Source organism: Dipodomys ordii, unplaced genomic scaffold (genome assembly GCF_000151885.1).
Source record: "Dipodomys ordii isolate 6190 unplaced genomic scaffold, Dord_2.0 Scaffold42, whole genome shotgun sequence".
Classification (NCBI taxonomy): Eukaryota; Metazoa; Chordata; class Mammalia; order Rodentia; family Heteromyidae; genus Dipodomys; species Dipodomys ordii.
In genome coordinates this window covers 4,869,977-4,942,065 of record NW_012267258.1, presented here as the reverse complement: position 1 = coordinate 4,942,065, position 72,089 = coordinate 4,869,977, and positions in this window count along the sequence as shown.

Genomic DNA, 72,089 nt, shown 5'->3' with positions numbered 1-72,089 from the left:
CTTACAGTAATAATCATTATTTTTTCATTACACTTTTAATGTGTTTCATTACAGTGATTCCCTCATCTATTGCAGGAGTTAAGTTTCAGGTAAGTGAAAATCCACTGTGTAGCAATGTTTTACATACATACATACATACACACACACACATATATATATGTGTGTGTATATATATATATATATATATATATATATATAGGCTTTCTAAATCCTCCCACTCTCCTATAAACCTTTCCCACACTCTTATAAACACTTCATATACTCTTAAACACTTTCTACACTCTTAAACCTATGTAATTTTAACAACACATAAAATTCTATATGGGTACTCCTAGTGAAGCACACTACAACTTGAATGATGAAGATCATGAATTAGGTGGCTGTGCAGTACTGATGGTGATGACTGATGGTGAATGACGGTGAGATGAATGTACTGCACAGCCAAGCAGACTACTACAGTGCTTCTGAAGGCACTGCTTCATCAGGTGGTACAGTATCTTTACCTGGGCCCTAACTTCTATTTCCATTAAAGGTGTGGGCATAACATCTCTTCCTCTGAGTAATGAGCATAGTTATGGGTACTTGCTAGTGCTGCTTTTTCTCCTGAATGAGGAGGTTTTTATAAACTGGCATGCCACTCTTGATTGTATTTATGAAGTACAATGAACAAAGCCTCTGGAGGTCCCATTCTTCAGCCACTCCCTGAAGTTCTTTGGCCATTCTGACCATAGTTGCAAGACAATCGAGTGTTAGGCCAACCTCCTCCTCTTTGACAACCCATAGCTCATCTTGTTCCTCATCCTCTTCTTTGCTTTCTGACTTTGTCTCATCCATGTTAAAAATGTGTTCAGGTTTAGAGCCCCCTTCCTCCATGATGGATTTGAACATGTCGTTCAAGTACTCCTGGGCTCTGGCTTTTTCTGCAGAGGTAGCTTCTTCATACAGAGAAATGCTCTTGAGTCCAAAGCATCTTATTTGAAATTTGTCAAACCAGCCCTTGCTGGCACTGAATGGGGTTGGTTTGGTGGGAGAAGCACTCAATGGTCCTGCTTCTGAGTTGTCCTTCGTCTTCATCCTCCTCAATGTCACGAACATCTGTGCTTTCCGCAAAACTACCAAAGTTTCTTTCTTTTTGTCAGTGAGATATTCTTCTTCCTACAATCCTTTATCCCTAGGGCCAATGCAGACTTCATCTTGACAACGGCCTCATTGTGGGAAGTGACCACCTTCTTTGCAGTCTTGTTAAAAGTTATAGTTGCTGTAGACCTAATATTCTTCTCATCTTTCTATTTTTTTGGGGGGGGTCTGGTCGTGGGGCCTGAACTCTGGGCCTGGGCGCTGTCCCTCAGCTCTTCAGCTCAAGGCTAGCACTCTACCACTTGAGCCACAGTGCCACTTCCAGCTTTTTTCTTTTTGCTTATGTGGTGCTGAGGAATCGAACCCAGGGCTTCATACATGCAAGGCAAGTGCTCTACCACTGGGCCATATTCCCAGCCCTCTTCTCATCTTTCTTTATGTAGCAAATAGTAGATTTGTAGATCCCATAATGGTGGCCTATAGCTGCGTAGCTCTTGCCTTCCTTTAACATGTCAAGAAGTTCCACCTTCTCCATCTTCCTCTGGTGCTTGTGTTCACTGCCAGAAGCCTTAGAAGGCACAGAATGTTTGGGTAGCATCGTAGGGCTTGAAATAAATTCAAACTTTCACAAAAATAGCACCATGGTGTAATGCTATGCGCAGCGATCAGACATTGATGTGAAGTGGACAAGGAGAGATATTGAATGTATAGGCATAGTGCCAGAGAGCAAGCAGACCAATGCTATGGTCACTGAGTCAGTCGGCACCCAGAATACAGAACACAGTGCTGTGGTTGGTCGCCTTCCATTCTACCAGCCAATAGTGTGCCTTATACAATCTCGCATTGACAAACTTGTGCATTTCCATTGAGTACAGTATGGTATTCATCCACTGATGGGATACATACTGTATTTTATTTCGATTTAATATTCTTTTAATGTTTGAATTAACATTTTTTATATTTTACATTGTTTCAAACTTTAGGCAAAATAATTAAAATCATAAATACTATGTAAATACCTATATATTACAAATCCTGTGATATAGAGAGAACTCCTTGATACAGAATTTATATATATATATATATATACATATATATATATATTCAAACCCATGATACAGTGAAGCAACAATAAGTGAATTGTGATATAGTGAGTGATGACTGTATTGTCTTCATACAGGCATATAAAGTACTTTGACATAATTACTCTCCCTAACACCCTGTCCATCCCCTCTTCCTCCCTCTGCTTCCCCACTTCCAGCCTTTTTGCTCAAGGCTCTACCACACCTCCACTTCTGGCTTTTGGGTGGTTCATTGGAGAGAAGCATCTCACAGAATTTCTTGCCTGGGTTGCTGCCCAATGGTGATCCTCAGATCTTGGTCTCCTGAGTAGCTGGGTTTACAGGCACGAGTCACGGTACCCAGCTGTAAGAAGACATTTCTAATGAACCTAGATTGGCAAAACTTTGCAGCCTTCTAGGACCTGGGTCCCAAGCCACTGAAGCAGAGAAGGCATTCATCTAGTTTTCAGACCTGGGCTTTTGCCTTGGGTGTATACTACAGGGCAGAGTGGGTGGGCATTCTCCTAAAGGGGTGATATGGGGAAGGAAGCCCAAGCTGGTAAATGGAAGAGAAAGGAAACGATAGAAGGCCAAAGGAGAAGGGTTGGGCAGAGGGGGACAAAAAGCCTACCAATGTCTAGTCAAAATTTAACCAACAGTTTTAGCTCTAAGTATCAAAAGAATTTCAATCATATGAAATATATAACACATACTAAAACCTTTAATAAAATCCCTGCCTACACCAAAGTGCTCAAGAAATACTTGACAGGTAAATAGTAACTTCTGTAGATACTATACTTAGTAAGTTATCTTTTGGGCTCCTGATGCCATTATATAGATTGTAAAACTATACTAGTGGTTGTGGGGCCTGAACTCTGGGCCTGGATGCTGTCCCTCAGCTCTTCAGCTCAAGGCTAGCACTCTACCACTTGAACCAAGCACCACTTCCAGCCTTTTCTATTTATATGGTGCTGAGGAATTGAACCTAGGGCCTCATGCATGCAAGGCAAGCACTCTACCACTGAGCCACATTTCCAACCTCACTAGCATGATTTTTAAAGAGGACAATTAGTATTGATGATGAGGATGATGACGATGATGATATTTTGTACTCAGGGCTTGGATGCTGTTCCTGAGATTTTGAGCACAAGGATAATACTCTACCATTTGGGCAACAGCTTCACGCCTGGCTTTTTGATGGGTAATTAGGGATAAAAGTCTCACAAATCTTCCTTCCTGGACCATGATCTTCAAGTCTCAGCCTCCTAAGTAGCTAGGATTACAGGGATGAACCACCAGTACTTGGTTTTCTTTTCTTTCTTTCTTTCTTTCTTTTTTTTTTTTTTTTAGTCAGTTGTGGGGCTTGAACTTAGGGCCTGAGTGCTGCCCCTGAGTTCTTTTGTTCAAGGCTGGCACTCTACCACTTTGAGCCACAGCTCTACTTCCATTTTTTTTTCTGAGTGTGGGGCTTGAACTCAGGGCCTGGGCACTGTCACTGAGCCTATTTGTTCTCAAGGTTGGTGCTCTATCACTTGAGCCACAGCACCACTGCTAGTTTTTGAGTAGTTAAGATATAAGAGTCTTGTGGAGACTTTTCTTCCTGGACTGGCTTCAGCCTCGATCCTCATCTCTCAGCCACCTGAGTAGCTAGGATTACAGGCATGAGCCACTGGTACCTGGCTTCCACTTCTAGTTTTTAAGTGATTCATTGGAGAGAAGAGTCTCATGGGGACTTTTCTTCCTGAGCTTCTCAGATTTCAGTCTCCTGAGTAGCTAGGATTACAGGCATGAGCCACCAGCACCCTACTTGATACTATTTTTGTAATATCATCTTTTGATTTTTTTTGGGAGGTCCAGTCATGGGGCCTGAACTCTGGGCTTGGGTGCTGTCCCTCAGCTCTTCAGCTCAAGGCTAGCACTCTACCACTTGAGCCACAGTGCCACTTGCAGCTTTTTCTGCTTATGTAGTGCTGAGGAATCGAACCCAGGGCCTCATGCATGCAAGGCAAGCGCTTTACCACTGGCCACCTTCCCAGCCCTGTCATATCATCTTTTAAACACAAAGTTTGGAAAGAAGTCAGGACTAAAATAGCAAGACACAAAGTAACCTGAAAAAGGCAAACAAGCTGCCTGTTTTCTTATGTACATAGCAAATATATTTGAATTGTTCTGTGTATAGTCACATGATCATGAGAGATCCCCAAAATTGCATTATAATAAACATTATAATTGTTGTAGCAAAAGTCTGAAAAAAACTTAAATATCTATCAGCAAGAACTGGTGTGGAAAAGATTATGGTACATTTATTCAATAAAGGTGCCTTGTACTCATTAATGGATAACGTTGAATTGCAACTCCTTTGTACAACCAGCTAAAGATTATAAAGCATTAAAAATGTAGATAACTGCATTTTAATGTGAAAAAACAAAGATAGCCTGTTCCCTTATAAAAGGCACCACAGAGCTGAATGAGGAGCAGAGGAGTTCTCCTTACTTCACCTCAAATGTGTGTAGAATGCTCTCAAGTCAGTCTGTAAGGCTGGAATTGCACACCATGCAAATATTTCCCAAAGAGTCCTCTGTGACATGTCCACATAGCCTCTAGTCAGGACACCTTGCACCCAGCTGATACTGCTTTTGGTGTTGATAGGCATTGCTAGTTCTTCAGTTGCCCAACAATTAAGCTGCTTCCATTTAGGGGCCACATTAGCAATAAATAGTCATTAAAAGCCTCTAGTCAACCAGAAGATGAAGAAGATGAGGAAGAGGAAGAAGAAGGAGGAGGGGGAGGAAGAGGAAGAGGAGGAGAAGGAGGAGAGGAAGAAGAAGATGGAGGAGGAGGAGGAGGAGGAGGAGGAGGAGGAAGATCCTGACACTTGCTAGAATCAGGATGAACCAAAAGGATCATGAACGAAGTGAAATTAGCCATAAAAGGCTCCAACACAGTTTGATTTCATTTGTATGAAGGAACTAAAGTAATCAAACTCAACAGAAACTGAGAGCAGAAGGATGGTTGCCAGGAGCCAGTGGAGCAGGGAGGGGGGAGTTGCTAACCAGCATGTATAAGCTTTCAATTACACAAGTTGCGTAAGCTTTAGAGATCTGTTATACAACACTATGCCTGTAGCCAACAATATTGTATTGTGTATTTAAGAATCTGTTAAGAGGATAGATCGCATGTTAAATGTTCTTACTCCAGTAAGATTGTAATAAAAAATAATTTTTTAAAATGCCAACCTTCCCCTGAGTTCAGGGTTGTACATGTTGAGGGCCTTCCTTCCCTCTTTCCTTTCTTTTCCTTCCCTCTTTCCTTCCTCTTTCCTTTCCTTTCCTTTCCTTCCCTTCCTTTTCCTTCCTCCTTCCTTCCTTCCTTTCTTCCCTCCCTTCCTTCCTCCTTCCCTTCCTTTTTTCTTCTCTCCCTCCCTCTCTCCTCTTCCTTCCTTTTCTCCTTCCCTCCCTTTTTCCTCCCTCCTTCCCTTCTTTTTTCCTTTCCCTCCATCCCTCCCCCCTTTTCTTTTTTTCTTTCTCTCCCTCCCTCCTTTCATCCTCCTTTCCACCATCCTTTCTTTTCTCTTTCTTCTTTCTTTTTCCTTTTATTATTCCTTCTCATGCTTCCTTTTGAAATAGAATGTTTATGTTGAATGTTGTTTAATGATTTCAGAAACCATGGCTGTCCAAGATTTCTATTATTAGTTTTATAAAATATATCACTATTTTTAATGACAAATATAGCTAATCCCCAATTACTATTAAAATCTAATATACCTACAATTGGATTCTGGACAATAAAAACAACTGATATGCTTCCTTGAATTTTATAGAATAGAAAATCATTACCAATTTCACCTAATTACTCACTATATGTTAAAACTATTACCTTATTTTTTTGCGGGGGGAGGGGGGTCCGGTCGTGGGGCCTGAACTCTGGGCCTGGGCGCTGTCCCTCAGCTCTTCAGCTCAAGGCTAGCGCTCTACCACTTGAGCCACAGCACCACTTCTGGCCTTTTGCTTTTTGCTTATGTGGTGCTGAGGAATCGAACCCAGGGCCTCAGGCATGCAAGGGAAACACTCTACCACTGAGCCAACTTCCCAGCCCTATTAGCTTATTTTTTGAATGGATTACACATGCATGTGAAATAAAAATTTTAAAATGATACAAAAGGTATAGAGTTCCATTCCCCAGAGTCAAACAATGCAAATAGTTTTTTCTGGAATGTTCCATGGAAATATAAATAATTACATACATATACATTTATTTCCTTCTTCCAGTTTTAATAATTGGTTTAGTCACTTTCTCATTCCTCTCCTTATTTGTCCTTTGGTGATTTTTCCTTCCTCTTGCTGCTTAGTTTTTATCTATAAGAAACAAAAATCAATTTGCCTATGTTAAAAATCCTGATAATTTGGGGGGAGAATTCATAATGTCCGAATTAACTTTGAAAGAGTTGATGTCTAAGATGCTGAGTCTTACAGTCTTCTATTTTTTATGTCCAATTAGTAGAACTGAAGGAATTTTATCTTTTTGTTGTCTTTGTAAACTGAGTGGAGTGGATCAGATTCCATCTATTATATCTTTTGGTTGTTCAGATGGGGTATGGAGATGATTGATTTCTGCCAATTATGTTTTTTACTCAGGCTTCATACTGGGTTGTTTTTCAGCTTATTATTTTGAGCTCTCCATGTTATCTGTATGTATCTTTGCAGTAAAATGATGATGTTAAACTGAATGGCTTGGTGTACTTGATTGTGTGGACATGGCTTCATTTTTCTAGCTATCTTCTGGATCAAAAAGCAATGTCAGATATTAAACATGAACACATGAAATAGCCAAAACTACAGGCACTTATAAAAGTGAAACAAACCAAATCAAAGCAAATAATCATGAACACAAGAACTATTCTATGTGATTTCTTGTAAACCAGTTTTGCCCCAAGTTAGTGAAAACAAAAGAAAATGAAATAAGGTGGATAGTGAGGTTAAGACTTGTATTACAATCATAAAAAAACCTTCAATTGCAATTTTTTTGTTTCTTTTTTTTTTTTTTTGTTGGTTGTGGGGTTTGAACTCTGGGTGTGAGCACTGTCCCTAAGCTCTTCAGCCCAAGGCTAGCCCTCTACCACTTGAGCCACAGCACCACTTCTGGTTTTCTGGTGGTTAATTGGACATCAGAGTCTCACAGACTTTTCTGCCCAGGCAGGCTTTGAACTGAGATTCTTAGATCTCAGCCTCCTTAGTAGCTAGGATTACAAGTGTGAGCCACTGGCGCCCAGCTTTAAAACACATCCTTTATAGACAATCTTATAATAATATGTATCTCAAATTTGAGCTTATAAAATAGTATAAAATATGCTTTTACTACTTTATATGTTGTAGTTCTACATATAATTTCTTTTCCTTTTCTTTCTTGTTTTTTGTTTGTTTGTTTTGTGCTTCTTTTTGGTGGGGCTTGAACTCAGGGCCTGGGTCCTTTGCCTGAGCTTTTGTGCTCAAGGCTAGTGCTCTACCACTTGAGCCACAGATCCACTTCCAGCTTTCTTGGATGGTTAATTATAGATAAGAATCTCACTGACTTTCCTGCTCATGCTGGCTTTGATCCATGATACTCAGATTGCAGCCTCCTAAGTAGCTAGGATTACAGGCCTGAACTACCAGTGTCCAGCCTACTTGCAATTTCATTTGAAAATAAAGTGTAGTTGATAACAAAACAAAACAAAACAAAATACCTGTGGTGTAGCTTACAGACATAAAAGTTGTCAGGGTAAGCCCAATGTCAGTAGGTCCATGACCCATAGTACTTTGTGTCAGAAATATTTACAAACAAAGTATCTTAGAGTCCTATAAGTGATTCTTTTTGCTTACCTGCAATGTATGGATGGTTAAGATAAAGCAGAGTGGAAGCCAGACCTACCCAGGCATAGTTTTCACATGAATACAAAGGAAATGATTCATTGACAACCTGTAAGACCTTGTCTGGAAAATACAGCTCACTATTACATCACTAAGTATTTGAAAACAAAATGTTGGGGGAGACAGATTGGAAATCAGTCCTTATCACTTTCTCTTATTAGTTTGACTATTTGTGTTCATTCTAGCAACCACTATTATTGTCTTTTGTTTTGCTTTGTTGTCTAAGTGTATTCTGGTAAATTCTGGAGTTGGCAAAGTAGGTAGAGGCTCAGTGGTTTGCATTGAGTAGTATAGAGAGGAGAAAAAGCCAGAAATTATAAAATCTAGTCCTGCCTACAAAGTAGGAGTGCAGAAACTGTGTTAATTAAATCTCTTAGAAACTCAGTTTTCCTATTCTGAAGAATGAATATCACACTCATTATACAAAATTGTTATAAAAATGAAATGAGGGCACATAAATGAAACATTTAGGTCAGTATTTTGATATATTTTTAAGCCCTTTTCAGTGCTATGTTAACAGTCCTACAATTGGAGTTTTAGCTTATGTTTTAAATTCTGCACTGCTAGATGTCTTCTATATCATAGTAGTAAGTTAGGGTACTTGTATATTGAATCCTTAATATTATGCTTTTCCTGAGGGTTAATTTAGAACAAATTTTTTTTTGCTTTTTGTCCGTTTTGGAATGGAAGGACAAGATTATTTTGAGGGGATTAAGATGAACCTACAATTTATTGAATCATACAAAATTCCCACTTCCAAACTTCTTATATACCATAGTACTCATATATTGAATCCTCGATATAATGCTTTTCCTGGGAACTAATTTAAAACAGATTTCTTTTGGCATTTTAGGTACTGACCTCTTTGCCTACTTTGAGAAAAAAAAAAAGACCAAGAGTATTTTTAGGGTATTAAGATGAACCTACAGTTTATTAAAGCAAAACACTAAATAAAGTTAGAATGAAGTTATAACACATTTGCCAGGTGACATATCTAACAGGGCTATAACCAGCAGGCAGAAGCAAAATCATAAAGTGCATTTATCTGCCAACACATTTATGTAAGTCATTACACTACTGGTGAGGAATTTCCTGCTGTATGTCATTTTTTCCCCCCTATGGAACTTTTCAATAGCTTGTAATGGACTGTTGTGTTTCCTTTTCAAGCCTAGCTGTTATCAGTCCCACTCAGATATTCCTTCCTATTCAGTTTGGAGGGCTTTGTGACACTTATGAATGGGTGTGTGCCTATTTTTTAATGATTAGAGTGTTGATTTATATCTAGAAGACTCATCATTTTTGCTTCTTACACATAGGACTGTTGTAAACATTTACTCTTTCAAACATGTCCATTCTTTGAACTAGGAAAAGGAGGCTGTAAAATCAAAAGCCACATGTACATTTTACAAGAAATAAGTTCCTAGTAAAATAATATGCCAGGGTAGCAACTAAAGAAATCTTCCGAGAGTCAAGAGAACAAATTTGAGTATTTCTAGTTACATAGATGAAGCCAAGGAGGTTGAGTCTCAGCTCTGTCCCCTACCTACTTAGTGAGTTTGGGTGCCAGCTCACAGTCTAGTTTTCTTCACCTGGAAAAATGGACACTCTATCATTATGTAGCACCCCAGAAAAATATACCTTACCAATGTGGTATAAAACTTCACAGAAAGTTGCAATGTGGCTCAAAGTGGTGAGTGCTAGCCTTGAGTAAAATTGCTTAGGGGCAGCACCTAGGCCCTGAGTACCAACCAATAAAATAAAATAAAAACAAAAACTTAACTTATGCAGTCTTAGTTCAAGTTGCTTGGATATGCAAATTGAAAGTTCAGCTATTTCAATGTTTGTGCAGAAAGCTGATAAAAAGAAATGTAAATGAGATAAATAGATTTACTTTTCTTCTGTCAGTGGGAAAACATGATTTTATTATTAAAAAATAGATTCAAAGCAAAGGAAGGGGTGACATTGTCAAAAAAATATACCCATTACCTGACTTATGAAACAGTAACTCCTCTGTATTACACCTTAATAATAATAATAAAATTTTATTAAATATAGACTCATCAGCACTTGATCTAATATTACTTAGACTTCTTAACCTAAACCAGCTTTAAACTTCTTTTAAAATAAATTATACAAAAATTTGCTAAGAAAAAGACAAAAAAGTTTCTCTAATGGTTTTGCATCCGTTACATACGTTTTTCAATTTGTCCTACCACATTTTAACTTATCTAAATTAAGATTTCTGAATATTATACAGATCTAAGGACTAAACCAAATATGCTGTGACTTTTTTCTCCCTGACTATAAAAACGGAGTTAATTTCCAGAAATGTAAGTGTGAGAAAATAAGAGAAATTCTATTGGAATATTTTGTTGTGTTAATGGATTCAAAGAAAAAAACTAGAACTGTGTTCCTTTGGGAAGGAGAAGTGAGAACTCTCTATAGATTACATAATGAAAACAGGAACTCAGTTGTAATACTTTTAGAAATAGTAAGAGAGTTTATTTTTTAATTCATTTACTTATTTTTTGAGCCAGTCCTAGGACTAGAATTCAGGGTCTGGGCACTGTTTCTTACTTAGTTTTGTTGACTGTGGCTGGTGCTCTATCACTTAGACCATAGCTCCACTTCCAGCTTTTTTGGTGGTTAATTGGAGATACAAGTTTCAGGGACTTTTCTGACTAAGGTGGCTTTGAACCATGATCCTCAGATCTCAGCCTGCTGAGTAGCTAGGAGTATAGGCATGAGCTACCAGTGCCTGGCCCAATTTTGAAATTTTGAAAAAACTTCTTAATAAGAAGACAAGTTGAAGGCTAAAATACATAGAACTCAATAGCCTTCTTATGCCAAATTTCCATGTAGAAAATATTAGGAGCCAGGTGTCAGTGGCTCATGTCTATAATAGCTTTTCAGGAGGCCTGAGGATCTGAGGATCATGATGCAAAGCCAGCCAACACAGACAAATCCCTCCAGTTAACTACCAAAAAGCTGGAAGTGGAGCTGTGGCTCAAGTAATAGAGCGCTAACCAAATGGTTGAGTAAGAAAGCCACATGAGAGCTAGAGGCCCTGAGTTCAAGTCTCAGTACTGGCACAAAGAAAAAAAAGGAAAGTATTAGGAAAGTGGGATTTCATTGTCAGTAGAACCGAGTGTCCAGTGAGTACTAGTGCTACATGTATTTACTCTTTGTCTCAAGAGTTTCATGTGTTAAGGAGAAAAATGAAGCAAGGTATGGGTTGGAGAGTGACAGCATTAGGGATAGGAAGTGAGAATGTTCCAGAAGTTGTACTTTATTCATAATTTCAGTAAAGAACTTGAAGTAGGTGAGTCATGATATTTCAAGGATACTTAAAGTGATAGCAGTTAAACAAAAGAGATGGGAAAAAACAGAATAGAATACTGTATGCAGGAACTAGCCAACTGTGAATGAAGATTCAGCTTGTCATCAAGTGGCTGGGAAGATGGATTGTCTAAATGGTGGTGTGATGCTTTGTCACCATTTGGGCAAAGCAAGGTAAGCTGAGATCTCACCTAGGCAGACAGAAATTACAAATGAGGAAAAGATTTTCATCTTAATACAAAACATATATTAAACTGCTAGAAGATCATTAGAGTCACTTAAAAAAATCTCCGACTAGAGAATGCTTCTGAAAGTATGATAACAAAGCCAGAAAATGAACAAAGTTGCCTACAGAATTGGGTACACTATAATGTAAGATAAGGTAAGGCTCACATCTGTAATCCTAGTTACTCAGAAGGTTGAGATCTGAGGATCACAGTTTAAAGCCATCCTGGGCAAGACAGTCCATGAGACTCTTCTCTCCAATAAACCAGCAAAAGCCCAAAGCAGAGCTGTGGCTCAAGTGGTAGAACACTAGCCTTGAGTGAAAAAGCTAAGGGAGAGCACCCAGGCCCTGAGTTCATGCCCCAGTACCTGCACACACACACACACACACACACACACACACACACACACACACACACACACACACATACACACACACACACACACACAAATTATGTTGGTGATCGAATCCTCCATGTATGTTTATTCACATATTTTCAAAGTATGCAAAATTCTCTGGTACTGAAGAAATTATTACAGAGAAACCTAAGGTTGAGGACATTCCTTTACAAAAATATTTATTGGTCATTAATGGGGTTTATAACAAGAAATGAATCTTGAGGTAAAGAGGAGAGTGAACCACGGAAAGGACGGGGGTAGAAGAGGAGGGGTTGAGTTCTTGGGGACTTGGGTGCTAGGGCTGCTAGAAGGAGGAAGCTTCCCCGAGGTTCTCTGAGCTTGTCAGGTTCTGTGCTAGTTAATCTGGATGCATTCATTCTTCTCATTCTTCTCCCAAAAAGCCTACGATGCGGCAGCTATTGTCATCTGTATTTTAAAAATGAAGAGACTGGATGAGAAAGGCGTGCATAAATAGCCTAAGATCACACCAGTAGTCAATACCAAAGTCAAGACTTGAAATCAGAAACTTTGGACCCCAGGCTTGCTGATTCTGGGGCTTACACTCAGGACTTGGGTCCTGTCCACTCAAGACCGGTGTTCTACCTCTTGGAGCCATAGCTCTACTTCCAGCTTTTTGATAGTTAACTGGAGATAAGAGTCTCATAGACTTTCTTACCCATGCTGGCTTTGAAGCATGCTATTCAGATCTCAGCTTCCTCAGTAGCTAGAATTACAAGCATGAGCCACTGGTGCCCAGTTCCAAGTTTGTGTTCTTTTACCATGATACCTATAACCTTTCAACTAAGGCTGACATTACAGCAATTCTCCCATCCCCTAATCTGTTTTTGGTTAACTGCCCAGAATTTTTTTTTAAAACATAAGTGCCACTTGCTCCAGTTTATTTTTGTTCAGAGATAAGAGTACATGGAGAGATGTGGGTTCTTTTATGGCCTATTAACATTTATTCTGTATTTACTATTTGATATGTATCAAAACTTCCTCCTTAGTTGAAAACAGAGGCATTAATTCCAGTGAAGGATCTGAATAATATGTGCTGTGTAAATTTCTAGTTTTCCTTTTGGCGTGTGGCTATTTGCATTCATCTCTTTCCCTGTGTCTTGAATAGTAGCTGTAAACTCCAATATTAAAGTCAATGAGCCATTGCATATGCTTTTCTACCCTGTAAAAGAGGAGATACACAAACCTGGGGTGGGGGCGCGTTGCGGGCAGATCCTCACAATCTGAGATTTCTGTTGTAGACTTGTGTCCCTGTGGGAGGTGGTCCCCAGTGTGGAAGTCTATCAGGAGGACTCTGAGCAGGGAACAGGAAGAATTCTATGGCAGGATTAAGTGGTTTTGTTTTTTTTTCTTCTGCAAGAGAAAAAAAGTACAAGACTGGAAATTTTAAGAAGGTAATACCATATCTACTAATTGTTTACTCATCAAATATTTTCTGGGTAGTAAATGTGGGAAATATAATGATGTCTCAATCATCATTTCTTCTTAGAAGGAACCTATGAACCAGAAGGGAAGACAGTGTATAAGTAAGTTTCAGTGAGGAATATCAAGAGCCTTAGTCACAGGGCAATAGAAGAGCATGAATGAGAAGTGCCTGATGTCACCAGAAGTGTCAGGAGAGATGTTCCAGGGGGACGAAACAGCTGTTCTGAGCCAGACTCACTATTTGATTTGTGACATCTAGTAGAAAATGAAAATATGGATTACTTGTTTAAAAAACTATTGTCCATCTGGGTACCAGTGGCTCATACCTGTAATCCTAGCTACTCAGGAAGGTGAGATCTGAGGATCAAGGTTCAAAGCCAGCTCAGACAAGAAAGTCCACAAGACTCTCATCTTCAATGAACTATCAAAAGCTGGAAGTGGAGCTGTGGCTCGAGTTGGTAGAGCACTAGCCTGGAGTACAAAAAGGTCAGGTATAGTGCCCAGGTCCTAAGTTCAAGCCCCGGGATGATCACAAAAGGAAACAATAAACAAGATTTCCAAAATGGTGACAACAAGGCATTAGTTCAAGTATGAATTTCTTTGCAGTTAGACTGAAACACCTACAAGGGAAAAATTACAAATCGTTATTTAATAAATCCAACCCAGCCTGGGCAGTGATGCTATTTGTTTCTCTTGAAGTATTATTATCTAATTAAAATCATGGGTCTAAGAGAATGTATATTTAAAACAATTATGCTGCTATGCCCATTACAAGTTTGGGGGATCCATGGGATAGTAGGGTGGTGATGGGAATATTTACTACTTGGGGGGTTTCCCTGAGAGTGACATTTTCTGGGAACTTCAGGGAAATATTTAGTACTTTCTCCAGCATCTAATGTCTCTGAAAATAATTGTGTAAATGACACAAAGTAACCATTAGTATATTTTTTGGAAATGAGAAGAGAAACCCCACCTGTGAATGATAAAAAGCGGAGAACAGGGATTTTTGTATTATTTTTCACAACCACTCACTGCACACTGTAAGAGTGTTATACATGTTACCTGTAACAATGTGACTTAGGATACCTGTCTATGGAGTCTACTTACCCTTTCCAATCATATCAGGCTTGGTCATGTGGCTTGCTTTGACCAACGGAGTGACAAAAAGCCATGTAGAGCGTGTCTGTGAAGTCATTCTTAAAGGCTAATTTTAAGGGCATGACAGTTGGGCTCTCTGTCTCTGTCTCTCTCTCTCTCTGGCTTGAACTCAGAGGGCCTGGGTAGTATCCCTGAGCTCTTTTGCTCAAGGCTAGGCTAGCATTCTATCATTTGAGCCACAGCTCTACTTTCAGCTTTTTGGTGGATGATTGGAGATAAGAGTCAGCGAGGGGGGGAGGCATGATGGGAGGGCAGGGATGGGAAGGGAAAACAAAGGAGAAGGCAACAATACTTGATAAGAAATGTATTCATTTCCTTGCTCATGTAATTGTAACCCCTCTGTATGGTATTTTCACAATAAAAAAAAACTTATTAGTAAGAGTCTCATGGACTCTTATTAATGCTGGAGCTGGCTTCGAGATGTGATAGTCAGATCTCAGTCTCCTGAGTAGCTAGGATCACAGGCAGAAAAGCCATTGGCCTCTGACACAATGTTTCAGGTCTCCTGCCCCAAGTCTAACACATCCCTACAGAAGAGGTCTTTCAGCATAGATGATCCTAGGTGAAGAAGCCACATGTGGCTGCAGACAATGCATGCCTCAGTTGTGGAAAAGCCACTGAGATTTGGGGGTGATTAGTGACTGTAATCTGGTGAAAGCTGGCTAGCACAGTATCTACTAGTTTTAATCTCTAGCAAATAAGAAGCAGTAAAATATTTGCGGACTTGTGTTGAACATCTCATTGTTTTTTCTCCATTGTTTTCTTATTCCCTTACCTTTCTCCAATGACAACCACAATCATAGATAGTATAACTTTCTTTTGGTATCTCAAGATTGTTTATTAAATATTAAAATATAATTATATTTGATTATACATTAATATGAAGCATATTAACAGCAATTAATATAATTCTTAATCTATAAATAATATAGTTATTATATAACATAAGATGAATAATATAATGCTAATTATATTATATATTGTATATGCATATGAATTGTATTATACTAATATTAATATCCAATACACATGGTATTGGATAATATGCACATACATACATAAAATTTAAAAATTGCCATCTACTTTTCATAGGCCAAATTTAGGATAAAAAATTAATAATTAAAATAATTAATTATATATAGTTATTTATTTTTTGGTGCCAGTTCTAGGGTTTGAACTCAGGGCCTGGGCACTATTCCTGAGCTTTTGTGCTCAAGGCTAGCACCCTACTACAGTTCCACTTCTGGCATTTTGGTGATTAATTGGAGTTAGGAGTCTCAGGTACTTTCTTGCCCAGGCTGTCTTTGAATTGTGATCCTCAGATCCTATCTCCTGGGTAGTTAGAATTATAGGCATGTGCCATCAGTGCCTGGATAAGACATTGTGTTTCTTAAAAAGATAATGATGGGGGGGGAGTAATTTCATTTCTCCTTATGATGTTTTAATTTCTTCATGTAATTTGCCAATTTTCTTTCTAATTGTGACTATGGCCCATGCCCTGTACTAGGGATTGAGAATCAGGAAAGGGCCTGTCTTCTTTGAGCTTACTTTCTAGAAGGAAGAGGAAGACACTAAGCAAATAAGTACAACAGGCCACAAGAAGCATAAGGTAAGGCCCCTTCCTCACCTTCACCCATTGTGGTGGATGGTATTGGGGCTTGAACTCAAAGCCTCAGGCTTTTTCTTAGCCTTTTTGCTCTACCACTTGAACCATAGCTCCACTTCTGATTGTTTTTGCTGCTTAATTGAAGATAGCATCTTGCTAGCATCTACCAGGGCTGGGTTTGAAGCATGAGTCTCAGATCTCAGCTTCCTGAATAGCTAGGCTTAAAGGTTTAAGTCACTGGCACCCAGCTAGGCGTTATTTTCTTGTCCTTTGGGGTCTGGCTAAGTGTAACTAGACAAAATAGAGGCAAAACCAATCTGGAAGAAGCCTTGAGGGTGATTCAGTTTCAAGTCACAAGATCAATTAGGCGAAGCTCTAGAATTGTCGATATGATCACAGGAGATCCATGGCAGAAGTTCAGAAGGTGATTCACAATGTCTTTTTCCTTGGATATTAGTGCTCATTACCTGAAAATTACTCCACCTTGGCCTTTAGGGAAATCTTAAGGGCCTAGCCCAAATGGCATAATACTATTTGAAATGCCAAGATTTCATGATAACCAACAACACTGAAAGAGAAAAGGCTCTTGTTGGGACCAGACTGCATCAATGCAATCATTTCTAGCAGAGAACACATCTCTAGATAACTCTGTGTCTGACCTATAAAGAATTGATGGACTTTTGGCTGTGTGGCTGGAATAAATTATCTCAAGAAAACTAGGCAGCAGGTAGAGAAAGGGAAACACATTCTCATGTTTTAATTTTTTGTGGTTCAGAATTGGTGCTTGAATTTATGGCCTGGGTGTTGTCACTTAGCCTTTTCACTCAAGACTGGCACTACCACTTGAGCCACAGCACCACTTCTGGCTTTTTCTGTTTGTGTGGTACTGAGGAATCGAACCCAGGACTTCATGTATGCTGGGCAAGCACTCAACACTAAGCCACACTCCCAGCCTACTTCTGGCTTTTTGCTGGTTAATTGGAAACAAGCATCGCACAGGCTTCCTTGCCTGGGATAACTTTGAACTGTGATCCTCCGATCTCAGTCTCCTGAGTAGCTAGGATTACAGGCGTGAGCCAACAGTGCCCAGTTTCCCTTAGATTCCACTAGTCCTTTCTGTCAAAACTGAAATGAGATGCCCAAGTTGAGTAGATAAAGAAAAAGAAAGTCATAGAAATGACCCTGAAGATATGTTTGCTGCTTCTATTTGATCCTATACATTTATGATCAAAGCTGACGTTTTGAAATATGAATTGGAGGACAGCAGGTTCAGGTGAAGAAGTCAGGCTGTAAATATTAGAGGACTAATGAAGACATGGTGAGCCAATGGGACTGCTTAGGGACCATGACATAATTGTGCTCATAATACCGGATGCTAAGGAAGAATTAGTTAATGTTATACATTTATACATGTTCTTGCCATTCATCATTCATTTGTTCATTCATTCAATTTCTTGGAATTTCTGAAGGAAACACATTAAAAGTAACAGAGGTAAGAAGAGAATGATTACTCCCTTTTCAAAATGTAGCAATGTCTGGAAATTACATAATTATTCATCATTTAGGAAATGGTGGGTAAATTATTGCCTAATGACTTCATTAATTAGAAACTGGTCATTAGAAAGCCTTCAGTAGGAATAGATAAAATGCTTAGGACAAACCAGGTGCCAGTGGCTCACACTTGTAATCCCAGCTACTTGGGAGGCTGAAATCTGAAGATCGAGGTTCAAAGTCAGCCCATGCAGGCAAGTCTGCTGGAAGTGGTGCTGTGGCTCAAGTAGTAGAGAGGAAGCCTTGATCAAAAGAAGCTCAAGAACGGCAACCAAGCTCTTTAAGCTCCAGGACTGGCACACATACACAAAACTGCTTGTGTCCAAAAGTCAAATGAAGAAATATGTGTCAAGAAATGATATAAAGTTGTTCACTGATGCACCAAGGCAGCGTGAAGGACGGAGAGGCCTGTGATTGAAGTAGTCGAATTCTGAGTGTATTTTCCCTGTGGGTGTGGAGGATGGATATCTTTCTTTTTCACCAGCTTTCATCCAGTGTGGATCTGAGGGGACCAAAAAAAAACCCCATTCACTTGTGCCCAGTGAGCTGGGATACTGTTTGTCTGTATTCATCTGATTGTCTGCCCTTTTCTCCTCTGCCCAAAGGGGGAAATTTCCCTTCAGTAGGGGATAATGAAACTAGAGAAGCCAGGAGATGATGGCTTAAGCCTGTGACCCTTGCTACTCAGAAGGCTGAGAGAGGAGAATTGTGGTTCAAAGCCATCCTGGGAAGGATACTGCATGAGACTCATCTCTAATTAACCATCTCAAACAGAAAACAAAATGAACAAACAAAAAAAATTTTAAGAAAAAACCCAAAGCACCCAAAGAACCCTCCCCAAACAAACCAACCAACCACAAAGAAACAGACTAGTACTGATGAGAAACGGCTGGATCGAGTGGAAAGGAAGTAGACTGTCAGGTTCATCTGAAAACAGTTTTGAAGTACCTGAGACAAACTTGTAAATTTGCCAATTGCACGAACTCATAAAACCCCTCTTTATCTCAGTGCTGGTGACTCACACTCAGGAGACTGGGATCCAAGGACTCCAGTTCAAAGACAGTCTGGAAAGGAAAGTACACGAGACTCTTATCTCCAATTAAGCACTGTGGCTCAAGTGGTAGAGCACTAGCCTTGAGCAAAAAAGCTCAGACAGCCCTCAGGCCTGAGTTCAAGCCCTAGCAGCACTGGCATAAAAAAAGAAAAAGAATAAGTATCCTGTTTTTATACTAGTTAGCCTGGTGCTACATACTCAGAATCGAAAGGATTTTGACAACTAAAAAATTATTTTGTGTTAGAACATGCCAAGGTGGTTATTTGTTTATTTGCTTTAAAAGCTACCTTCTTTACTTTCTGAAGTAGAACATTTTGTACTGTGTGTAGATCCTGCATTTTTGAATCATTTCCTATTAAATTACTGATAGAATTTGGTCCCTATTGAACTGTCATTTCCTTTTATGTCTCTTTTCTTGGCTTTTCCTGCAACATCAACCACATTAACTATTTTCCCACATCCTGCTTCTGGCAATAGCCAGCCTGAGAATGCTTTGAAAGGGCAGTCTGAACCACAATGTGAATTCCAATGCGCACAGGGCGGGAATAGATGGGGAATTCTGAATCAATCAACAGCATTAATGGAGCACCTAGGATGTGCCCAACCCTGGAGCCATGCTGATAACAGAAGACAGAACCTAACACAATTTCATTAAAGATGCTCTTTAGTTCCTCAGCATGCTTCAATGTGTGTGTGTGTGTGTGTGCATTCACCACAGGCACAGGGAACCTAAACCTAATCCACTCTGGGAGCTTATTTAATTAACCCTGATTACTTATTTCCTTACTATCTCAGTACAAGAGAAACAAGACAACAGGCAAGATTTCTTGAACTCTTACTCTGTACACTGATATGTGTGTGTGTGTGTGTATACACATTCTATTTTATTGGGTAAGGAAATGGAGGCACAATGAAAATATTTAATGCACCCAAGATTCCAGAGCCAATAGATGTAAAGAAAGGTAGAGGTGTTTTTGTGGTGGGAAGGAGTCTGGTCCTGGGGCTTGAACACAGGTCCTGGGCATAGTACCTTAGCTTCTTTATTCAAGACTAGTGCTCTGCTACTTGAATCACCGCTCTTCTTTTTGGTTTCTTGGTGTTCAATTGGAGACTTTCCTTACTCAAGTGGCTTTGAGCCATGATCCTTAGATCTCCGCCTCCTGAGTAGCTAGGGTTACAGGCATGAGCAGGGGTATAGGCTGCAGAGGTAGATTTAATCCAAGGCAGTTTGGTTCCTTACTTTTGGATTCTGCTCTTTGTATAATATGATAAGACATCTGCTCAAAATTGCTGAACAGAACTTCGATCAAGTTTTAATTTTCTTTTTTTGCAAAATATATATTAAATGCAAAAAAAGTGTTTGTTTTTTTTTCTCTGCCAGTCCTGGGGTTTGAACTCTGGGTCTGGGCACTGTCCCTGAGCTCCTTTTACTTAAGGCTAGCTCTCTATCAGTGGACCCACAGCTCAACTTGTGGCTTTTTTTTTTTCTTTTTGCTGGTCCTGGGGCTTTAACTCAGAGCCTGGACACTGTCCCTCTTTGTGCTCAAGGCTAGCACTCTACCACTTGAGCTACAGCGCCACTTCTGGATTCTTCTGAGTAGTTGTATTGGAGATGAGTCTCACAGACTTTCCTGCTAGGGCTGGTTTGGAACCTCCATCTTCAGATGTCAGCCTCCTGCGTAACTAGGATTACAGGCATGAGCCCACTGGTACCCAGCTTTAAATATACAGATCCCTCACCAGCAGGAGAGGAATGAAGAGTCCTTTCTCAACTGGCCACATTTATGTTTAGCCGCTGAGAGAAATGTTTGGAAAGGAATAATTCAGCCATTTGTGCACCTGTTCAACAGAATTTTCAGCAGACTATATGCTGCCAAGCAAATTTTTGTAGAAAACCCTCGGTTTGGTAACAGTAAATGGAAAAGAGATGTATCTTAAAACATAACACAGTGTAGTGAGTCCTGTAACAATAGAATTTCAGGAGGTGGAAGGAGAGAGAAGGAATGTTTGACAAATGAGTTCAGCATTGAAACTAAGTAAGGATTCTTCAGTGGACATGAGTCCTGGTGGTAGGCATGGGGAAAGAATTCAAGGGGAGACTGCTAAGCTCACTTAAGGGGTTCTGGCTCCAAATGAAGGACTGGAAAGGTAGGGTGTGCTGGCCAAAAGAAAATACAACTTAATGGGACTTATTTTCAAGAGTCATGTTCAAGGTCAAGGCTATTTAAACTACCTTCTCTTCCTCTTCCTACTCCTCTTCCTCCTTCCCCTTTCCCTCCTCCTTCTCCTTTCCTCCCTCCTCTTCTGTGGCAGTACTGTAATTTGAACTCAGGGGCCTCAAGCTCGCTAGGCATACAATATAGCTGAGCCAGTCCTCTTAACTTTCTATTTTTCAATCTTTTTTTTTTTTTTTGTCAGCCATGGGGCCTGAACTCTGGGCCTGGGCACTGTCCCTCAGCTCTTCAGCTCAAGGCTAGTGCTCTTCCACTTGAGCCACAGTGCCGCTTCCAGCTTTTTCTGCTTATGTGGTGCTGAGGAATCAAACCCAGGGCCTCATGCATGCGAGACAAGCACTCTACCACTGAGCCACCTTCCCAGCCCCCCTCTCTTTTTTTGGTGCCTATACTAACTAGAGCTTGAACTCAGGGCCTAGACACTGTCCCTTAGCTTTGCCCTCGAGGCTGGCGCTCTATTACTTGAGTCACATCTCCATTTTCAGATTTTGGTGGTTAATTGGCGGTAAAAGTCTCATAAGCTTTCTTGCCTAGTGGCTTCAAACTGCCATCCTCAAATTTCAGCCTCCTGAAGAGCTAGGAATAAGGCATCAGGCCATTTGGAAGACATTTAAAAAGAAACATTTTTCAGCAATTGGTTCAAACCTATGAATAATCTGGAGTATTTTAAGATAAATTAGAAATTCTGCCTCTAATTTTTTTTGACATGCACATAGGACATTTTAAAAAAAGGTTCACGGTATTTCCTGCCATCATTCCAATAAACATTTTACTAGTTGTCTGAGTTATCACTAGCTGTGTAACGAATTATCCTAAAAATTAGACTCTCGAAACATCAGACATTTATTACTCATAGTTTCTGTGAGTCAGGATGCCAGGAATGGATTAGCTGTGTTCTTTTGTTGCAAAGTCTCTCATGAAGCTATAGATGGGAGTGTTGGCTAGGCTGCATTCAACTCAAGGCTAGGCTGGAAGAGGAACTATTCCCAAGTTTACACATACATGCTGGCTGACAAGCCTCAGGTTCTTTGTGAGCCATAGTGCCTTGTTAGGAAGTCACATCTCTGTGGTGCCTCAGGCCCTTCATTCATATATATATATATATATACATATATATATATGTATTTATATACATACATACATATATATATATACATACATATATACACATATACATATCTATATCTATATACTTTTTTTCTTGCCAGTCCTGGGGCTTGAACTCAGAACCTGGGCACTGTCTCTGAGTTTTTTTCTCCTCAAGGCTAGTGCTGTACCACTTGAGCCACAGCTCTACTTTTGGCTTTTTGGAGATGAATGAGAGATATGAGTCTCATAGACTTTGATGCCTGGTTTGGCTTCTAGCCTCCACCCTCAAATCTCAGCCTACTGAGTGGCTAGGATTACAGGTGTGAGCTACTGGCGCCAAGCTCCCCACATACTTTTTTTATTTTACGAGCTCCCTGGGCATAGTTTAGAATGTGTAGGTCAGCAGAAAAGATCATTTCCATGTCATCGTTGCCTGGGTGGGTTCTGGAGGATCTGGTTGTGGCTTTCTTGGGGTTCAGATAAGGAGATGGGGGGTTCAAGAGCAGTGGGTCTCACCCTTGGAGTGATACGGGGAAAGAGAAGCAGTAACTCTGTTTGAACAAGAGTGCCTTTCAGGTCTTGCCTGGCTTCATGTTTCCCCCCGAGGCCCAGACTTGCTCACCCTTCCAGAATCAACACTGTGAGCACATTGGCGTTGCCCTGTTGCTGCTGTGAGCTGATGTTATTATTCCTGTGGCCCAGCCAGGGCCCCATTCTGAGGAACATGGAGCCAAGGTGCTGTGAGAGCTGGAGCTGGTGTTGAAGTTGGCTGCTTTCTCTCCAGCCACAGTGGTTCCCATTGGAGGTGAGCCAGGAAAAAGAGGGCGGGAGGGAGGAGCCTGTACCACATCCATCTTTCTGAATGACAGGTGTCCTAGCCAATGTGTTGTGGGAGTTGAAAAGCCCGTGTTGAAATTGGCTAGTTTCCCTCAGGCCACCATGGTTCCCATTGGAGGCCAGTCAATGCGGGAGGGTGGGCAGGGAGAGCTTGTACCACATGCATCTTTCTGAGTGACAGATGTCTGTAGGACACTGTGGAATGTTCTCTGTGAGATAATCTTAATTAGTGCTATTTAATGTTATTATTATTTTTATTTGGGTAGTACTGAGGCTTGAACTCAGTTCCTCATGCTTGGTCGGCTTGCTTGCTTGGCTTGCTTGCTAACCTGGTGCTCTACTACTTGCGCCATACCTCTAGCCTTGATTTTGTTGCTTATTTCTTTTTTTATATTTATTTATTTATTTTGGGTGCATTATTAGGGCTTGTATTCAGGATGTTGGTACTTTCTTCAAGGGTTTTTGTTGTTGTTGTTTGTTTTTTTCTTTTTGCAGCCTGCTACCACTTGAGCCACAGCTCCACTTATTGCTTTTTGGTGATTAACTGGAGATAAGAGTCTCATGGAGGTCTGGGAAGTTGGCTTAGTAGGTAGAGTGCTTGCCTCCCATACATGAGGCCCTGGGTTCGATTCTTCAGTACCATAAAAGCAGAAAAAAGCCAGAAGTAGTGCTGTGGCTCAAGTGGTAGAGTGCTAGCCTTGCGCTGAAGAGCTGAGGGACAGTGCCCAGGCCTTGAGTTCAAGCCCCACGACCAAAAAAAAAAAAAAAAAAAAAGAGTCTCATGGACTCTTCTGCCTAAGCTGGCTTTGAACTGTGATTCTCAGATCTCAGCCACCTGAGTAGCCAGGATTATAGATCTGAGTTACTGGCACCCAGCTATTTGTTGCTTATTTTGGAGATGGAGTCTTTATTTTATTTTATTTTATTTGTGAACATACTGTACAGAGGGGTTACAATTACATGGGCAGGATAATGCATACATTTCTTACTAAGCATTGCAGCCTCCTCCTTTGTTTATCCTTCACATCCCTTCCCAGCCTCCCCCCTCCCCCTGGAGATGGAGTCTTGTGTACTATTTTTTGCCTAGGCTGGTTTTGAAGCATGATTCTCTGGATCTCTGTCTCCTGAGTAGCTAGGATTACTGGCACACAACCCAACTAGTATAATTCCTTTGGCTATGAATGATAATGCAATGATACCTCAGGTTGTAATTATTTCCAACCTGGTTGCATCTAAATCTTCTGGTGCATGGAGGGAGGTGTTTGGGGGAGCCTGAAAACCAACCTTCATTCAATCCCCAATCCTTGAGAAATGAAGAAAATAGGTAAGAAAAAAAATGAGGTTTATTTAGCTTAAAAGTCTAGTTCTAATCTTCTGAGGTGACCATTGGAGCTTAGGGGCTGGGGTGTTTGTTTTTTGCATTTGAAAAACTACAGAAATGGTCTATTTCTCTAAATTTGAGGTATAGACCTAAGAGATTCTTTGTGTAGTTCCCTCTGCTTCTTAAGCAAGAGCTCATTACCTCAGTGTGGAGTTAGACAGAATTGGAGAACAGTCTCCTCTTAGTGATTTATTAATTGAATGACTTGAGAAAATTGGGTCTCTAAGCTCTGCTTGCTCAATAGTACTGATGTTGGTTTTATCATGCAGTAGGATCCATCACGGACTGGAAACAGCTAGTCCAATGCTAGAATAGTACCTGTTACAATGAACAATCTTGAAGAAGAGAATGATTATTTTACTATATAAATTGTCACCTTTGTGACAATTTATATAGCAGAGATTTTATAGAAGAATGAATCAAGTATTCTTGAAAGAGATACACGTTGAGTTGTATGACCTGGCCACCTTAGTCAACAAGTATTTATAAAAAATATCTACTGTCTGTCCAGTGCTAGTTGGCTCATGCCCTAATCTTAGCTCCAGAGGATTATGGCTTGAAGTCAGCCCAGGCAGATAGATTGTGAGACTCTTATTTCAGTTAACCAGCTTAAAAATAAAGGAGTTGGACTGGAAGTATGACTCAAGTGGTAAAATGCCAGCTGTGAGCAAAAACACTCAGTGAAAATTGAAAACCTCAAGTTCAAGCTCTGGTATCAGCACATACACACGCGTGCCTGTGCACGTACACACACACACACACATACACACAAATCCATTTCCAACATAGATGTGTTAGACTTCATTGTACATGAAAAAAAGATGTAAACTTTGACAAGTTGATGTTAGGTGAAATGAACCCCAAGATAAGGATTCCAACGTTTTTTTCTTTCTTGCGATTGTTTCCAACATATTTATAAGATGATTTCTTTGTTACTTTGTATGTACCTCCCCCAGGGTTTAAGTCCTGCTTTCACTGTATTTGATGTTAATATAATTTGTGGAGGGGAAGGGAAAAAACAAACTGTTTAAATAGGGTTATAGGTGGATCCATTACAACAACGAGATGTACAAGACGTTATATAGAAAAATGAACTTTGCAACTTTGGCGGGGTGGGGAGTGGGGGTGGTGGTGGTGGTAGAGGGGGGGTGGGGGTGGAGAGGGGAAGGGATGGGAAGGGGAAACAAAGGAGGAGGCAACAATGCTTGATAAGAAATGTACTCACTATCTTGCCCATGTAATTGTAACCCCTCTGTATGGTATTTTCACAATAATAATAAAAAAAGATGTAAACTTTCTAGTCATTACAAACTTGTTATCATTTGCAGCAAGATATGATAATGAAAACATAAGGAAAAAAATTAAACTTTAAGAATCTAGGTAACACTGGGCGCTGATGGCTCATTCCCATAATCCTGGCCTCTCAGGAGGCTGAGATCTGAGGATCACAGTTCAAAGCCAGCCTGGGCAGGAAAGTCCATGAGACTCTTATCTCCAATTAACCACTAGAAAACCAGAAGCGGAGCTGTGGCTCAAAGCCCCACAACTCACCAAAATAATAATAATAATAATAATAATAATAATAATAATACAGGTAGCCTTATTGGTATCTGTCTATCTATCTGTCTAATTCTGGGGCTTGAACTCAGGGCCAGGGCCTCTTTCCCTTACTTAGTTTTTTTCCCCTCAAGACTGGTATTCTAGCACTTAAATCTCAGCCCCACTTCTGGCTTTTTGGTGGTTAATTGGAGATAGTTTCCTATCTGGGCTCTTCTTCCCAAGTAACTAGGATTACAAGGATGAGCCACCCGTGCCTGGAATAAAAATAGTCTTATCTATCATTCCACTTATATGTCTTCCCTTTCAGTTATCTATATGAGGGCAAGAATTCACTTCTGGCCTTTGGGGTCTACATTTTGTTTTGAGGCATTCCCAACTTCATAGGTGATAAATATGAGCAGGAAGCCCAATTCCATGCCTGATTAATACAGATAAACTCCTATGCACATCTGCCTTCTACCCCCACTTTATGTTCTCTCTGTCTGTATAGGGACCATGCTATTTGGGAGAGATTTGCAGGTCTTTTACTTTTGCCCTTGGCTCCCACAAGGTCACTTTTTCTCTACCATCCTGGCAACTCCACTTAGCTTTCTCTTGTCAACTCTGAAATCATCTCTCTTTTCTGTCACCCCACTGTCCTTCAGAAGTCTTTCCCCTGAAGCCTGTCCAAGAAGGTGCTGTCTGGTCTCGGTTCCACCTGTCATTCTGCTCACCCCATGTCTTGTAAAAATCCTTCCTCCCCATCACTGACGTGCTTGTCTTAATTTAGCCTTCATGTTTCCATGCATGTCACACGGTGTTTACCAGAATCTACCCTATTTTCCTCTGGGACAGCTCGGAGGAAAGAGAACCCAGGTTGTGTCATAGAATGCCTCATGGGATTATGGATGCCGCGAAGAAGTGACACTGGGGAAGGGGAACTTTGCAGGTGCATCTCCTTCCTTTTGTTTCTTAGTTTAGCTATTCTCATCTTAGTCCGATACTTACCATGAACTCACAATGTATTAGGCAAGAGTTCTGGACTGTATCTTACAAGAATGTGCACAGGTTTGGACTGGTGAATGACTCATTGAGTCTAAGGAATTTAAAAGTGTTGATGGTCTAGGAAAGTCAGCCTGAGAAATGAGAGAGAGAGAGAGAACAGAGAAGAGAGAGGTTGGGAGGAGGGAGGGCAAGGGCAAGGGGGGAAAGGGAAAGTCAGAGAGACACACACAGAGACGGAAGTAGGTAAGAAGTCCTGTTACAGAAAAGACTAAGGGAGGCATTCCAAGGCCAGTTACTTTCCCTGATCATGGGGTACAGGTGTAAGAGAGTGAGTCCTTTGAGGCCATCTGATGGCAGAAAGAAGAAGAAAGGACCATCTCCTATGCCCAGCTTCAATTCAGTCCTCAGTAGTGGTAACTGTTCCCATTTATTCAGCCCTTTACTTCAATCCTATTAGTGCCATGTACTCAGTAATGAATTTGAGCTCCTTATTGTATCTAGACACTCTTACTATTAAGACAGCCAAGCCCCAGTGGCTCATGCCTATAATCCTAGCTACTCAGGAGGCTGAGATCTGAGGATCATGGTTGGTAGCCAACCTGGTCATGAAAGTCTGTGACTCCAATGGTAGAGTGCTAGCTTTGAACACAAAAGCTCAGAGATAGCATCTAAGCCCCGAGTTCAAGACCCAGGACTGGCACAAAACAAACAAAACAATCCAGAATACCACTATTTTTAAATTTAAAATATATTTTATTTTATTGTAAATATGCTGTACAAAGGGGTTATAGTTACATGAGTAAGGTACATTTCTTGTTGAACATTGTTCTCCCACTATCCCCTCCCTCCCTCCACGACTCCCCCACCTCCTAAAATTGTAAAGTTCATTTCTGACATAGTGTCTTGTGAGTATCATTGTTGCAATGGGTCATCCTTTGTACTTCTTTCAGAATTTTGTTATTTCTCTTCCCTTCCCCAAATCAGATAAATGCAGATACAAGATGGAGGGTACCAGAATCAAAGACAGAGATTGCTAGGGATAAACCAATGGAAAAAGAAAAATGAAATAAAATAAGAAGAAAGAACTAGCTAGAGTACATTGGGGACATCAAGGTTGACAACTGAAAAAAATAGACCTGTTGTTTCCCTGTCTTGGAGTTTATTTTAATCCACATCATTTTGTATGGTCATATGTACATAGCTCTTGAGCTCTCATGATTCTCTGCCAGGACTATCCTACGCATATACTAACTATTACAAATGAGGAAAACCATAGAGCCTATGAGAAAACCACTATTTCGTTGCATCTTCACAACCAACTCCTCTTTGAGGATTTTCATGATTTTATACAACAGAACACAGAAGTGCAAGATCACACAGTGAATGGGTGGGTAGAGTTCAAGCAGTCTGTCCGTCTGGATCTGTCCAATCTGAATGACTGGGCTAAGGTTGACCTCACCTAGTTACCTGTTCATTCTGACTCTTAATCCTTTTCCTTTCCTCTGGGAGGAAGGGTGGAGCCTCACCGTTCTTGGTCATGAGACTTTGCCTTGTCCTCAGGGCTTAGTGAGCTGGGTAGGTTCTTCGTACATTTTTGCTGAATGAATGAGCGAGTCCAGTCCAGTTGCTGCGTGATAGAACGTAGAACTGAGTCCCACAGAGTGTGGGAAAAGCCATGTGGAGAAGGCCACGTGCAGGCTTGGGTCCTTGCTCTGTCTTCCTAACCTCGTGCTGTTGGGCTATCGCTTGAATACTATGGGCCTCAGAGTGTTACTGGTAAAACATAAAGGGGCTGAGGAATGTGATCCAAATAGGTTTCTTTCAAGGCATGGGAAAAAGGCCACTTGATCCCTGTGTGTGTGTGTGTGTGTGTGTGTGAGTGTGGTGTGTATGTTACAACAAAAGAAAAGAGATTCCATGTCTGGAATTCAGGAATTCTCTCTCTTTGTGTCTCAGATAACTATCTTTGTGATTTGTGATGAACTCTTTTTCTTTTTCCTATTCCATTTTTCTATTTCCTAAGGAGCTATATTGATACTACATCTTTTCTTGTTTTCTAGGAAACAAAAATTTAGTTAAAAAATAATTATGTATCAGTATTGAGGATTGAACCCAAGGCCTTTTGTGTGCTAGGGAAACACTCTTCTACTTGAGCAATGCCCCCAGCCCTTTTGTGTTTATTTATTTTTGAGATAGGGTCTCACTTTCTTTGTGGTGAACTTCAACTGATAGAGCCTATCTCCTGATAGCTCTATCTCCCCAGTAGCAGATTATAGACATGCACTCCCATGCCTGGTTGCTTGATTATTAAAAAAAAATCATGAATATTATCTCATGAACATCCACTATCACATCTTTTTCACCCAAGGTGATATTGAATTGTGATGGCATTTAATGTTTTGCTTACTTACAAATGTCTTCATATCATGTCAACATCAGTGCTTGTAGCAGTTGAAGGAAGGACATAAGGAAATCACAGATTATTCAGACATAGGTTGATACACTACACTATTATCTCAAGCCTACATATAGCTGACTTACAATTTCCAAATTAAAATAATATTCACTGAGGAAATTGTTCTTGCCATATAAAATGAAATCTTTTAGTAAGAGATGAGAGAGAGAGGGAGGGAAGGAAAGAAGGAAGGAGGGAGAGAGAGAGAGAGACAATATTAACATCATATAGGCATTTAAAAAGGTCTAACTTTGACCAATTAACACTTAAACATAATGGCCTAGACCAACTGACCAACTCGTATGTTTTTGTTCTTCTTGTTGTGCTAGTACTGGGACTTGAACTCAGGGCCTGGGCGCTCTCCTTTAGCTCTTTTTTTGCTCACAGCTGGATCCATAACTCCATTTCTGGCTTTTTGCTGGTTAATCAGATACTAACAAGTCTCATGGACTTTGTGCAGGCTGGTTTGAAGATCATAGTTCACTATGATCCTCAGATCCTCAGATCTGCAAGCTAAGATTGCAAGTGTGAACCACTGGCTCCTCTGCTACAATGTAAATAGATAACTCACCATATGCTGGGCAACCCCAAGAAAGAACCTTGGCCATCAATACCTATTGGCACAGCCTCTTTTGGCCTGACTGCTTTTATAACCCTTTTGCAGGCTGTTGGTTTTCTTGGGCTCTCCCACAATTCGTATGGAAGCCTCTCAGCTGCCCCTGTCATTCAGCTCTCAAGGGTGACTTTTGTCATCCACCAAATATTGGAACAGGTGGAACCTGTTAGCAGTAATATGACCCAGGATGAAAGGACAGGGACTCAATCGCAGTGTCTCATGTCAGGTTTGACAGGGGTGACTGCGGAAGTCAAAATTCTTCTTTGTGTTTTCATTTTTTGTTTGTCTGTTTCGAAATTTTCAGCAAAAGGCCTTTGAATGTTTTTATTCCTGAAGGTGTAATTCTAATGTCATAAGTATGACATGGGACATGTACTCAAAGCCACCTGTCCCATGCCAGGGAATTCCAACATGTTCTCCTGGAGAAGAACTTTGCCTTCTAACATCCACAAGAACATTCTAGAATCTCAAGGGAGATTACAAGGGAAGTGTCAGTCCCAACACTCAGGGCCAGGGAGAAAAGCCAATGAATAAAGAGGTTTATCATAAAAAACACATGTTTCTCACTTTTTTTTTTAAATACAATTTTATTTGGCTGACCCATTATGGTAACTTACATTTCCACTCACAGAATGTCAAAAATCCTGTCTGCCCTTTCAGCCTGGCTTCTTTTTTTCTCTTCAGTCTCAGAGCTACTTTTGGGTCAGGTTAACATAACCTCAAAAAAGAAACGAGTCTTGGTTGGCCCAAATTGTCAGTCCTTTTACTCAGCTTATCCACTCACGGTGACATCTTTAATGCACATGAAGGAAGAATAATTTATTTGGAATGAAGTCTCCTGCATTAATTTAGAACATGTGTTCTAAAGGAGAGTATTATAAATTCACAAGTGGATGATTCCATCTCTTTTTTTTTTAAAGTCATAGATTATAGCCTCCAGTGCACGCTCTGGCTTTTAGCCCTGTATAGGGAGGGTGAAATGCTATGACATGAAGCAATGGATGCATGCAAAGCTTCAAGAACTCCCTGTAGTCAACAAATTGAGGTTTATTCTTCTAATGACGTAAGTGGATGTAAATGCTCACCAGGGTTTAACTATAATAAACTTAGGGAAGTGGAAGGGAGGTGCTTTTGTGCTAAAAAGAATACCCAGCCAGAAACCCCTCTCCCCTCCACCACCTCCCCCCCGCCATTTTCAGGGATGTGTATGCAATCATGTTTTTTAAGTTTTCAAGTTTTTCTTGTGAGAGTTTTGCTAAGACTTGTAAGTTTAGACTATCTAGAGGAAAAATCATATCCTCTTGTTATTGATGTTTTTAAACATTTAAGTATTTTGACCTAAACGCTAAAGAACAAAGTCAATTGTTTAACTCAAAAGGGCAAAATGTAAATATTTAGGTTAGGTATGTGAAGCATCTATTTTCACAATGACAATGCTTCCTTGCAAGTGTTTGAGAAAGAGCTATAATACAGCTCTTTGAAAAGTGTGGGAAATTTAGGATGAAATAAAAACCCAATCATAAACTTCCTTCCTCAAATTTTGAATACAGTTTTAATGAGATTCTCTTACACTGGATAAGGTCTTCATTAGCTTTTCAAGTGGCTTCATGCTACATATTTGGGAACTATTAATTTCATTTCAATAAGAGACAAGCTTTACAGTGAAATACTTAGATACACTTATTAGAAAATAAAATTTAAAGAAAACACTATGTGCCTTTCATTTTCTTCCTTTCAGTTCTTTAATTCCCATGTTCTATAGATCAAGTTCAACTTTATAATCTGGCTTCCTAGTCATTCACTTTCTTGTTTGAGCTTTTTGATCATTTATTCCTTTGTTTTGGTGCCCAGTCACTTATTTATACATTAATCATCAAATATTTGCTCACTTAATAATACATGCCTGTCTCTGGGCTAGGTACAATTACATGGTTTTAAAAGGTATGAGTTTTTATTTTGCCATATTTCTTTTCAGATTTGGCAAAACAGTTGCTTTCAAGCATGCCCTGAAAGTTATAAAGAAATTACTGTGTTCTAGCATAATAGAGAGTGAGTGTGTGCAACTTAGCATTGTGAACATGTTTAGAAAGCAGGTCAGGAGTTACAGCAGTGACAGTGGTATACCACAACAGACTTTCCCTGTGCAAGGTACTGTTCCAGATGTTTTCCAGCCTTATAATGTAATTCTTGTAGTAACTATGTAACTAAGTAACTCTTCTTCCAATATAAGCCAGCCATACCACTCCTACCTGTATCCAAAGGAAGGGAAATCAGCACACAACAGACACATTTGTATACTGTGGTTAGAATAGCACTATTCACAGCTTGGCTGTGACATCAGCCCCCCAATGGATGAGTGAATGATGAAACTGTGGGTCAGTACCAGTGGCTGGTAGTTATTTGCCAATCCTAGCTACTTGCAAGAATGAAAGTGAAAAGATCAAAGTTTGAGGCAAGCCCAGACAGAAAGTTTATGAGATCCTACCTTGCAAATAACCAGCAAAAATTAGGGTTGGCTGGGCGCTGGTAGCTCACCCCTATAATCCTAGCTGTTCAGGAGACTGAGATCTGAGGACTGCAGTTTGAAGTCAGCCTAGGCAGGAAAGTCCATGAGACTCTTATCTCCAATTTACCACCAAAAAGCTGGAAGTGGACCTGTAGCTAAAGCGGTAGAGTGCTAGCCTTGAGCAGAAGAGCTCAGGGAGAGTGCCCAGGCCCTGAGTTTGAGCCTCAGGACCGACATCCAAAAAAGTAGGGCTTGAAAGTATGGCTCCAACAGTAGAACACCAGCAAGCACAAGGCCCTGAGTTCAAACCCTAGTAACACACACACACACACACACACACACACACACACACATACACACAATGAACAAGAGAAAACATGATGTGTATGTGTAATGGGATATCAGCCATAAAGAAATTATGTGGTTTGCAAGAAAATGGATGAAACTGGGGATCTCCTGGTAAGAGAAATGAGCCAAACACAAATTCTGTCTGCTTTCTCTCACATGCCGATTCTAGACATACATATACATATACCCATACATGTTTATGTATATGTGTGTAAATACAGTCAAATATTGAATGTAAATATAAATATAAACACATATTACATTGTCAGCTGTTGGGGGGAGGAGACCAGTAGGAGAATGAGGGAAAAGAGAGGGTGATGCGGTGAAGATGACGGAAACACATCGTATCTGTGTATGAAAATAGTATAAAAAAAGTTAAAAACTGGAGCATATACGAAGGGAAGAGAAGAGCAATGGGGAATAAAAAAGGGTAATTGAGGCTATTGAATTTGATGAACATAATGTGTGTAGAGCCTTCTGGAAAGTTCCATGCAGATGATGAGACCACTTTGAGCTGCAGAAAAGTAAAGAAGTGACTGAAAGGGTGGATGGGGGTGGAGGGTGGGGGGAGGGGAAGGCATGCCGAAAGTCATTGGGAGCTGAGACTGTTTAGGAGCTACATTTCACACAGCAAGTCAAGATAGCTAGTTCAATTCTTTAATTTTTTGACTTAGGATTGTGTGTGTGTGTGTGTGTGTGTGTGTGTGTGTGCCCTACAATCTGGAGGTGACGTGTTCATATGTAGTGCTGCCCTTATGTACATGAACATTTACTATATCTCATCTTTCCAGGCCTCAGTTTCCTTATCTGTCAAAGGAGTATTTCCCCTCTCTCCTTCCCTCCCTCCCTCCCTCCCTCCCTCGCTCCCTCCCTCCCTTCCTTCCTTCTTTCCTTCTTCCTCCCTTCCTTCCTTTTTCTCCCCCCTCTCTCCTTTCTCTCCCTCCCCCAACTCTCTCTCTTTCCGCTCTTGTGCTGGTACAGAGCCTGGGCGATGCCCTTTAGCTTTTTTGTTCAATGCTCTTCCTCTTTAGCCACAGCTCCACTAGTAGCTTTTTTGATGGTTAACTGGAGATAAAAATTTGACAGACTTTCCTGCCTTCAAATGGTGATCTTCAGATCTCAGCCCCCTGAGTAGTTAGGACTATAGGCATGGGCCACTAGCCTGGCTTCAAAGGAGCATATTCTTTTTTTTTTGGGGGGGGTCCGGTCGTGGGGCCTGAACTCTGGGTCTGGACGCTGTCCCTCAGCAATTTAGCTCAAGGCTAGCGCTCTACCACTTGAGCCACAGCACCACTTCCGGCTTTTTTCTTTTTGCTTATGTGGTGCTGAGAAATCGAACCCAGAGCCTCGAGCATGCAAGGCAAGTGCTCTACCACTGAGCCACCTTCCCAGCCCCAAAGGAGCATATTCTTGAGCCATCTAAGAAACTACAGTAACTCTGAGGGTCCATGGCATAGTTCCATAGCCCATGCAGAACTCTGAGTAGAGGGATTCTCTAACTGTGGTGTTTATAGAATTTCACTGTAGCTTGTTCCCTTACATACAGCCAAGTAATTTGTATAGGAATCTTCCCCCCCACCCCTTCCCCTGGAGAGTATTTTTTCTTTCTTTCCCAATAAACACTTCTGGGTTCTTGTTCTCCTTTCTTAGAATACTCTTGCAAGGCACTCCCTTTTGCAGAAATCTTGAATTAGTCTTGATCTGGGGAACTGGCTAGTAGGGGTGACAGTCAATACATTTATTGAAATGATCTCCTGGTCTTAGGGGAATAATGATCTTTCTTTTTTTATCTTTAAGTTTTATATCTGAAGTAGCTGTACACAGTAGCGGTCCAAAAAAGAAAAATTCAACATGCTAGTTTGAGTATAATGCATCTTGATCGCTGTCACTCTTTCCATTATTCTGCTCCATCTCTCTGGTGATTCCTTCTGATGCTTTGTCAGGGATTAAAATTCCCTCCTGCCACCCCTCCCCCCAACCCCCCAAACTCATCCTTAAATACTTTTAATTAACTGTGTCTCACTGTTCTGTAATTCTAGCTTGCAAAATAAGCTCTCCTAAATATATCATCTGATGACTACTCCAGCCAACTATGCTTTCAATTTCTCACATCTTAGGTTATTTGAAGACGTTTATATTTACCTAATCCCCATTTACCCTGCCCCCAGCAGCCCCAGGGGGAAGCGGGAGGCCAGGGCCCCCCCCCTGTGTACATGCTTAGCTTTCATTGGCTGGAAGGGACGAGATTAATTTGCTTGTTTTGACACAACTACTACTTTTTTTTTGAGTCAGTCACCCATCCCTTCTTTTGATATGCTCTTACTTGAATCAATGCTATTGATAATCTGCTGGTAGTTTTACTTGCCTCTATTTTTTTTTCCTTTTTCTTCTTCCTTGTCTGTTCCCCATACAGAGTAAAGTAACATAAGACAGATCGTTAGTAATTGTAACTCCTCTGTACAGTATTTTCACAAACAACAAAAAAAAAGCGCAGATCTTTAGGTTTTGTGACTGTGGATTTCAAAAGTATAATTAGTATTTCTTCTCATAGTTGGGGTTAGAGAAAGGAGAAAAACGACTAGCAAACTGTAGTATATGTTTCCAAATGCCACTATAATTTTCATCTTGTTTATTCCATTCTTGAAGCTCTATTGCTAGCATTTCATGGCTGAAATGTACCTCCCTTCTCCTAAAATTTTGGATACAATTCCTTAGTGCATAGCTTCATTTAACTTTTCTAAGACATTACTAAACAAATATCACAGGAGGCCATTGTTCTAGCGTAAGATCCTGCCCTGGGCCTCAACAGACCAAGCTAAACATCAAAATGGCCTTCTCCATGCTCAAGCTCCACATTGCCACACTGAAAATAAGTTATTATCTGACCTTCCTGAGATCAGGTGGGAGAGTTAACAGCTAAATTTCCCTAATAGGCTCCTTTCAGTTGTACAATAATGAAGTTCCTCTGCCTTCATCCTTACACAATGTTAACCAGTTAATTGTTTTTCTGTTGGTCTCTCCCTGTCCTCACTTTGCAAGAAAGTTAACTGAAATAAATGACCAATATTTCTATTCCCCCCTCTCCCCAATCTCAGGTATTTGCTTTTGCTAAGAAGATACTTAGATCATGCTTCTAGTCCTTTCTGCTTTAGTTAAGTTTTGGATAGAATCTTGAGTTTTTGCTGGGAACTAGCCTCTCATCATAGTTTTCCTACCTAAGCCTTTCTGTGCTAGGCTTACCCCACTGTATGTACCACCATGCTTGGTTTACTAATTGAAATAGGGGTTCTTATTAACTATTTTTCTGAACTGGCTTCAAATCACAATTCTCCCACTCTGCCCCAAGTAGTTGGGATTATAAGTATACACCATTTGTGTGTTACCCCTTTTCTGTTTTCTTTGGCCTTCTTCTGTCTATAAAACCACCTTCTTCTACTCAGCACATTGGAATATGTGATAGAATGGAGGGTTCATATTTATTTAGTCCAACAGAAGCCCCAAAGGAATCGAGATTCTAGAACTGAGCCAATTAAGATCATTAAGCCAAATTGTTACCCTTTTGTCTTGTATAAACACTTGCATTAGATGAACAAGGATGGATAAGGCCAAACTTGTTGCTTGAAGAAGATGTTAGAAGGATTTATTTTATTATTTTACTATTTCTATTATTTTCTTTTTGGGGTCAACCCTGGGGCTTGAACTCAGGGCCTTGGGGCTGTCTCTGAGCTTTTTTTTTTGCTCAAGGCTAGCTCTCTATCACTTGAGCCACAGTGCCACTTCCAGCTTTTTTGGTGGTTAATTGTAGAAAAGAGTCTCATGGACTTTTCTGCCTGGGCTGGGTTTGAACCACAGTCCTCAGATCTCGTATCTTGAGTAGTCAGGATTATAGGTGTCAGCCATTGGTTCCCAGCTACAGGATCTAGGTTTTAATCATGGTGCCATACCTGGTTCTTCTTCCCTATTTTAATTTGTGATGTTCTTCAAACAGCCTCTATCCAATGGTCCCTCAGTCTCTAGGTTGAAAACTCCAATATGATGTTTTTATAGCTTGTAAGATCTTGTCAGCACTCAGCTGACAAGTTGGTACCTAGATCTAGCACCTCCATGGATGGTGTTGTCTGGATCTAGAGGACTTACTCAGAGCAATGGGGCTGGGAAGAACTCCATGTTTTGGTATGTTTGTACTAGCTTCCTGTTGTAGAGTTTGGGATATAAGTCTGGTAAATACAAGAATTGAACTACTTCCCCTTACTCTTGATGTGAGTGTGGAATCTTCCAGAGGAAGTGGGACATAGGGTGCTTATCTGTAAGCTGGGAAACTGAGACAGGACTCCAGAACTGAAACTGAACTAGGCTGTCAGGGTGCAAATGTTTCTCCTAGCCAGGTAAGTGATAGTGGAGAGGTTGTACAAATTAAATAATAATAATAATAATCCACAGATCTATGTAAAAGGCTAGGATAGCACCTTTCTAGAGAACCACTGCTGTTATGATCTGGGACAACGTGAATACTCCCCAAATACAATATGCAGATAAGTGGACAGTAGAGCCCACAGGACTTCATGCAGAGACCTCAGTAAGAGCTCTACATACTGATAAGAGATAAAGAACTTTGCTCAGGGCTGGGAAAGTGACTCAGTGGTAGAGCGCTTGCCTTGCATGCCTGAGGCCCTGGGTTCGATTCCTCAGCACCACATAAGCAAAAAGAAAAGAGCCGGAGGTGGCGCTGTGGCTCAAGTGGTAGAGCGCTAGACTTGAGCTGAAAAGCTGAGGGACAGTGCCCAGGCCCAGAGTTCAGGCCCCACGACCGGATCCCCCCCCCCAAAAAAAAGAATTTTGCTCAGCCCGAAGGGCCCTGGTGACTCACACTTATAATCCTAACTACTTAGGAGGCTAAGAATTGAGGATCAAGGTTCAAAGCCAGCCCAGGCAGGAAAGTCCATGAGACTCTTATCTCTAATTAACTACCAAAAAGCTAGAAGCAGAGCTGAGGCTCAAGTGGTAGAGTCCCAGACTTTGAGTGAAAAGGCCAAGAGAGAGAATGAGGCCCTGAGTTCAAATTCTAGTATTGCCAAGCACACACACACACAATGATAGAGTTTTAAGTGGAGTAGATCCTTGTTCATGGGGTGACATTCCTCTTTCCCCGGAGCCTCTATTTATGTTTCTACCAGGATCCTCAGCCTTCTCTCCCAGTTGGCACCCTTCAGAGTTCCTGTCCAGATTTATTCTGGCAGTCATTTCTGTGGGGACAGGACTATTTCCAACTTGTTAAATGCTGTATCTGGAACTCCTAACCTCTGGCAGAATAGATACTAAAAGCATGTTTAACAATGGTCTATGGAGCACTAGAAAGTGCTGTTGGACATAAGCAGTTTCTAAGAGATATTATTTTTGCACTTAGTAAGGTCAACCTGTTTGGCAAGTGTGTGTGTGTGTGTGTGTGTGTGTGTGAGTGTTTGTGTGTGTGTACAGGGTCACTAAAGCACACATCTTTAATGGACACATACAGGAAAAGTTACAGCTTCAGGAAAATAAATGCATGGGCTTGTGATGCCTGATTTAGGAAATGGCCCTATTTGTAGAGTGTGATAACTCACAACCTTGCTGTTTAGTCTAGTCTAGAATTTAGGAAAAGAAATTGATGCAAAACTCAGCACCTTCAAATCACATGACAAAGATAAATTAAATATTGTGTGTATCTCTCTGTGTGTGTGTGTGTGTGTGTGTTTGCAAAGCAAACTATTATTCTGTTTCTTGTGTCTTGATGGGCTAGAGACTAAAGGAAACTTGGAAAGTCCTCTCCTGTATTTTTAGAAGTACGTGGGTGACCTGGAGCCACTCTGCTGACTCCTTGAGAGTGATGGCAACATTCAGAACGTGTTGTATTTTTGTGGAGCCTGTGATATATTACTGCCTGCTTGGCCCACTGTCTAATAAGGAATTCAGCAGATCAAGTGTCAGGTCATGGCAGGAGACTTGTTCTAAAACAATCATCAGCCAAGTTGAAACAACATTAAACATCTTTCTAAGTTAGCGGAGAGCACTGTTCACAATGCCTCACTCACCCCAGAGTTCTTATACTTCTTGGAGATGTTTCCAGGGAGGTGAGTACTCAATATTAGTCTGACACCTGACAGGGGATTTTATGTTAAGTTGAGTAACCTACCTGTCATCCTTTTTAATGTAGCAGTGTATTTGAAAAAGAAAGGTGCTCAGTGGCTCCTGCCTGTAATCCTAGCTATTCAGGAGGCTGAGATCTGAGGATTTAGATACAAAGCCAGCCTGGGCAAGAAAGTCTGAGACTTTTATCTCCAATTAACCAATGGAAAAAAAGAAAACCAGAAGTGGAGCCGTGGTGGCTCAAGTGGTAGAGGACCAGCCTTGACTGAAAAAGTTAAGGGACAGTGCCCACTATTGGAAAAAAAGAAAAGAAAAAAGAAAAGAAAAGAAATAAAGAAAAAAGGAAAAAAAAAGAGGTGGGAAAATTCTTGTTGATCTTTGACCGTATAACTCATAAAACCTTTTCTTTTTTCTCCTATTGGATGCAGGGCTTGAACTCAAGGCCTGGGTGCTGTCTCTTCTTTTAAAATCTTTTAAACACTTCTTTTAAAATCCTTTTGTAATTGTCCAATGAGTAGCCTTTTTTTGGGGGGGGGATTGGACTCAGGGCCTGGACTCTGTTCACTCAAGGGTAATGCTTTACCACTTTGAGCCACAGTGACACTTCTGGTTTTTGAGTGGTTAATTGGACATAAGAATCTCATGGAGACTCACTCACTGGGCTGGCTTCAAACTGTGATCCTCAGATCTCAGCCTCCTGCGTAATTAGGATTATAGGGCAGAGCCACCAGTGCCTGAGTTGCCATTTAATAAAGCAATCAGTGAATACAAGGAATCTTCATCAATGTCTCCCTCTTCAACATTCTTACCCACTCCTCCCAACTTACTCTTTCTTTTCCTTTTCTTAATTTTGTAGTTTATACATTGAATTCTTGATTGCCTTCTTTTCCCCCTTTCCCTCTTCCTTTGTCTACCCCTCTCCCCTTGGCCTTACCCTCTTCCCTTACGAAAGAAATTTCTATCTAATAGATAAAATATGAAGCACTATACAAATGAAGCCATGTTTACCAAGTGTTAAAATCAACTGGGATTTTTGAAACCATTGTATGACTTTCTCCAAAATGTTGATAGTTTGATTTTTAACAACAACAACAAAAAACACATGATATTTTGATCCTGATAAATGAAAACTTCCAATTCATGTTTTTCCTTCTCAAGTGGAGGAAACTGGAAAGACTATTTTTGGTTTGAGATTAGATTTACTTTAGGCATATTTGTTGATTTTTGGATGAGTTTGCCAGCCCCTGGTGTGAGAGGGAAGTTCTAGAGTCCAGAGAATAGAGCTTTTGATCCTGTGTTTTGAGCCATCAAGGCCCACATCCTGGGGTGAGACTCTGATCTTTTGGGTGGTAGGTTTCCTTACCTGAAAATCAGGGGTAATGTATCTGCCTCACACATGCTGAGCAACAAGAAGTTTAACATCTGAGTTTGGCTTAATTTTATTGTTACTATTATTGGTGGTACTGGGGTTTGAACTCAGGGCCTCATGCTTGCTAGGTAGACACTCTATCACTTGAGCCACATCTCAGCCCTTTTTATTTTGGTAACTTTTCTAATAGATTTCATATTTATATGCAGGCTAGCCTAGACCACAATTCTTCTATTATGTTCCCTCAGAGCTAGGATAGCAGGTGTATAGCACAGAGCTCGGCTCTTTTTGATTGAGATGGTCACATGAAATTTTTGCCTGGGTTGGCCTCAAATCTTGATCCTCCTGATTAATCTGTTCCATCTTGGTTAGGAACAGATTTTAAGTGTGAGCTTCTGCCCCCGCCTGAATTTCAATTGATTTTAACTTACATATCTATGCAAAGAAAACTAGGTTTGCATCACACAACAAGAATCTTGGACCTGCTGTGTGTGTGTGTGTGTGTGTGTGTGTGTGCGTGCGTGCACGCACACCAGTTCTGGGGCTAGAACTCAGAGCTTCTCAGTTTCCTTTGGGTTTTATGCTCAAGGCTGGTGCTCTACCACTTAAGCCATAGCTGCTCTTCTGGCCTTTGGTGGTTAATTGGTAATAAGAGTCCCATGGACTTTGCTGCCCAGGCTAGCTTGGAATCTCTATCCTAGATCTCAGCTTCCTGAGTAGTTGGGGTTACATGTGTGAGCCACTAGCACCTATGTCTTGCTTTCTACCACAAGTTGAAATCTCATGTCACTCTCATCAGACTTGGATGCTTAATCTTGGATACAGTCTCCAGAATTAAATATCTTTATACATTGTCCAGTGTCAGGTATTCTTTAACAGTGCCCAAAATAGAATAAGACACTGCGTTTCTGCCTCATTACTGCTTTCTGTGTTTTCATGTCCCATTTGTGCTAGCCACCTTTTGAGACTCAATTTCCTTCTAGAACCTTTGCTGCAATGGAATATGGGAAATGTAGTTTTTGTTTTTGCAACATCTCCAATGAATAAGAATTAAATGAACCAATCTACAGTTCCAGGACTCATTTAGATCTTTGCTAAAATGGAGCATGTTGAGAGAATTAGATGGGAATTCATAGGTATGAACTACATTTATGTTTGGCAGACATTAAGATTTCAAGAATTATAGCCATTATTATGAAGTAGTTACTTAAAATATGCCATTTACCACAGTCTTATCTCTTTCACCAAAATAATTGGATGATAAGGATGGCCTTTTCTGGATAGTAATCTAGAAGCATCAATCATCTGTTATTACAAAACATACTTTTTCTTACTCTTAATTTATAATTATCTTTAAGTAGTTACATAAAAATAATTTCAATCAACATGACAGTTTGTGAGTACAATGTATCACCCCTTCCATCATTCTCTCCCATCTCCCCCAATGCCTCCAGTTACCTGGTTCCAGTTTTACATATGTATATTGAATATTATGACTGTATTTACCCAGCCTTCCTCTCTTCACTCCTCTGTCCTTCCCCATGACCTCCCCGCTCCTGACCACACATTAGAACATACATTTGCTTGAGTGAATGTTTAAGCAAGTGATCATATAGAATAAGACACAAGGCAAGAGGACACATTAAGGATCCAAGATCTTTTAACCTCCTTTAAAAACCAGTATTCTATGTAAAAGCAGTGATAAGTCCATTGAAGGGTTGTAGATTGTGGACAGACACGATGAGACTTTCTGTTTCTGAGTTGATGGAGTAAAGGGTAGTAGTGTTACAGGCTAAATGTGTAGTTAGAGGCTAAGTGTGTAATTAATAATTTAGGCAAGCAATGGTAAAATCCTACGCCACTGGGGTAGAAGCTCTAGAAAACAAGGCAAAGTGTGGGAGGGTATCTTCAGAAAGACATGGGGGATACTACCCCAGAGTCCAGTCAGGAGAATTTTTTGAGTAATAAAATAGATGTATGAAGCCAGGAGCCAGTGGCTCACACTTGTAATCCTAGCTACTCAGGAGGCTGAGAGCTGAGGATCATGATTCAAAGCCAGCTCAGTCAAGAAAGTCCACGAGACTCCTATTTTCAACTAGCCACCAAAAAATAAGACGTGGAGGTTTGGCTCAAGAAGTAGAGTGCCAAACTTAAGCAAAAAGGCTCAGGGACAATGTCCAGGCCCCGAGTTCAATGCCTAATACTTGTACCAAATAAATAAAAAATACATTTGTGATTCTCAGTTAACATGTACTTAGTGTCTTTAGATGCCTCGGATCGTTACCACCTGGTATGATTTAGAAGCCTGATTCTGAGTCATATAATTAAGTGAGAAGAAAGGAAGATGATGTCATATTTTGTTGGTTTACAATGATGAAGGAAGCAAATGTTATATAAGGTTGTGTATGAACTAGATCCAAAGGTATTCAACAGTGATTTAATAGATGAGTATAAAAGACTTTTCAACGTATAATTAGGCTGTTCTGTTATGTATTTGCAACCAAATTGTTAGTAAATTGCTTTGTGTTGCATGACTGGTCATTCTAATGCCTTAGACATTTTACTTAGACTATCCTATGTAAGATTTGTTGTACAGGGGCCATATGCCCACATGTAGAGAAGGGCATAGATAGCTGCATCTACAATCTAATTCTACAACCCTAAGGAGGCTGAGATCTGAGGATGGCAGTTCAAAGCTAGCCCAGGCAGGAAAGTCCATATGACTCTTATCCTAAATTAAGCACATACACAAAAATAAGCCCAAGTAGAGCTATGGATCAAGTGGTAGAGCAAAAAAGCACAAGGAGAGCAAGACAGCATCCAGGCCCTGAGTTCAAGCCCCAGACTGGTACCAAAAAAAAAAAAAATCTTGCTATTTAATTCATCTGTTTGGATTTTTACTAAAGGATAAGAATCTTATAATAGTATTCTTATGGCTTCTTTCTAGAGGTGTCAATTCTAAATATAACAGATGCTATGCCCTGTTTTATTTATTTATTTTTTAATTTTTTGGTCGGTTGTGGGGCCTGAACTCTGGGCTTGGGCGCTATCCCTCAGCTCTTCAGCTCAAGGCGAGCGCTCTACCGCTTGAGCCACAGCGCCATTTCCAGTTTTCTAGTGGTTTTATTGGAGTTAAGAGTCTCACGGACTTTCCTGCCCTGGCTGGCTTTGAACCATGATGTTCAGATCTCAGCCTCCTGAGTAGCTAGGATTACAGGCGTGAGCCACCGGTGCCCAGCTCATGCCCTGTTTTAAAATAAATTACATCGGAAGTAAATTACAGGACACTATAAAACACCGGGCAAGACATCAGGTCAAATGAAAAGAAGCTGCTCAGTTCTGTGGCAAAGAGCTATCAGCTCTGTTATCCAGTCACTGGGGACAAATGTTAACATGGTCAGCGTCATTACAGGTAAGAGGTCAAACATGTTCCAACTTCCTTAGTCATTAGCATTTCCTGTGCAGGCTAAAATTATACCAGGAGAAAGTCAGCTGAGTTCAGAGGGTGGTAGAAGTCAATTTCATCCCCAGGAGGAGGGAAAAGACTTTGTTCATTCAGCGATTAATGGTGGAATATTAAAAAAGAAATGAAAAAAGAAAGCATGAAAACAACTTGCTTGATCCAACTAAAAGACAGCTGGAGAAACCCCTCCTCCCCCAATCTCAATCTATTTTTTAAAAATGTAGGTATAGTGATTCATGCCTACCATCCTAGCTACGAGGGAGGCTTTAATAGGAAGAGCACAGGCCAGGCCAGCCTGGTATAAACGCAAATCTCTATTTGAAAAAGAATTAAATCCTAAGGCCTTGAGTTGAAACTTTAGTACCATTTCAACCTAATAGGATTTGATGTTATTAAGATGTTCTTGGTTCTTTTTTTTTCTACCCTGGTCAATTAAATTAATTTCTATCTTTTCAGTCTTTATTGAATCTAGTGAAAAAGCTAAATTCAGAACAATTATGTCTTCTCAAAGAGGATTATGTAATGGTTGTGATGTTCAGAAATGTAATTCCTAATACTGTGTGTCTGTGACTTTGGATAATAATAATTATTATTATTACTATTATTATTAGTCATTCATGGGGTTTGAACTCAGGGCCTAGGTGCTGTCCTTGAGTTCTTTTGCTCAAGGCTAGCACTCTACTACTTTGAGCCACAGTGCTACTTCTGATTTTTCTGGTGGTTATTTTTTGGAGATAAGAGTCTCATGGACGTTGCTGCCTGAGCTGGCTTTGAATTGTGATCCTTAGAGCTCAGCCTCCAGAGTAGCTAGGATTACAGGTGCCTGGCTCAATTCATTTTTGTTGTTGTTGTTGTTTGGTCAACTCAGATACCCAAGACTGCTCTTCAGGTTGCAATTATGTTTCTTCAGATTTCCAAATCTAGTCTGGACTAAATAGTTTGCTCACAAGATAAATCCATGGAGCTTTGGAATCTCAGAGAAGATTTACCCACAAGCCCTAGCAGAAGAAAGAAAAGGACAGTGAACACAATGGACTCTACAGGAACCTGGCAATTTAATGCTTCTGGGAAGTTTTGGAGCTTTGGCTCAGAGCCCCTTACAAAGTTCTAGGAACCAGGCACTGGTGGCTTACACCTGTAATCCTAGCTACTCAGGATGCAGAGATCTGAGGATCATAGTTGGACAACAGCCTGGGCAGAAAAGTCCATGAGATGCTTATCTCCACATAACCACCAAAAAGCTGGAAAAGAAACCGTGGCTCAAGTAGTAGAGTGCTAGCCTTGAGCAAAAAAGTGAAGAGATGGTGCCCAGGCCCTGAGTTCAAACAACACACACACACACACACACACACACACACACACAACACACTCCTTAGACCAATTAAATTTAGTAGAGTTTGTTTAAACAAATAAATATAAAACAACAAAAAAGAATTCAGAAACCAGAGAAGATTCTGAAAAATCCAGCCAATTACATGATCAGACAGCATATATAGGAAAATGGAAGTAAAGGATACAAAAAGGTCAGTTGACTGGAGCTTAGTCACCAGTCAGTTAATGACAGCTTAACTAGTTAATTGGTAGACTAATTGGCTATGAGACTTGCAGCAAACCAAGCGAAGCTCAGTTACTATGACTAAACTCTATAAATGATTTGATCTGTTGAGAGTGCTGAAGCATTGTCCCAATCAATGGCTGCTTACAATTTTATTTAATAGGAAGTAATCAGGGTGATGGGATTAGAGTCTAGCAATAGAAAGCTACTTCAGAAAAATGTATAAGATGCTTTGTGTGGAGGTTGCCACCCAAAGTCATAGCCTAGAATGTGAAATGAGGACAGGAACAAGCAATAGGAAGGGAAAGAGCTTGGACTTTTTCACTGAGAGGTCAGTGGGTAGTGCTAGGAAATTTTGCTGGATAGGAGATAGACAAAGCTTGACTGTGAAAGGCTGCATTAAGGAATTCTTTCAACTTCCTGGGAAAGCCATGGAACATTGAATTACAGAGGGATGTCTTAGCTGTTGCTAGAGTATGGCTATGGGGAGGGGCAGTAGAGGATTCCAGAATCAACAACAGATGCTCAAGTACTTGTATTAAATGCCTTAGCTATTTGCATAGGACTCATATGCCTCATCACATGTCCTATCTATCTATCTATCTATCTATCTATCTATCTATCTATCTATCTATCTATCTATCTATCTGTCTGTCTGTCTGTCTGTCTGTCTGTCTGTCTGTCTGTCTGTCTGTCTGTCTGTCTGTCTCTCTCTCTCTGTGTCTAGTCTGTCTGTCTGCCCTAGGGCTTGAACTCAGGGCTTGGACACTCTTCTTTAGCTTTTTTGCTCATGGCCAGCACTCTACCACTTGAGCCACAGCTCCACTTCTGGCTTTTTGGTAGCTAATTGGAGATAAAAGTCTCATGGATTTTCCTGCTTGGGCTGGCTTCAAACTGTGATCCTTGTTCTCAGCCTCCTGAATAGCTAGGATTACAGGTATGAGTCACAGGTTTGTTGGTTAATTTCTTGCTTAATGTCCTAAATTGCAGAGTATATTACTTTTGTTCACATTCAGTTTTTCTCCTTAGTCTAATTTTTGTAAAAATTTGATGAAATGTAAACATGGTAAACAGCAGAAACAATTATGAGAGTCTATGTAGTATTTATCTGGATTTAGGTATGACCTTTTGTAGGATTCTACTTATTTATTTTGAAGGAAGCCATTATTTCTTATTTTTATAAACCCTGTTCAATTTCAGAGTCTCTTTGCAATCAGATGTGAATGTGACAGACTCCAGGCTCTGGCTTCTCTTTCCTTCTCTTTCCTCTTCCTCCTCCTTCTCGCCTCCTCCTCCTCCTCTTCCTCCTCCTCCTCCTCCTCTTCCTCCTCCTCCTCCTTTCCCAAGTGCTAGGGCTTGAACTCAGGGCCTCACATTCTTGCTTGCTTGGTATTTTTACTCAGGCTGGTGCTTTACCACTCGAGCCATACCTCCACTTCTAGCCTTTTATGGTTAGAGATAAGAATTTCATGGACATTTCCTTCAGCAGACAGGTTTTGAACCAAGAGCCTCAGATTTCAGCCTCCTGAGTAGCTAAGATTGTAGGGATGAACCACTGACACCTGGACTAGTTTTGCATTTTTAAAAATAAAATTACAGGGGGCTGGGAAGGTGGCTCAATGGTAGAATGCTTGCCTTGCATGAATGAGGCCCTAGGTTCGATTCCTCAGCACCACATAAGCAGAAAAAGACGGAAGTGGTACTATGACTGAAGTGGTAGAGCACTAGCCTTGAGCTGAAAAGCTTAGGGACAGTGCCCAGGCCCACAGTTCAACCCCCATGACCAACAAAAATAAATAAATAAATAAAAATTATGTATACATGATGAACAAGTATATTTTTAAAAAGACGAATGGTTGTTAGAGCCAGAAATGACTTTAAGGATTTTTGTATTTAGGGGTTTCCTAACTTTGATATGTATCAGAATCTCTTGGAATTTGTAGAAACAACAACAAAACAGAACAAAACGAAAACCCATATTATATGCTCAGATTCTACCCTAATGATTGAGACAGAGGGGCTGGGAAGGTGGCTCAGTGGTAGAGTTCTTGCCTCTTGCATGAGGCCGTGAATTCGATTCCTCAGCACCACATAAGCAGAAAAAGCTGGAAGTGGCGCTGTGGCTCAAGTGGTAGAGTGTTAGCCTTGAGCTAAAGAGTTGAGGGACAGCCCCTAGGCCCAGAGTTCAAGCCCCACAACTGACCCCCCCCAAAAAAAAATACACCAAGATCTGAGCACCACTGTTGTTCTAGCACTCTTATTTTACCGAGGAGAAATTAGGTCCTGAAGGGGTTAACACATTTGTCCAAGGTCATATTAATTCCCTCCCTAGTTTAATCTTTATTGGCTGTATGCCCAGGCAGGAAAAAAATGTCTCCACTTTGGAAAGTATCCAGTGATAACTTTTCTTCTTCTATTTTATGATAGAAAAGAAAGGAAATATAGAAGCTAATTAGGAAAAATGCTACATATGTCTTGATCTACATAGCTGGCTATGCTTATAGTTATAAAATTTTGTGGTAGATGAAACTGTATACGTTCTCATTTTGCCTGTAATTTGGGGGGCAGGGAGGGGTAGTATTAAGCCTAGCTTTTGGGAAGGAAAGCACTCTAATGAAACCACAACTCTAGCCCTATTTTCTATTGGTAATGTGTGTGTGTGTGTGTGTGTGTGTGTGTGTGTGTACATGTGGGCTGGTATTAGGGCTTGAACTTCAGAGCTGGAGAGCATCCCTTAGCTCTTTTGCTCAAAGATATTGCTCTACTTCCTGAGTCATAGCTCCACTTCTGTCTTTTTGCTGGTTAACTGGAGATAAGAGTCTGACAGATTTTTCTGCTCTGGTTGGATGGGAGCCTCAATCCTCAGATCTCAGTCTCCTGAGTAGCTAGGATTATAGGTGTGAGCCACTGGGGCTGTTGGTAAATTTTGAGACAGGGTCTCACTTTCTGCCCCTGTTCCCAGTGGGTACAATTCCCCTGTTCAGCTTCTTCATATCTGGGATAACAAATGCTTTCCACTTTATACAGCTCTACACTGAGAAGGGAGTTCTTGAACTTTTCTGCCCAAGACAGCCTTGAACCAATATCTCAACAATCTCTACCTTTAAAATAACTAAGATTATAAGTGTGAGCCATTGGCACCCAGCTTTATCTATGATTTTAAAAGGGTATTTATTATTAACTTTTCATTATGAGGTTTGTAAGGTGATAGGCACAATGAAATGGATTTCATCACAATCCCAACAGGTACTTAAGTGTTTATTTTTGGTTCTAGTACTGGGGCTTGAACTTAGGGCCTGGGCGTTTAGAAGCTTTTTTGCATAAGGCTGGTGCTCTACTATTAGAGCCATACCTCTACTTCTGGCTTTTTGGTAGTTAATTGGAGATAAGAAACTCAGGGACTTTCTTGCCCGGGATGACTTGGAAGCATTATTTTCAGATCTCAGCTTCCTGAGTAACTAGTTGCCTTTTTTTTTTTTTTAAGTTGGGGGAGTAGTATCATATGTGGTACAACATGAAAAAATATTACAACTATAATGGAAAAGGAATGTTCTCGATTCTCGGTGTTGAGACTCACAGTCTCATTATTCATGCAGAACATAGGGTCTAAGGTCTCAAAATTTATGTAAGTAAATTTGGCTTTGAGTTCATCAATCCACTCTTTCGACTGTCTTTCTGTAATGATTAACCCTTGTGTTAAACGCCTGTTCTGAAGAATGTTCTTCAAACTCTCTTAGCAAACAGAACTTCCTTCTTTGGAATGAGTCAGCTATAGGTGTTTGTAGCCTGAGGAATGGCTTCTCCAGTGTGGGAGGCTTGGAGACCAGCTGCCAGGGTAAACAGCCACTTCCGAACACTCAGAAACACTGGAAGAGAAAAACCTAAGAAAAGAAATTGCTTCCCTGTCTTATAAACAGTCAACTTTGTTTTACAACTGTGTACCAGCACTCCAAATCATTCATCAACTTGAGTAACTATGGTTGGCTTACAGTGTTAGGTTTGCTTGTAAATCACATTAATCCTTTCTTTTCTATTCCCAGCTAGATTTCTTTGAGGATAAACAGTCCACAAAAGGCCTAGCTTCAGTCTGGGGAGTAAGATTCTGATTGCACTGAAATTCAACTCAGAGTCCATTTTAGTTCCCTCTTCTTGAGTGGAGCCAGAGAAATGCTTTTCTAGTTGGACACAGAACAATTTAGCGACTTATTTTTTTTTGGTGCCTGTATTGAGACTTGAACTCAGAGCCTGAACCTCTGTCTCTTAGCTTTTTTTGTTCAAGACTGGTGTTCTACCATTAGAGCCAAGCTCTATTTCTGGAGTTTTGCTGGTTAATTGGACATAAGGATCTCTCATGCCCTTGCTGGCTTTGAACCATGATCCTAAGATCTCAGTCTTGTGAGTAGCTAGGATTATAGGCATGAACTACCAATGCCTGGTCATTTTCTGTTCTTAGTTACTTATTTCTTTCATTCAAAAAGTTCCTAAAGTAATTGTACTAAAGGGTTTCAGTTCAACATGTCAGTTTATAGGTACAGTTTATAGAACCATGTTACTCCTTCCTATTTCCTTTTTTTTTTTTTTTTTTAATCTTGATCCATGGAAGTTTCTGGTTGGTGTGACATGGGGTTAAGGACCTAACTTCCCCACCCAGACAATTACAAAGGCCTTCCAAATACTGGTTGAGCTGTGTTTTGTGCAGCCCTGGGATAAGCAGGGGGTGGTTGCAGAATGGAAGAAATGACCCTGGGCTCCTCTGGACTCTGGAGGGTACCAGGAGACAGGGGTTTCAAAGTCAGTAGCTCTGCACTAAAGGCAATGGAGGAGTAGGAAAATGCAGACTCGCTGGAAGGAAGTGAGAGTGAGTGGATGGAGGGTGGTGGCATAAATAAAGCAGGGAAGCATTTGAGTTAGAGAGGAACACCAAGCATTGTTTTCAGTCTTGGCGATGGACTTCGCTGCACTATTTTGCATCCCCCTTACATCACTGCACAATGATGGAGGGTATTTAAATGTCTGATGTAAGATAACGCCGAGCAGGTTTTGGAGGGTGTATGTTTATCTAACTGTAGATAAGATTCTTCCGCTGACATCATCTTAGACATCTGTAAATGCAGCACTGAGCACTTGCATCCAGTGCAAAAGTCTCAAAGGAGAGCGTCAAAAGGGCAGAACTTTGCTATCAACCTTATGTCCTAGAGGGAGAAAGGGTGAAAAGGCGCAGGAATGGAGCTCACTGGACATTGAGGAAAGGGAACTATACAACTGGGGGTACAGACGGGATGGGGAGGGACTGGGAGAGAGAGGGAAAAAATTAAAACAGCAACAACAATAACCCCTTTATGCCCTCAAAGGTCTGACAAGACCTACTAAATGTTTTTTTTTTTTTTCTTTTTTCTTTCTTGTGCTGGTCCTGGGGATTGAACTCAGGGCCTGGGCACTGTACCTGAACTTTTGCTCAAGGTTAGTTCTCTACCACTTGAGTCACAGCTCCACTTCTGGCTTTAAAATAGTCTAGTGGATGTAGGGTCCGCCCCTGGATGGCAAGCAGACTCTACCCTCCTCTCAGCAAAGTCTCCACCCAGTACCTGCATTACCTAGGCAACTGGGACACCTGGAAGAGGTCACATCTGCATCCGCTGAGGTCACATCTGAATTTGATGTGGCCACACCTTTCCCCGCCCATACCCTACATAAGGCTTAGCCCAGGCCCAGACGTTCTCTTGCTCTTCTTTTCTGCTCTCACTCTCTTTCTTGCTCTTGCTCTTCTTTCTAGCTCTCTCTGCTCTTTCTCTGCTCTAGCTCTCTCTCTCTTTCCCAGCCACGTGGAGTGCCAACCTTGCCTGGTCCCAGCAGGTCTACCCCTTACCTGAATACCACGTGAGTGCTACTGTTCTTACCCCTCTCTCTGCTCTTTTCTAGCTCTTTTCTCTCTTTCCTCTCTTGCCAGCCATGTGGAGTGCCAACCTTGCCTGGTCCCAGCAGGTCTACTGAATAAACCTACCCCTTACCTGAATACCACGTGTGTGCTGCTGCTGTTCTTACTCGGCTACCTCTTTTTAAAAACCTAACAGTGGAGATAAGAGTCTCACAGACTTTCTTGCGCAGGCTAGCTTCAAACTGTGATCTTCAGGTCTCAGTCCTGTGAGTAGCTAGAATTATAGGCATGAGACACAGGTGTCCAGCTTTGCCCTACTTTTATACCTAATATTCCACACTGTAATTGCTTATTCACAAATATGTTGACTGCATGATGTTTGTAACAAGAAGATGCTTGATTGATAATTGCTAAATGAATTAAAAAGAAGTAATTGAGCCGGGTGCTGGTAGCTCACACCTGTAATCCTAGCTATTCAGGAGGCTGAGATCTGAGGATCATGGTTCAAAGCCAGCCGGGGCAGGAAAGTCTGTGAGACTCTTATCTCCGATTAACCAACAGAAAACTGGAAGTGGTGCTGTGGCTCAAGTGATAGAGCACTAGCCTTGAGCTGAAGAGCTGAGGGACAGTGCCTAGGCCCAGAATTCAAGCCCCACAACCTACAAAAAAAAAAGAAAAAAGAAATAACTTGGCTAGGTGCTAGTGGTTTATACTGTAATCCTACCTACTCAGGAGGCTGAGATCTGTGGATCACAGTTTGAAGTTAGTCTGGGCAGAAAAATCTAGAGACTTTACCTCTAATTAACCAGCATTAAAAAAAAAATGCTGAGCTGGAGGTACAGCTCAAGTGAAAGTTCCAACCATGAAGAAAAAGCTTAGTATGATGCATGATACCCTGAGTTGAAACTTCTGTACTGCACAGAAAAACAAAACAAAACTTGGATTCATATATTATTAAAATTAATTCTGATTAGTTAGCTGTTGATTCCTATTAATGGCTAGTATTCATTGAGAATGCCTAATTTTTATTCTGTCTTTTATTCTTATCACAACCCTCTAAAAGCAGGTATCCTCATTTTACAAACTGCAATTTGAAACCCTTTAGAGTTTAGAAGAAGTTGCTCAATGTTAAACAGTTGTCATATTTCACAAAGTTAAGATAACCTGGGCCTAAGTGGAAATCTCTTCATCCTTCCATAAGACATGAACTTTAATAAAAAATAATAATTTTATTGTCTTTAAGTAGTTGTACGAAGCGGTTAAAATTCAAGATGGCAGTTGAAGAGTGCAATAATGAACTTTAACAGTTAATTCTTACGACATAAGAACTATATAATGCACACGCTGAGGCATTACCATGTATTCACTCCATCAGCTTCCATTTGTTGGTTTGAAATGTGGCTCAAGACTAAGTGAGCCATTCTCTATAGTTTGTCCAAGTGAGGTTTGCTTGAGAGTAGGACTTCTCAAAGAAGGGAACTGAATGCTCCAGGAGTGTTTTTCTGTGTCCCAGAGGGATATTGCCTGATCATGTCTACTGAGAGAGGAAAGCCAGGAGCCTGGGGCTTGAGGAATCTCTTATTCTCTGGCAGAAGGCATGTTGCACCCTTTATGATTCATTCACTTGGCGAGTGGTCTTGTTACCCCCAGTGAACTGTGGACTCTGGGATTTGCATTCTCGTTATGTGTGGTGGAAATTCAGAGACCCTTGTTCCAGGACCACTTGGGGACTCGTGGTCTGGTGGTTCAATGTGACTTTTGGGATTTTGATTATGCCATTTTGGCCAGTGTCTGTCATCTTCATGATGGGTAGAATTGTTCAATAGAATGCCTTCCTCTTGTGAAAACTCTAGGCCCTTGACAGATTCCAGCCTACTTATTCTTTACTGCATCTGTCTTCAGCAAGAAGGTGGCAATTATTGGTTCCATTATGATGGGAAGGACAATGGAGGCCCGAGATGTTAACTGACTTACCTCAACATAACATCCAGGTTATAGTAGTTGTACATTCTGGGACAATGTTTCTGAGTCAGATTGTTTTATCTTACTGGGGAAAGAATGTACACTTTATATTTAAGGATTCACAATACTTCAATGAATATCCATCCCTTTAATAACTCTTAGATGCCAGGTGGTAGGGAGCAAGATAAATATGTTGTCAAAAACTGGCATTGCAGCTGAAGAGGGAGAATAGATGAAATCACGGAAACAGATGCATGTTAAATATATTTCAAATAATAGTGTTCTTATGGGTAAAATAACAATAGAGTAGCAGGATAGAGGATGCCTGTGTGGATGAAGAAAAAATCATCAAAGGCTTCCATAAATGGTGTTAAATGGAGCTAACAGCAGGATTAAAAAAGCCAGCCTTAGCTGGATGCCGGTGGCTCATGTCTGTAATTTTAGCTGCTCAGGAGAATGAGATCTGAGAATGATGGTTCAGAGCTAGCTTGGGCAGGAAACTCTGTGAGACTCTTATCTTTCACCCTAAAGCCAAAAGTAGAGCTGTGGCTCAAGATATAGAGTACTAGCCTTGATTGAAAAAGGGACAGTGGCCAGGCGTGTGTTCAAGTCTCAGTACTGGCACGCGCGCACACACACACACACACACACACACACACACACACACACGAGGCCAACCTTGGAAAATCTGGGGAAGAGCTCTCCAGGCAGAGGGAACAGAAATAACTAAGGTCCTGTAGCTGAAAGGAGATGGACATGTTCATGGAAAAGGAATGCCAAGCATGGGGAACATGGGGAACATGGCTTAAAGAATCTTAAGCAGCTGAGTGTTGGGCTCCCAGTATATCTTAATGATCTACTGTCTGTAGACACTTTCAAACTGTTCTATTGCAAACCAAATGTATTATTGTCTCTTCCCAATACCAACAATTCCTCTAAGTTCTTCAGTTACACTAATGGATCCCTCAGACCAGTAATCTAGATGAGAAACTTCAGGGTCTTTATATTTTGTGTACAGCAATCTCTGCATTACATCTGTTACCTTGCTTTATTAATTTCTTTTATGTCTTCTATTTCTGTTCCTACCCTCATTGCCTTGATGCAAGTCAATTTGACTGTCCCAATAGCTTTTGGTTAGTTTCCCGATTCTAGCCAATCTTTACCTTTTACAATCTCCATTTACCCAGCTTCTAGTATTAGCATTTATTCTAAAACCAGGCTACATCATAACCATCCTTATGTGCATAATACACATTATAACTGTCATTACCATTGGTTTCCAATGCTCCCAGAATGAAGTCCATTCATTTTAGTAGAATCAAATTACCAGTAATTCATCATCCCTCAGGAGATTGCTTATTATTGTAGCTCTGGAGGTCTTTGTTTTTGCAGCTGATAACCCTTACCAAGTATAACCAGTCACATGAAGAAGAAAGTTAGAAACACAACAACCAGTGGTTCCAGACTGAGCTCTTTAGGGGACTAGCACAAACAATGCTAACCATTGGATGAGACGCAGCATTTGAAGGCCAATACAGTGTTTCCACAGCCTCCTTTGTTGACCTATCAGCTCTGGGAAGCCCTCAGCTGGATACATTTGTATTGGATTGAATTGGGAGAATGTACCACAAAGAATCTTGAGCTCTTAAGGCCGATAAAGTCCAAGTCAGCCACAGCCTATCTTAACCTTTTAATGACACACTAGATGGCAAAGGTAGTTACTCCTTGTTGATAAAAAATCATTTTATTTAAAAGGTGAATTTCTAGATGGAAGAAAATGCTCTTTCATGGAGAGACAAAGGGTGAACTGCAAATGCAGCAATAGTACCCAATGGACACTATGTTGAAAATGAACTGTATAACTTATGAATGAGGTTGGGAGGGAAAAACGGAGAGAGTGAAGGAAGGGGTGATGTTGTCTAACAAGAAATGTACTATACTGGTTGCTGGTGGCTCATGCCTGTAATCCTAACTACTCAGGAGGCTGAGATCTGAGGATCATGGTTCAAGCCAGCCCAGGCAGCAAAGTCCACGAAACTCTTATCTCCAATTAACCACTCAAAAACCAGAAGTGGCTCTGTGGTTCAAGTGGCAGAGTGCTATCCTTGAGCAAAAGAGCTCTGGAACAATGCCTAGGCCTTGAGTTCAAGCCCCATGACTGACAAAAAAAGAAAAAAAAGAAAGAAAGAAAAAGAAAAAAAAGAGAAATGTACTCATTACCTGACTTAGGAAGATAACCCCTGTGTACATTTATAATATCAGTAAAAAATAAAAATATGAATAACAAAAATCCTCTTTAAGTGTAATATTTATTCTAGCTCTTTATACAGTGTTGTTTCCTTGCAGTGGATCTCTAAGGGTCAAAAGGGGGAATGATGCATTGAATAAACAGAGAACCAAGAAGCAGAACTATCTGGTTATTTTCTGAGTTGAATTCGCAGACCTGCAATTTGGTGACTCAAATCTGGCTGTTCATACTCAGTCAGCATTCTGTCTTTCTGCACTTGTAGTCATGAACAAACGGGATAAAATATTTTCCAACCTCTCTCCAAAGGGTTTCTCAATGTATGGCGGTTTTACCCAGGGTGGTTCTCTGATCTATTAGATAAGCAAAAAGGAAACGTAATAAAAAATGATTTTAGTTTATCATCTTTTAACGGCTGATGTCAAAGGAGATGAATGAAATTCATTTATGCCTATGTAAAGATGCACACTAGAAATGATTTCCTATTTCATTTTGTAGAGTAATCAGTAGTTTAAAAAGATTAGGTGAAACACCTTTGAAAAATGAACATGTACCTTAACCAAATCGAACATCAAGAAGTTGAAATGTCTTGTCTCGGGTGAGAACCAGATGAACATAGAGAGAAGGAGGGAGAGCGAATATGGTCAGAAAACACTAGGTACATGATTGAAAACAGAACAAGGACACTTGATGAGATTGGTTTGAGAAGGACAGAAGTTGACAGAGTGGGTCATAATCAAGATGCAATGTGTACAAAAAAGCAGACATGTCAACATGAAACCCTCTGATACAGTAATTGATGTTAATAGAACATTTCTACCTGGGCACTGGTGGCTCATGCCTGTACACCTAGCTACTCAGGAGGCTGAGATGTGAGGATCAGGGTTCAAAGCCAACTACAGCCTGTAAGACTCTTATCTCCCAAAAGCCAGAAGAAGAACTATGGCTCAAGTGGTAGAGCTGTAACCTTGAGCTAAAAAGAGATTAGATACTGTGCCCAGGACCTGAGTGCAAACCCCAGAACCATAACACACACACACACACACACACACACACACACACACAAACACAAATACTAATAAACATTTACTAGTGCCAGGTGCTGGTGGCTTATGCTTGTAATACTAGCCACTCAGGAGGCAGAGATTTAAGAATCATGGTTTGAAGCCAGCCTGAGCATGAAAGGCTGGGAGACTCTTCTTCTCCAATATAAAACTACTCAGAAAAAGCCAGAAGTGGCTCTGCGGCTCAAGTGCTAATCTTGAGCAAAAACGGCTCAGGGACAGTGCTCAGCTCTGAGTTCAAGCTCCAGGACTGGCACATATTTTTTTTTAACTAGTATATAGATGAGATAACCCACTGTTAATTGAGCCCCACTAAAGTAAGGATGAAATAGCCAAATGACAAAGAACTGGATTGTAACAGAAAGGACCCTTCCTTCTTTCCTTCCTTCCTTCCTCAAATATTGGTTGATTTAATGTCAACTCCATTAGACACAGGCACTGTGTCAGAGGCTATGCTATCTCAATGTAACAAAGCAGAGTTCTACTCCCAAGAAGCCTTCAACCAGGCAGAGATGACAGGTATAACCTAAGAGCCTTGTAAATAAATGCAAAATTAAATCTATGAGGTGTTCCACAAACCAGAGTGTAATAACCAGAAGTGGGTGCAGACTAGGAATCTGGTCACGGAAGTGATGACTGGCCCATAGTTATATAAGAGGCAACTTAGGAGATGCTTTTCTCTGCATCCTGTGAATTAACTAAAAGTCTCATGACTTTTAAAATATGCACCCTTTGGTCTCAGCTCTTCTCTGCTGTGTCAATTTTGTAATCATCAAGAAAGACCAGATTCAATGATAACCATCTTGTGTGCAAAACAAACTGTCCCTCAAACAAGCTCTGCCTTCTCATTATTTTTAAAGCCAACAGCCCCAAACTCAAGAGACCACCTTGATCCTGTTCTATTCCATGAATAAAGTAATAGTTTCTTCCAGACGCCTCCAGAGGCAAAGACTGAGCTAATGACCAACCAGGCCATACTTGTAACTTGGGGTTGTTTCTGCTATGCATACCTTCCTTATGCCTTGCTCCTATTTCTCCCTGTTTAACATGAAGCCAATCTCTGTTCCTTTGAAGATGACTGAAGATGAACTGAAGTGCTGTCTTTCCATGGTCATCGTGTAATAAATCTCCTTTTTCTGCCCTTCATCATGTCTATTTATTTGGCATGTGGGGGCAAAAGGCTGGATCTAACTCAGGACTCCTAGACTTTGGGCCTGGGGTCTAAAAACCCAGTTCACTGAAAAAAAAAAAAAAACCAAATGGAAGGTATTTACCATGTGGTTTTCCTGTGTCAAACCTAGATGTGTGCTTTATAAAAATGATCTCTGTAATGCATGAACTCGAATTACCATATAAGGGAGAAACAGTCCAGCCTGGCACTAGTGACTCACACCTTTAATCCTAGCTACTCAGGAGGCTGAGATCTGAAGATCACTGTTCAAAGCCCACCTGGCAGGGAAGTCTGTGAGGCTTGTACCTATAATAAACTACCAAAACAAAAGCCAGAAGGGAAGCTGTGGCTTAAGTGGTAGAATATTAGCTTTGAGCAAAAGAGGGAGAAAGGGGAGGGCAGGGGGAGAGAGAGAGAGAGAGAGAGAGAGAGAGAGAGAGAGAGAGAGAGAGAGACTTCTTAGGGAATATCCTCCTGGTAGTAAGAGGAGTGGGGATTGGAACTTCGTTGATTCCAAAGCCCGGATGTTAAGCGTTCATCTATCTTGTCTAGAGTAGAAGTTAACCAGGTGAAAAGATGATGATGGGGGGCAGGAAGAACATATGAAAGAGGAAAGCATGTGAAGAGCTCAGAGGTAGAAGAGAAATAAAAATGCATGAAGAGAAATAGGGAAGGCTTCCAGGGGCCTGAACAGTCATTTCAGACTGTGTCCTGCCCAAGAGGAAGCCACCCTACTCAAGGGTTTCTGGTAGGGGTGGACATGATGGACCCTGAAGTTGGAAAAGCTCACTCCAGCTGTAGAAGGAGGCAAAGGCATATTTTGGGAGAAAATGAAAATCCTTGGTGCCATAGGTTATAAGAAATAGAAAGGCAGAAGACTTTGACAGCCTGCTGGATGATACCACTGGGTAAGATGGAAAACAGTAAGTGACGGTGTGTGTGTGTGTGTGTGTGTGTGTGTGTGTGTGTGTGTGTGTGTGTGTGCTGGTCCTAGGACTTGAACTCGGGGCCTGGGCACTATCCCTGAGCACTTTTTTTTGCTCAAAGCTAGTGCTCTACCACTTAAGCCATATTGTACTTCAAGCTTTTTGGTAGTTTTTTGGAGATATGAGTCTTTACTGACTTTCCTGCCCTGGCTGGTTTTAAACTGGCTCCTCATACCTCAGCCTCCTGCCTCCTTGGTATTACAGTTGTGAGCTACCTGCACCTGGTCTAGCAGGCAATTTTTGAAACCATAGTTCAGGACCTCTGGAAGAGGTCTAGATGGAAGAGAGAAATTTGTGAGTCATCCTAGGAGAGGAGGTAATTGTGCCCAGAGGTGTAGGCCAAGGTCTTGGAAGATAAGTCTTTGTATTTTTGCTACTCTTCCTCTGCTTTCTTCTTTCAAATTCGTCTCTAGGCAGTAATTCTCCTTGCTGAGTTAACCCTTGGAACCGTAAGTTATTTCCCGTCACCTTTCCCACTAATATTCTGTATCTGTTGATTACCTGTTTCTTACTGAACCTTGGCTTTTCTATTCTCAGCCCCATTAAAGTTTCTTGTTCAAAGGCAGCCAGTGACCCCCCTAACTATTAGATTGAAAGGCTCATGTCATCTGTTTACATCTTCATTTCTGCCTTGTGTTGATTTGGCCTCCTTGAAGCCTTTCCTTCCTTTGGATTCCTTGACTTTCACATTTTTCTTGTCCTCTTTCTACTTCAGCCTTTGTGTGTGTGTGTGTGTGTGTGTGTGTGTGTGTACATATGCACATGCACACGTGTGTGCACACAGCAACCTCTACTTCTGACTATTTGTTGGTTAATTAGAGGTAAGAGTCTCATGGACTATCTTGACTGGGCTGGCTTTGAACCACAATTCTCAGATCTCCACCTCCCAAGTAGCTAGGATTATTGGCAGGAGCCCCTGGTGCCTGGCAAAACCTTTGAACCTGAACAAAAATGTGAAAAACTTGTTACCTTCCCTATCTTGGTCTCCCATGCTCAGATCCCAGCAATTATTCACTGGCTTGTATCTTAGGAACTAGGGCTGTATCTCCAAGACTTAGTGCCCCCAGAGTGCCTAGTGTTTCAGTAGTTTGTAGGTTTGACTTGAAAGAAACAACACTTGGCCTGCTATTATCTTCCATTCTAGATGAAAAAATAAAGAATAAAAAATTCAGAGCAGTCAGCCATGCATCACTAGCTCGTGTCTGCCATCCCAGCTATTCAGGAAGTTGAGATCTGAGGATTGAGATTTGAAACCAGCCTAGGCAGGAAAATCTGTGAGATTCTTATCTCCAATTATCCACCACAAAACTGTAAGTGGAGCTGTGGTTCAAGTGGTAGCATGTTAGCCTTGAGCACAAAAGCTCAGGGACAGCACTCAGCCCTGAGTTCAAAGCCCAGGACTGGCACAAAAAGAGAGAGAGAGAGAGAGAGAGAGAGAGAAAATGCATCTAGGACCTTGTAGGGCTTTTTATTCCCCTTTTCCTCTAAGACATGATTTCCTCTCTCCTTTTTTTTTTTTCAAAATAAACCAAGTGATGACCAAATATTAGAATGAAATAAATAGCTGTGGTGAATGTGTTCTGGATAGACCCCCTAGAGTAGCCACTGAATTATGGGGAAAACATTTATGGTAAAAAAAAAACCCACAAGGCATGGAAAATAGGGCTAATTCAGTTATCAATAAATCCATTGTTTCTATCTGGGAACTATATTTTTCCATAAAACTCCTTTAAAAGGGCTGAAACTCTTCAGTGTTCTCTCTCTCTCTCTCTCTCTCCTCCCTCTTTCATGTATATGTGCTGGTACTGGGACTTGAACTCACTGCCTGAACACTAGCCCTTAGCTTTTTTTACTCAAGACTGAGGTGTTCCCGCTGGAACCAAGATCCATTTCTGGCCTTTTTAAAATTACAACGATAAAGGTGATGTACAGAGAGATTACAGTTGCATAAGTCAGGCAAAGGCTACGTTTCTTTTTGGACAATGTCACTCCTTCCTTACTCTCTCCCAGTTTTTCCCTCCCATAGTTCATCATTTGCCATATAGTGTCTAGTGAGTCCCACTGCTGTATTTGTTCACCCTTTATCCCTCCATTTCTATGCCTTTCTTTACCCTCCTAAAGACAGATAAATGAACAAACAGAAAAACAACAACAAAACCAAAAACAGTACCCCCCCCCCACTGCCCCCAAACCCTCTTGTTTTAATTTCCTGGAGTTTACTTCTGGCTTTTTTGCTGGTTAATTGGAGATAAGAGTCTCACTACTTTCTTGCCTAGGCTGGCTTTGAACCATGATCCTCAAATCTCAGCCTCCTGAGTAGCTAAGATTACAGACAGGAGCCATTGGCACCCAGTTTGTTTTTGACAGGGAGCCGAACCAGGTATTGTGCAGGATTAGCCTGTCTTGCTGTGACATGACAAACAGGTGGACAAAGTGTATAGCACTTCAGTGCAGAGCTCACACGAAGATGGAGCTTGGAGGTTACATTTGAGATCCTTGTATAAGGAGTACCAAATCTAAGGAGAAACTATTCATTTCATTTCTTTGTACTCATTTTACAATAATTCCCAGGCCTGGACTATTTCACAAAGTTGTTCACCCTGATCAAATCAGAAATGAAGAAAGATGGTTGGGTAGGATGGCTCATGCTTGTAATTTCAACTACTTGAGAGGCAGAGATCAGAAGGATTATAGCTCTAAGCCAACCAGGGAGAAAGAGTAAGATGCCATCTCAACCAATAAACTAGGCCTGGAGGCTTATGCCTGTCATCTCAGCTGTAATGGAAAGTGTAAATCAGAGGATTGCTATCCAGGCTGGGCAGGGCAAAAATACATGACCTTATTTGAAAAATAACTAAAGCAGATGGGCACCAGTGTCTGTAAGGTCTGGAATCCTAGCTACTCAGGGGGCTGAGATCTGAGGATCATAGTCTGAAGCCAGGAAAATCAGTGACAATGCTGAGTTCAAGTACCAGTACCAGTACACATGCGCACACCCACACACGCACACATACACAAGCAAAAAACATTGAGGATGTGACTCAAGTGGCAGAGTGCCTATCTAAGTTTACATTGAGGCACTGAGGACAAACTACTATGCAAAAAGGAAAGCACTTTGAGAGGCTGAAGGAATTACAGAAATTTATATTTTATTCCATTTTGAAATGGAATACTTTGTTTTTTAGATGGTTGTGGGGTTTGAATGCAAGGCCTGGGTGCTCTCCCTGAACTCATCTGCTCAAGGCGAGCCCTCTGCCATTTTGAACCACAGCGCCACTTCTGCTTTTCCAAAGGCTAATTGGAGATAAGAGTCTCATGGACTTTTGTTTCCCGTCCTGACTTTCAACTGTGACCTTCAGATCTTAGCCTCCTGAGTAGCTAGGATTAGAGTTGTGAGTCACTGGCACCTGGCTTGGCTTATTTCCCTCCCCCAGCTCCTGGTGGTGGTATGGGGGCTTGAACTCAAGGCTAACACTCCACCACCTGAGCCCCAGCTCCATGGACTGGCTTTCTGGTGGTTAATTGGAGATAAGAGTCTTATGGACTTCCCTGTTTCAACCTGCTCCTCAGATCTCAGCCTCCTGAGTAGCTAGGATTATAGGCATCAGCCACAGGATCCAGCAATGTTAAGTTCTTAGAGCACATCAGGAATGGTTTGGTTTTCCCAGTGATTTCACGTAAAAGAAGTGTTTTATAGTTTAATAATTGTTTGTGAGCTTCTGTGCTTAGTATTTTATTGTTATTAGTTTTTGTGGTGGTACTGGGGTTTGAATTCGAGGCCCTAATCTGGTGGGCAAGCATACCACCGTCACCCATCTGTATGTTAGTTTACTTTTCAGATAGGGTCTTGTGATTTGTGCCTGGGTTGGTCTCTGCACCACCACCCATGGCTATGCCTTATACTTTTAAGGAATGTACAATGATAATGTACAATTATAACAGAAAATGCTTTCAAGTAATTTTATTTTTATAGCAATTTAGGGGATGATTGTTAGATGTACCAGTATGGAAGTTATCCAATGAGATGGAAAAAGTGACTTGGTCAAGTTTTCTAAAAATTAAATTGGGACTCAATAAAGATTGGGTTTGCCATCTCCTTGGAACATTTTAGTGCAATATGAGAAATGGTACTTGAGTGTTTTTACAAATGAGTGACTGTTGCCATGGAGATGATTCTTTTCCCAGGTCCTCTTGTTTGTCTGTCTATAAGCCCGAGCTCAGCTCTGTCCCAGAGTACCCTTACATGTGGGCATGCATGTCATTAGGATGTGCCAGGTCACAGTGAATTGAGTTTTCCACCTCATCAGCAATGCCTAATTGGCTGATGAAGACCTCTCTGTTAATAGTGGTGGCAGTAATACTAACACTATTAATAATAGTAAATGGCTGGTTTTTGTTCAACACTTGTTTCCAGGTTCTACATGCTTTGCTAGTATTAAGTGATTTGATATGCCTAGCAAGTTGGTTACTATCCCAATTTACTCATGAGCATACTGAGGCCCTGAAACAATGTGCTTCAGGTAGCAGGTAGATGGCCAGTAAGTAATCTTTCCTTGTTTATTTTTTCTTATTAAAAATGTTTACAGGGCTGGGAAGGTGGCGCAGTGGTAGAGCGCTTGCCTTGCATGCATGAGGCCCTGGGTTCGATTCCTCAGCACCATATAAGCAAAAAGAAAAAAGCCAGAAGTGGTGCTGTGGCTCAAGTGGTAGAGCGCTACCCTTGAGCTGAAGAGCTGAGGGACAGCGCCCAGGCCCAGAGTTCAGGCCCCATGACCGGACCCAAAAAAAAATGTTTACAATGATTATTTTCCCCAAATGCCCCCTAGTTGTTCTGTTCTTTGTCTCTGGGCAAAGATCCTCCCCAGATTTGAACCTCAGTTTCTCCAATTCAAAACAAATTGACCGGAAGCAGTTGATCTTGAATTCTCACTTTAGTTTCTCATGTTTAGCAACCTACCAGGTCTTCCCACCTTGTTTTATTGTGTATGTGTGTGTGCCAGTACTGGGACTTGAACTCAGTATGTTCTGTTCGTCTGCTACTCTACGACTTGAACCATAGTGCCACTTCTGGTTTTTTGGTGGTCGATTGGAAATAAGAGTCTTGTGGACTTTCCTGCCTTGGGTGGCTTTGAGCTTGGATCCTCAGATCTCAGTCTTCTGAGTAGCTCGGATGGCAGGCTGGAGCCATAGGTGCCCAGCTATCAGGTCACTTTTTCTGTTCCATGGGTCTAGCTGTTCTTTAACACTCTGTTCTACCCCTTCCTGCCACACCTTACTCCAGGAGTAAACAAAATTTTTTATTATACTCTGTCATCACTTTTATATGTAAACATAAGATGTGCTAACTCTCCCAAATATTTTAAGTTACTTAGGGGGAAAAAACAGACAGAGAATAACTATTCCTGCCTTCTTCTCTCCTCCCTCCCACTTTTAAAAATATTTGCTATTACAAACCCTTCTGTCAAAGTCAAATACAAATTCCTACTCGCCTTTAACCAGATGAAAGCAGGTTAGAATGAACAAGAGGGCAAACTTTGAATGTCGCAAAGGGGAGGGGCGGTCCACAGGGCCTGATTTCAGCACCTGCACAAGAGGCCAGCCTTCCCGTCCAGCTGACGTCATTGAAGTGTTCTGGGTGTGTGGTTTCTATTTGAATATCAAGCCACTTTCAACATCAGTGATAGCAAGGCCATCTTTCTTACCAATCCAACCCCATCTACCATGCCAGAGGCCTAGCATGCTTTGGAACAATACAGAACCGTCTCACCATAGACCATCACTTCCTAGACTCAAACTCAAGGAGAGTGGCCCAAAACAAGGATGTTAAATTTTATATCTGTGTGTGTGTGTGTGTGTGTGTGCTCATCCTGGACTTGAACTCAAGGCTTAGGTGCTATCCCTGAACTTTTTTGCACAAGGATAGTATTCTGACACTCAAGCCACAGCTTATCTGGTTTTGTTTGTGTGTGTGTGTGTGTGTGTGTGTGTGTGTGATTAATTAAGAGTCTCACAGACTTTCCTGCCCAGGCCGGCTTTGAACTGTGATCCTTAGAACTCAGCCTCCTGAGTAGCTAGGATTATAGGCATGAACTGTCAGCACCTGGCTGAAATTTGTATCTTTTTATTTGAAAAGCCTTTTAGGAAAGGCATTTATTTATGAAGCTGAGATATAAACCCAAGTGTTAGAATGAAGGAAAAATTCTATCTCTATGGAGTGGATCATACTGAAAAAAACTGCTGTAATTGTTTCTATCCATGTTTGACATCTCAGCCAGAAGGGGTTAAATTCTCTCTTGAGGAGGTACACTTTCCACCTAATGAATTAAGTTCTAAAGTATGTCCATTTCATCATTTTCCTCACACACCTAGCGCACTCTCTCTCTCTGTGTCTGTCTGTCTCTCTCTGGCTTTGTTTCCACTTGCCTGCAAGACAGAACTCTCCATATTTTACTTCTGACTCTGAATAACTATAATCTCTCATGATGAGCCAGTATTGGCATAGGAGAAGGTAGGCAATGTGGGGAAACTTTTGTTTTGCTACTCAAGCCATGCCTGTCTGTTTTCTAATGTGACTTTTATCTTTGACTTGAGAACACTGATCGCACAACTTCTTTCTTTTATTAATTGTTCTTTCTGAGTTTTTTTTTTTTTTGGCTCAAAGCTGGCACTCAATAAATTGAGCCACTGCTTCACTTCCAGCTTTTATTTTGATTTTCTAGTAGTTAATTGGAGATAAGAGTCTCTCAGATTTATCTGACTGGGCTGGCTTTGAACTGGGATCCTCAAATCTCAGCCTCCTGAATTGCTAGGGTTATAGGCGTGAGCCACAAGTGCCATGCTTCTCCCCTATATTCATAGAGGGTGACTCAGAACTGGATTCTGCAAATATGAAGGTGTGAGTGCCTCTGTGTGTGTGTGTGTGTGTGTGTGTGTGTGTGTGTGTGTGTTGTGTTGTGTGTGTGGGAGAGAGAGAGAAAAAAAAGAGAGAAAGTGCAACCTTGGTCTCTTTCCTTTCTGCTAGTGAAAGTAAAACCTGCCAAGTGAGGGTCATGATGACCTTAACCTGGTTCTCTTTTAATCAGTAACCCAGACACAAAGGTAATTATTTCCTGTAAAGAACCCCTTGAAGTTCTGCTCCACTGTATGTACAGTTAGTGGGAAACCCTGCAATAGGTCCTGCTTTCTATCAAGGAGGTAACATGAATGTCAACAAAGTGTCCTTCTAAGTCAATATTTGCGAGGAAAGACACAGGGTGTTCTTGGGATTATTGTGGAACAGCTTCACAAACCAACAGACACACTGAATTTGTTACATATTTCTACATGAGAACTATGAAGCATAACTGGATTTAAAAACCCCAAACAAACAGATCGACATGTTAACCAAAATCCAATTCACACACGCTCTGATAGGCAAAACAATTTTGTACTTACTCAGATCATGGCTGGAGTTTTCTGCCCAGTCTCTGGGGTGGGGGGAAAAAACCCCAAAACAACAGCAGTTTTAAATATTTCATTGGAAGATAAAAGTGCTTCTTTATTGGATTCCCTGGAGATGGAACTGAAAAGATGAATAATGTATATGTCTTCTGCCAATTAAAAAAAAAAGGAAAGTCCTGTGCTTTGTACAGTGGTGACTGAGAGGACTCAGTTGATACTTGAAGGCCAAGAAGGCAGAAAGGGGAAGGATAAATGGGTGGAAAATTCCACAACTCAGAACCCTTAAGTCTCTCTCAAGGACAAGATTGTTACTTGAGAAGGCTCTGTTGAATTTTTGGCATTCTTGCATTATCTCACTGTGACAATGGAATGTAAGCTATGGTTTTTCAGCCAATATTACTGTTCCCCTAAGGAGACGCAATTGTGTTTGCCCAAACTTTTTAGAAACACCAATTTCCCTTTCTTTATTGGATGGCATGGGTTTTGAACTCTGGTCCTCACATTTGCTAGGCAGGTGCTATACCATTTAAGCCAGGCCAACAGAAATTTTCTTTTGCTTTTATTTTTCAGGTAGATCCTCACTTTACATTTTTTTTCTCAAGTTGACTTCAGACTGTGATTCTCTTATGACTCGCTACTCACACAACACCACCGTGACCACCTGGTTTATTTTTTATTTATTTCTTTTTATTGTCATTTTTTTGTGTGAAAATGTTGTACAGAGGGGTTACAATTACATGGGCAAAATAATGAGTACATTTCTTATCAAGCATTGTAGCCTCCTCCTTTGTTTCCCTTTCCCATTCCTTCCCATACCACCTGGTTTATTGAGATTGACATGGAGTCTTTGCCAGGGCTAGCCTTGAACCACAATTCTTCTGATCTCCCCCAAAAACTGGGATTAAGAGCATACACTACCACACCCAGCCCGATTTCTCTCCATTTAAGTGCATCATCAATGTTTCAAATGTCTTAGGCTCTCATGATTTCCTGTTGTAGAAAGAGCAGTCTAATGGCTGGGGAAGCTCAAGGGAATTGTCAGACTCTTAATCGTTAACCCAGGGAGAGATTCACTCCACTGCAAAGGCTTTCATGAGAATTTGGGTGACTTGTAAGCCCCAATGCAAATTCTATGCAATATTGCTGACAGTTTTTGTTTTTGTTTTTGTTTTTTTTTTGCTATAGAAGGACTACCTGTAGGTGGAGTAAGGGACGCTGGACAAGTGTTGGGTGCTGGTGACAAAGATGAGTTCTTTTGGTCCTTCACTTGGGCAGAACAAATATCAAGTTTAAGTAGGGTGCCACCATGGGTATGAGATCTGAGAATTTGTACTTCCCAGCACAATTTGATAATTTTCTGATTGTGTGTGCACATGTACCATTACTAAGGCTTGAACTCAGGGCCTGGGCACTGTCCCTTAGCAGTTTTGCTGGCTTTCTACCACTTGAACTTTAGCTCTACTTCCAGTTTTTTCGTGGTGAATTGGAGAGAACAACCTCATGGCCTTTCCTGCCTGGGCTGGCTTTAAACTGCGATCTTCAGATCTCAGTCTCCTGAGTAGCTAGGATTATAAATTTGACCGCCTGGAGAGTTATTTTTGAACAATACTCGAATTACCAAGCCTAATAGAAGCAAATCTCTTCTTATTTGCATATTTGTTAAAAAGAAATTGAGGGAAAATCTTTTGGGGGAGATTGAAGGCTCTATTTACAATAAAATATTTTAAAAATATTTAGACGTATTTAGATGTTCAGCTATCTGGAATTCAAATTTATCTTCTTGTGTTTGCATCAATTCCTAAAGGTATGTAAAGTTATGCTTCCACCCTGGCTGTTTGTCATCTCTTTTTAAACCTTTTGGTGGAAGCCGGGTGCTGGTGGCTCACGCCTGTAATCCTAGCTACTCAGGAGGCTGAGATCTGAGGATCGTGGTTCAAAGCCAGCCTGGGCAGGAGAGACCGTGAGACTCCTATCTCCAATAAACCACCAGAAAACCGGAAGTGGCGCTGTAGCTCAAGTGGTAGAGCGCTCGCCTTGAGCTGAAGAGCTGAGGGACAGCGCCCAGGCCCAGAGTTCAAGCCCTTTTGGTGGAATTTCTATTCTCTTCAGAGGTGTGCTGTTTCGCATTTCCATGGAATATCCAGGGGTTCCAGTTCTTCCACATCCGTACCAGAACTTGCTGTCTTGTGCTGCTGCTCTTCTCCCAGTGGCTAGGTGATGCCACACCCATCGGACATCCTCTCATGGCAAGATGGAAGGGGGAATTCCAACAGAGAAATTGGAGTGAGAGATGCAAACCGTTCTCTTCTCTTCCGCAGGTGGAGCTATGGACTTGAGGCCAGGTCTGTGGCAACAGGGTATTTCAACTCTCTCAACAGCTCTGATCTGTCTAATTTTGTGTCCTCCCGAGAGGGCTGGAGATGTTCAATTCATTTCTGATTTCTCATAAAGACGACCTTTCTGTGAATTGTTGCTTAATTATTTGGTGTTTGTTAGGTTGAAGGCCAGTCAAGGTGTTCATTCTTCCTCCTCTTCTTCTTCCTCTTCTTCCTCCTCTCCCTCCTTCTCTTTCTCCTCCTCCCCTTCTTCCTTCTCCTGCTCTGCATCCTCTTCTTCCCTACTTCCCCCTCCCTCCTCTTCTTCCTCCTTCTTTCTTTTTCTTCTTCATGACAGAGTCTTGCTTTGCAGCCCTGTAGTCCTGGCTACCCTTAATCTCATACTTTTCCTTTATCAGCCTCTGAGATTTCAGGTGGGTACTACCACACCTGGCTGATTTATCTTTCTTCCGGTGTCCTTCTGTGTTAATCATCAGGCACTTAACAAGAAGGAACTCATGGTCTGTCTCTTAAAGCTGTATAGGGTCTACAAGGGGATTTGGCCTACATTCCAAAGCTGGCCTGGGCAAAGATGCAAGATTCTATCTGAAAAATAACTTAAAACAAAAAATAGCTACAAGCATGACTCAGCTGATAGAATGCCTGTTGAGCAAGTTGAAGTCTTGAGCTCTAACCCCAGTGTTGCCAAAATAAGTAAGTAAATAATGCTACAGGAGCTTCTTAGGTAAAAGGTATTGGGAAGTTCTGATACTTACACCTTTGCAAACAATCGGTGGGGAGACACACTCACATAAAGCACTCAGCAGAAAGCTCTTCTTCATGATGCAATTTCTGATGATGGGAAGGAAGAGAAGAAATTTCTTTTTCCCTTACGGAGTACTGTGTGTGGTCAAAAGAGATATTAAGAGCGAGGTACACATACCTCACACCCATAATGCTAGCTACTCAGAAAGCTGATATCTGAGGATAGAGGTTCAAAGCCAGCCTAGACAGGATGGCTGTGAGATTCTTATCTCCAATAAAGCACCAAGAAAACCAAAGTGGAGCTGTGGCTCAAGTGGTAGAATCTCAGCTTTGAATGACAAAGCCAAGGGACAATGCCTGGGTCTTGGGTCCCAGCCCCTAATACTGGCGCGCGCATGCGTGCACACACACACACACACACACACACACACATGCATGATTAAAAAAAACCTTTAATATCTACATAAGTAGGCACTTGATTTTGTGTAGACATCCTTCTTCTATTTATAACAGCCGGAGCTGCACAGTGCATAGCTGATCAAGTGGTCCATGTTAGGATGGTGTCTGGAGCTCACTCACTGAGTCAGAGTCATTTGTAAGAACCTGACAAATTGCAACTTTAAAAAAAAGTGCTGATCCCATGACTTGAATTCAAGGCCTTATGCTCATTTGGTTTGCTTGCTCATGGCTGATATGCTACCACTTGCGCCATGTCTCCAGTCTGGCTTTAGCTGCCTATTTTTGAGATGGAGTCTTGTGGACTTTTCTGTCTGGGCTGGTTTTGTTTGTTTGTTTTTTTCCCCCAGATCTTCTGTTCTCAGCTTCCCGAGTAGCTAGGAATATAGGAGTCAGCCACCAATGCCCCATACAAATGGCAACTTTTCTGGTAGCCTTCATGGATCACAATGAGATCCTTTGACAGAATGAAAAAGAACCTCAATGATTATTTCTTGGGATAGAGTCAGAACACAGATGGAATACATTGGAAGCATGGTCCTGAAGCTCAGAATTTTTTTTAATATGACATGCTTTGAAGTTCTCTGGTACTTGAGAACTAGACATGAGGAAAAGACCTCTAGAATTCTGTCAAGCTCAATTTTTGTTTGATGTCTTTTCTTGTAATAATTGACTGTAGAAGTTATCAATTAAGAATTACAGACTGGAGAAAAAAAACCCAGCATTAATAGCTATATCAGTTAGGATTTCTCTGGATGCAAGCAATAAAATATCTTACCTAATCTACATTATGTAAAGTAAAAAAATTGGATTTTATGCCTGATATATATGTATGTATACATATATATTTGTATATAATATATTTTGTGTAAAGTAAAAAATTGGGTTTTATGCCATGTGCTGGTCCTGGGGCTTAAATTCTGGGCTTGGGCAGTGGCCCTTAGTGGTAGAGCTGAGGTTCAACCATTTGAGTCACAGCTCCATTTCCAGCTTTATTTGTAGCTAACTGGTGATAAGAGTCTCTTGGGCTTTCCTGTCCCAGCTAGCTGTGAAACATGATTCTCACCTCTCAGCTTCCTGAGTAGTTTAGGATTAGAGGCACCTAGCTATGTCTGATTTCAAGTAGGGCTAGATGTGACCTGTTACCTAAAAGAATTACTGTCATCAACTTTTGTTTCTCTTTCCTCTGAGTTGATTCAATTTCCGGGTAGAAAGATTTTTTTTTAATGGTTACATGATCTTACAAACTGTACAATTTTCTGAGTTGAAATGTTGAAAAAAAATTCAGTTGTCCTGTGACATCTTGACTAAAGTCTCACTGGTTTTGATCAAGTCATTTCACCATCATAAAGTTATGAAGAGAACTAAGAAATACTGATTAGATTAGACTTAATTTCTGCTCTACTCTGAGTTCAAAGTGCATGGGCTGGCTTTGGAGGAAGTGGTTACTTCTCCTGCTGGAAATCTAGATTCAGTTATCAGGAGAAAGAGAAATGAATGCCACATGGCAAAACCAAAAGCAATGATAAACAAAATTAACAGAAGAATAGGTGGTATAGGATTTGTTTCCCCTTTGCATTCATGGGGGATATTATTAACCAGCTGTGGTGCTTTTTCGTCATGTACTTGAACAGCAATATAGGTACAGAGAGCTGGCCAGCATCTAAGAGGCTACCAGGGTTGGTCAGCCAGATGAACTTTATTTTTGGTCTGTCATGGGGCTTGAACTCAGGGCCTGGGCACTGTCTCTAAGATCTTTTGCTTCAAGGTTAGCATGCTACCACAGTGCTACTTCCTGTTTTCTGGTGATTGATTGGTGATAAGAGTCTCAAAGACTTTCCTGTCAGGCTGGCTTTGAAATGTGATCCTCAGCTCTCAGCCCCCTAAGTAGCCAGGATTACAGGCATGAGCCACCAGTGCCTGGCCAAGAAGAACATTTTATACCTTCCCTGACCTTGAAGCTGGAAATCCTTAAATACAGGCATGCTTTTCTTCATCAGTAAATCAACACAAAAGCAGATGACAAGAATTTTCCAGTGAGGCCCAAAGTTGGTGAACGTCTTGAGTGACTGGCCTTTTTGTATAAGTGTGTTAGTTTATTTAGAAGAAGTATTTTGTTTATAGGTTTTGAGAAATCCGCTGGAGTTGTGGAACAGTAGCAACTTTGTTCTCTTCAGGGTGACCATTCAGAGTCTTGGGAAACTTTCGATGATTTCAGGGGGCACAATGTGGCCGAAATGACTTTTCATTTTCTTACAAGAAAAAACGCAAAGCATAAACAAATGAAACCAGACTTTAGGTACATTGGCTTTCTGCAGGGGCTCATGGGTGACGAATTCTGAGTCTAAGTCCAATGCTTCCTGCTCAGGCTCCCAAGACAAGCCCAGAATAACACATCTGCCACCACAGGGGACCCAGCCTTGTCTTCTGATGTCGCCCCAATACTTCTAGCACTAGCTCACTTAGGCCAG